The sequence below is a fragment of the Oryzias latipes genome, chromosome 3 (genome assembly GCF_002234675.1).
Source record: "Oryzias latipes chromosome 3, ASM223467v1".
Classification (NCBI taxonomy): domain Eukaryota; kingdom Metazoa; phylum Chordata; class Actinopteri; order Beloniformes; family Adrianichthyidae; genus Oryzias; species Oryzias latipes.
Genome location: NC_019861.2, coordinates 38,192,258 through 38,248,663, shown reverse-complemented (window position 1 = coordinate 38,248,663; position 56,406 = coordinate 38,192,258). Strand labels below are relative to the sequence as shown.

General features: G+C 47.5%; 2 protein-coding genes across 4 annotated transcripts in view; both read left to right on the top strand.

Annotated features, from left to right (window-relative positions):
* The first annotated feature begins 15,871 nt into the window (after window positions 1-15,871).
* nadsyn1 (NAD synthetase 1) lies at window positions 15,872-31,014 on the top strand. 3 transcript variants are annotated; one of them, XM_023953820.1, is made up of 21 exons: window positions 15,872-16,069; window positions 16,773-16,833; window positions 16,904-17,020; window positions 17,100-17,153; window positions 17,227-17,316; window positions 17,562-17,613; window positions 17,763-17,851; window positions 18,720-18,837; window positions 25,553-25,684; window positions 25,758-25,829; window positions 25,995-26,119; window positions 26,190-26,238; window positions 26,301-26,403; window positions 26,467-26,635; window positions 27,790-27,925; window positions 28,006-28,112; window positions 28,411-28,542; window positions 28,625-28,694; window positions 29,179-29,307; window positions 29,378-29,554; window positions 30,795-31,014. In XM_023953820.1, exons 1-21 carry the CDS (start codon window positions 15,985-15,987, stop codon window positions 30,825-30,827), a joined length of 2,100 nt encoding a protein of 699 aa, XP_023809588.1. In that variant the 5' UTR covers window positions 15,872-15,984; the 3' UTR covers window positions 30,828-31,014. The 3 variants fall into 3 exon arrangements, with proteins under 3 accessions (XP_023809588.1, XP_023809589.1, XP_023809590.1); XM_023953822.1 differs by having other exon boundaries at window positions 15,913-16,069; window positions 17,489-17,613; XM_023953821.1 differs by lacking the exons at window positions 17,562-17,613; window positions 17,763-17,851.
* A 1,485-nt stretch (window positions 31,015-32,499) lies between these two features.
* The window catches only part of tpcn2 (two pore segment channel 2), a 28,217-nt gene continuing 4,310 nt past the window's right edge, over window positions 32,500-56,406 (top strand). Inside the window, exons 1-17 of the mRNA XM_023953819.1 lie at window positions 32,500-32,724; window positions 44,954-45,006; window positions 46,838-46,914; window positions 49,640-49,817; window positions 49,895-50,011; window positions 50,114-50,220; window positions 51,645-51,717; window positions 51,886-51,985; window positions 52,054-52,119; window positions 52,195-52,259; window positions 52,377-52,468; window positions 52,556-52,637; window positions 52,872-52,961; window positions 53,029-53,148; window positions 53,214-53,273; window positions 53,742-53,870; window positions 56,253-56,302. Coding sequence (XP_023809587.1) covers window positions 32,649-32,724; window positions 44,954-45,006; window positions 46,838-46,914; window positions 49,640-49,817; window positions 49,895-50,011; window positions 50,114-50,220; window positions 51,645-51,717; window positions 51,886-51,985; window positions 52,054-52,119; window positions 52,195-52,259; window positions 52,377-52,468; window positions 52,556-52,637; window positions 52,872-52,961; window positions 53,029-53,148; window positions 53,214-53,273; window positions 53,742-53,870; window positions 56,253-56,302 — 1,535 coding nt within the window. The 5' untranslated portion in view covers window positions 32,500-32,648. The remainder of the gene's footprint in view (window positions 32,725-44,953; window positions 45,007-46,837; window positions 46,915-49,639; window positions 49,818-49,894; window positions 50,012-50,113; window positions 50,221-51,644; window positions 51,718-51,885; window positions 51,986-52,053; window positions 52,120-52,194; window positions 52,260-52,376; window positions 52,469-52,555; window positions 52,638-52,871; window positions 52,962-53,028; window positions 53,149-53,213; window positions 53,274-53,741; window positions 53,871-56,252; window positions 56,303-56,406) is intronic.

Sequence of the window (56,406 nt, the reverse complement as noted above, 5' to 3'; positions counted from 1 at the left end):
GAGAGGACTCTAAATGATGAAGACTAGACCAGAGAGGACTCTAACTGATGAAGACTAGACCAGAGAGGACTCTAAATGATGAAGACTAGACCAGAGAGGACTCTAAATGATGAAGACTAGACCAGAGAGGACTCTAACTGATGAAGACTAGACCAGAGAGGACTCTAAATGATGAAGACTAGACCAGAGAGGACTCTAAATGATGAAGACTAGACCAGAGAGGACTTGAACTGATGAAGACTAGACCAGAGAGGACTCTAATGATGAAGACTAGACCAGAGAGGACTTGAACTGATGAAGACTAGACCAGAGAGGACTCTAACTGATGAAGACTAGACCAGAGAGGACTCTAAATGATGAAGACTAGACCAGAGAGGACTCTAACTGATGAAGACTAGACCAGAGAGGACTCTAAATGATGAAGACTAGACCAGAGAGACTCTAAATGATGAAGACTAGACCAGAGAGGACTTGAACTGATGAAGACTAGACCAGAGAGGACTTGAACTGATGAAGACTAGACCAGAGAGGACTCTAATGATGAAGACTAGACCAGAGAGGACTCTAAACTGATGAAGACTAGACCAGAGAGGACTCAACTGATGAAGACTAGACCAGAGAGGACTTGAACTGATGAAGACTAGACCAGAGAGGACTCTAAATGATGAAGACTAGACCAGAGAGGACTCTAACTGATGAAGACTAGACCAGAGAGGACTCTAATGATGAAGACTAGACCAGAGAGGACTTGAACTGATAAGACTAGACCAGAGAGGACTCTAACTGATGAAGACTAGACCAGAGAGGACTCTAATGATGAAGACTAGACCAGAGAGGACTCAAATGATGAAGACTAGACCAGAGAGGACTTAACTGATGAAGACTAGACCAGAGAGGCAACATGATGAAGACTAGACCAGAGAGGACTCTAAATGATGAAGACTAGACCCAGAGAGGACTTGAACTGATGAAGACTAGACCAGAGAGGACTCTAAACTGATGAAGACTAGACCAGAGAGGACTCTAAATGATGAAGACTAGACCAGAAGACTGAGAAACTCCTGAGAACCTAGATGAAGACTAGACCCAGAGAGGACTTGAACTGATGAAGACTAGACCAGAGAGGACTCTAAATGATGAAGACTAGACCAGAGGAGAGACTCCTAAACTGGATGAAAAGACTGTACGACCAGAGAGGACTTGAACTGATGAAGACTAGACCAGAGAGATTAATGATGAAGACTAGACCAGAGAGGACTCTAAATGATGAAGACTAGACCAGAGAGGACTTGAACTGATGAAGACTAGACCAGAGAGGACTTAACTGATGAAGACTAGACCAGAGAAGGACTCTAATGATGAAGACTAGACCAGAGAGGACTTGAACTGATGAAGACTAGACCAGAGAGGAACTCTAAATGATGAAGACTAGACCAGAGAGGACTCTAAACTGATGAAGACTAGACCAGAGAGGACTCTAAATGATGAAGACTAGACCAGAGAGGACTTGAACTGATGAAGACTAGACCAGAGAGGACTCTAACTGATGAAGACTAGACCAGAGAGGACTCTAAATGATGAAGACTAGACCAGAGAGGACTTGCTAACTGATGAAGACTAGACCAGAGAGGACTCTAACTGATGAAGACTAGACCAGAGAGGACTCTGAACTGATGAAGACTAGACCAGAGAGGACTTAACTGATGAAGACTAGACCAGAGAGGACTTGAACTGATGAAGACTAGACCAGAGAGGACTTAACTGATGAAGACTAGACCGAGACCAGACGAGAGGACTCTAACTGATGAAGACTAGACCAGAGAGGACTCTAAATGATGAAGACTAGAAGAAGGACTAATGATGAAGACTAGACCAGAGAGGACTCTAAATGATGAAGACTAGACCAGAGAGGACTCTAAACTGATGAAGACTAGACCAGAGAGGACTCTGAACTGATGAAGACTAGACCAGAGAGGACTCTAAATGATGAAGACTAGACCAGAGAGGACTCTAACTGATGAAGACTAGACCAGAGAGGACTTGAACTGATGAAGACTAGACCAGAGAGGACTCTAAATGATGAAGACTAGACCAGAGAAGACTCTAAATGATGAAGACAAAGAGAGGACTTGAACTGATGAAAGACTAGACCAGAGAGGACTTGAACTGATGAAGACTAGACCAGAGAGGACTCTAAATGATGAAGACTAGACCAGAGAGGACTTGAACTGATGAAGACTAGACCAGAGAGGACTCTAACTGATGAAGACTAGACCAGAGAGGACTCTAAATGATGAAGACTAGACCAGAGAGGACTCTAAATGATGAAGACTAGACCAGAGAGGACTCTAACTGATGAAGACTAGACCAGAAAGGACTCTAAATGATGAAGACTAGACCAGAGAGGACTCTAAATGATGAAGACTAGACCAAAGAGGACTTGAACTGATGAAGACTAGACCAGAGAGGACTCTAACTGATGAAAGACTAGACCAGAGAGGACTTGAAACGATGAAGACTAGACCAGAGAGGACTTGAACTGATGAAGACTAGACCAGAGAGGACTTGAACTGATGAAGACTAGACCAGACAGAACTCTAACTGATGAAGACTATACCAGAGAGGACTCTAAATGATGAAGACTAGACCAGAGAGGACTCTAAATGATGAAGACTAGACCAGAGAGGACTCTAACTGATGAAGACTAGACCAGAGAGGACTCTAAATGATGAAGACTAGACCAGAGAGGACTTGAACTGATGAAGACTAGACCAGAGAGGACTTGAACTGATGAAGACTAGACCAGAGAGGACTTGAACTGATGAAGACTAGACCAGAGAGGACTCTAACTGATGAAGACTAGACCAGAGAGGACTCTAAATGATGAAGACTAGACCAGAGAGGACTCTAAATGATGAAGACTAGACCAGAGAGGACTTGAACTGATGAAGACTAGACCAGAGAGGACTCTAAATGATGAAGACTAGACCAGAGAGGACTCTAAATGATGAAGACTAGACCAGAGAGGACTCTAACTGATGAAGACTAGACCAGAGAGGACTTGAACTGATGAAGACTAGACCAGAGAGGACTCTAACTGATGAAGACTAGACCAGAGAGGACTCTGAAACTGATGAAGACTAGACCAGAGAGGACTCTGAAACTGATGAAGACTAGACCAGAGAGGACTCTAACTGATGAAGACTAGACCAGAGAGGACTTGAACTGATGAAGACTAGACCAGAGAGGACTTGAACTGATGAAGACTAGACCAGAGAGGACTCTAACTGATGAAGACTAGACCAGAGAGGACTTGAACTGATGAAGACTAGACCAGAGAGGACTCTAACTGATGAAGACTAGACCAGAGAGGACTTGAAACGATGAAGACTAGACCAGAGAGGACTCTAACTGATGAAGACTAGACCAGAGAGGACTCTAAATGATGAAGACTAGACCAGAGAGGACTCTAAACTGATGAAGACTAGACCAGAGAGGACTCTAAATGATGAAGACTAGACCAGAGAGGACTTGAACTGATGAAGACTAGACCAGAGAGGACTCTAAATGATGAAGACTAGACCAGAGAGGACTCTAACTGATGAAGACTAGACCAGAGAGGACTCTAAATGATGAAGACTAGACCAGAGAGGACTTGAACTGATGAAGACTAGACCAGAGAGGACTCTAACTGATGAAGACTAGACCAGAGAGGACTCTAACTGATGAAGACTAGACCAGAGAGGACTTGAACTGATGAAGACTAGACCAGAGAGGACTCTAAATGATGAAGACTAGACCAGAGAGGACTCTAACTGATGAAGACTAGACCAGAGAGGACTTGAACTGATGAAGACTAGACCAGAGAGGACTCCTAATGATGAAGACTAGACCAGAGAGGACTTGAACTGATGAAGACTAGACCAGAGAGGACTCTAACTGATGAAGACTAGACCAGAGAGGACTCTAAATGATGAAGACTAGACCAGAGAGGACTCTAACTGATGAAGACTAGACCAGAGAGGACTTGAACTGATGAAGACTAGACCAGAGAGGACTTGAACTGATGAAGACTAGACCAGAGAGGACTCTAACTGATGAAGACTAGACCAGAGAGGACTCTAACTGATGAAGACTAGACCAGAGAGGACTTGAACTGATGAAGACTAGACCAGAGAGGACTTGAACTGATGAAGACTAGACCAGAGAGGACTTGAACTGATGAAGACTAGACCAGAGAGGACTCTAACTGATGAAGACTAGACCAGAGAGGACTCTAAATGATGAAGACTAGACCAGAGAGGACTCTAAATGATGAAGACTAGACCAGAGAGGACTCTAACTGATGAAGACTAGACCAGAGAGGACTTGAACTGATGAAGACTAGACCAGAGAGGACTCTAACTGATGAAGACTAGACCAGAGAGGACTTGAACTGATGAAGACTAGACCAGAGAGGACTTGAACTGATGAATACTAGACCAGAGAGGACTCTAAATGATGAAGACTAGACCAGAGAGGACTCTAACTGATGAAGACTAGACCAGAGAGGACTCTAAATGATGAAGACTAGACCAGAGAGGACTCTAAATGATGAAGACTAGACCAGAGAGGACTCTAACTGATGAAGACTAGACCAGAGAGGACTCTAAATGATGAAGACTAGACCAGAGAGGACTCTAAATGATGAAGACTAGACCAGAGAGGACTTGAACTGATGAAGACTAGACCAGAGAGGACTCCTAATGATGAAGACTAGACCAGAGAGGACTTGAACTGATGAAGACTAGACCAGAGAGGACTCTAACTGATGAAGACTAGACCAGAGAGGACTCTAAATGATGAAGACTAGACCAGAGAGGACTTGAACTGATGAAGATTAGACCAGAGAGGACTCTAAATGATGAAGACTAGACCAGAGAGGACTCTAAATGATGAAGACTAGACCAGAGAGGACTCTAACTGATGAAGACTAGACCAGAGAGGACTTGAACTGATGAAGACTAGACCAGAGAGGACTCTAAATGATGAAGACTAGACCAGAGAGGACTCTAACTGATGAAGACTAGACCAGAGAGGACTTGAACTGATGAAGACTAGACCAGAGAGGACTTGAACTGATGAAGACTAGACCAGAGAGGACTCTAAATGATGAAGACTAGACCAGAGAGGACTCTAACTGATGAAGACTAGACCAGAGAGGACTCTAAATGATGAAGACTAGACCAGAGAGGACTTGAACTGAATTTAGACTAGACCAGAGAGGACTCTAACTGATGAAGACTAGACCAGAGAGGACTCTAAATAAAAAAAAAGATTAAATGATGAAGACTAGACCAGAGAGGACTCTAAATGATGAAGACTAGACCAGAGAGGACTTGAACTGATGAAGACTAGACCAGAGAGGACTAAATGATGAAGACTAGACCAGAGAGGACTCTAAACTGATGAAGACTAGACCAGAGAGGACTCTAAATGATGAAGACTAGACCAGAGAGGACTTGAACTGATGAAGACTAGACCAGAGAGGACTCTAAATGATGAAGACTAGACCAGAGAGGACTCTAACTGATGAAGACTAGACCAGAGAGGACTCTAAATGATGAAGACTAGACCAGAGAGGACTTGAACTGATGAAGACTAGACCAGAGAGGACTCTAACTGATGAAGACTAGACCAGAGAGGACTCTAACTGATGAAGACTAGACCAGAGAGGTCTTGAACTGATGAAGACTAGACCAGAGAGGACTTGAACTGATGAAGACTAGACCAGAGAGGACTCTAAATGATGAAGACTAGACCAGAGAGGACTTGAACTGATAAAGACTAGACCAGAGAGGACTTGAACTGATGAAGACTAGACCAGAGAGGACTCTAAATGATGAAGACTAGACCAGAGAGGACTTGAACTGATGAAGACTAGACCAGAGAGGACTCTAACTGATGAAGACTAGACCAGAGAGGACTCTAAATGATGAAGACTAGACCAGAGAGGACTCTAAATGATGAAGACTAGACCAGAGAGGACTCTAACTGATGAAGACTAGACCAGAAAGGACTCTAAATGATGAAGACTAGACCAGAGAGGACTCTAAATGATGAAGACTAGACCAAAGAGGACTTGAACTGATGAAGACTAGACCAGAGAGGACTCTAACTGATGAAAACTAGACCAGAGAGGACTTGAAACGATGAAGACTAGACCAGAGAGGACTTGAACTGATGAAGACTAGACCAGAGAGGACTTGAACTGATGAAGACTAGACCAGAGAGGACTCTAACTGATGAAGACTAGACCAGAGAGGACTCTAAATGATGAAGACTAGACCAGAGAGGACTCTAAATGATGAAGACTAGACCAGAGAGGACTCTAACTGATGAAGACTAGACCAGAGAGGACTCTAAATGATGAAGACTAGACCAGAGAGGACTCTAACTGATGAAGACTAGACCAGAGAGGACTTGAACTGATGAAGACTAGACCAGAGAGGACTTGAACTGATGAAGACTAGACCAGAGAGGACTTAACTGATGAAGACTAGACAGAGAGGACTCTAACTGATGAAGACTAGACCAGAGAGGACTCTAAATGATGAAGACTAGACCAGAGAGGACTTGAACTGATGAAGACTAGACCAGAGAGGACTCTAAATGATGAAGACTAGACCAGAGAGGACTTGAACTGATGAAGACTAGACCAGAGAGGACTCTAAATGATGAAGACTAGACCAGAGAGGACTCTAAATGATGAAGACTAGACCAGAGAGGACTTGAACTGATGAAGACTAGACCAGAGAGGACTTGAACTGATGAAGACTAGACCAGAGAGGACTCTAATGATGAAGACTAGACCAGAGAGGACTCTAACTGATGAAGACTAGACCAGAGAGGACTTGAACTGATGAAGACTAGACCAGAGAGGACTTGAACTGATGAAGACTAGACCAGAGAGGACTTGAACTGATGAAGACTAGACCAGAGAGGACTTGAACTGATGAAGACTAGACCAGAGAGGACTCTAACTGATGAAGACTAGACCAGAGAGGACAATGAAAATAAAGAGAGGACTTAACTGATGAAGACTAGACCAGAGAGGACTCTAACTGATGAAAACTAGACCAGAGAGGACTTGAAACGATGAAGACTAGACCAGAGAGGACTTGAACTGATGAAGACTAGACCAGAGAGGACTTGAACTGATGAAGACTAGACCAGAGAGGACTCTAACTGATGAAGACTAGACCAGAGAGGACTTGAACTGATGAAGACTAGACCAGAGAGGACTCTAACTGATGAAGACTAGACCAGAGAGGACTTGAACTGATGAAGACTAGACCAGAGAGGACTTGAACTGATGAAGACTAGACCAGAGAGGACTTGAACTGATGAAGACTAGACCAGAGAGGACTTGAACTGATGAAGACTAGACCAGAGAGGACTTGAACTGATGAAGACTAGACCAGAGAGGACTCTAAATGATGAAGACTAGACCAGAGAGGACTCTAACTGATGAAGACTAGACCAGAGAGGACTCTAAATGATGAAGACTAGACCAGAGAGGACTCTAAATGATGAAGACTAGACCAGAGAGGACTCTAAATGATGAAGACTAGACCAGAGAGGACTCTAACTGATGAAGACTAGACCAGAGAGGACTTGAACTAATGATGAAGACTAGACCAGAGAGGACTTGAACTGATGAAGACTAGACCAGAGAGGACTTGAACTGATGAAGACTAGACCAGAGAGGACTTGAACTGATGAAGACTAGACCAGAGAGGACTTGAACTGATGAAGACTAGACCAGAGAGGACTCTAACTGATGAAGACTAGACCAGAGAGGACTTGAACTGATGAAGACTAGACCAGAGAGGACTCTAACTGATGAAGACTAGACCAGAGAGGACTCTAACTGATGAAGACTAGACCAGAGAGGACTATAACTGATGAAGACTAGACCAGAGAGGACTCTAACTGATGAAGACTAGACCAGAGAGGACTCTAAATGATGAAGACTAGACCAGAGAGGACTTGAACTGATGAAGACTAGACCAGAGAGGACTTGAACTGATGAAGACTAGACCAGAGAGGACTTGAACTGATGAAGACTAGACCAGAGAGGACTCTAACTGATGAAGACTAGACCAGAGAGGACTTGAACTGATGAAGACTAGACCAGAGAGGACTCTAACTGATGAAGACTAGACCAGAGAGGACTTGAACTGATGAAGACTAGACCAGAGAGGACTTGAACTGATGAAGACTAGACCAGAGAGGACTCTAACTGATGAAGACTAGACCAGAGAGGACTTGAACTGATGAAGACTAGACCAGAGAGGACTTGAACTGATGAAGACTAGACCAGAGAGGACTTGAACTGATGAAGACTAGACCAGAGAGGACTCTAACTGATGAAGACTAGACCAGAGAGGACTTGAACTGATGAAGATTAGACCAGAGAGGACTCTAAATGATGAAGACTAGACCAGAGAGTACTCTAAATGATGAAGACTAGACCAGAGAGGACTCTAACTGATGAAGACTAGACCAGAGAGGACTTGAACTGATGAAGACTAGACCAGAGAGGACTCTAACTGATGAAGACTAGACCAGAGAGGACTTGAACTGATGAAGACTAGACCGGAGAGGACTTGAACTGATGAAGACTAGACCAGAGAGGACTCTAACTGATGAAGACTAGACCAGAGAGGACTTGAACTGATGAAGACTAGACCAGAGAGGACTTGAACTGATGAAGACTAGACCAGAGAGGACTTGAACTGATGAAGACTAGACCAGAGAGGACTTGAACTGATGAAGACTAGACCAGAGAGGACTCTAACTGATGAAGACTAGACCAGAGAGGACTTGAACTGATGAAGATTAGACCAGAGAGGACTCTAAATGATGAAGACTAGACCAGAGAGGACTCTAAATGATGAAGACTAGACCAGAGAGGACTCTAAATGATGAAGACTAGACCAGAGAGGACTCTAAATGATGAAGACTAGACCAGAGAGGACTTGAACTGATGAAGACTAAACCAGAGAGGACTCTAAATGATGAAGACTAGACCAGAGAGGACTCTAACTGATGAAGACTAGACCAGAGAGGACTTGAACTGATGAAGACTAGACCAGAGAGGACTTGAACTGATGAAGACTAGACCAGAGAGGACTTGAACTGATGAAGACTAGACCAGAGAGGACTCTAACTGATGAAGACTAGACCAGAGAGGACTTGAACTGATGAAGATTAGACCAGAGAGGACTCTAAATGATGAAGACTAGACCAGAGAGTACTCTAAATGATGAAGACTAGACCAGAGAGGACTTGAACTGATGAAGACTAGACCAGAGAGGACTCTAAATGATGAAGACTAGACCAGAGAGGACTCTAACTGATGAAGACTAGACCGGAGAGGACTTGAACTGATGAAGACTAGACCAGAGAGGACTTGAACTGATGAAGACTAGACCAGAGAGGACTTGAACTGATGAAGACTAGACCAGAGAGGACTTGAACTGATGAAGACTAGACCAGAGAGGACTCTAACTGATGAAGACTAGACCAGAGAGGACTTGAACTGATGAAGACTAGACCAGAGAGGACTCTAACTGATGAAGACTAGACCAGAGAGGACTCTAACTGATGAAGACTAGACCAGAGAGGACTTGAACTGATGAAGACTAGTCTAGAGAGGACTTGAACTGATGAAGACTAGACCAGAGAGGACTTGAACTGATGAAGACTAGACCAGAGAGGACTCTAAATGATGAAGACTAGACCAGAGAGGACTTGAACTGATGAAGACTAGACCAGAGAGGACTTGAACTGATGAAGACTAGACCAGAGAGGACTCTAACTGATGAAGACTAGACCAGAGAGGACTTGAACTGATGAAGACTAGACCAGAGAGGACTCTAAATGATGAAGACTAGACCAGAGAGGACTCTAACTAATGAAGACTAGACCAGAGAGGACTTGAACTGATGAAGATTAGACCAGAGAGGACTCTAAATGATGAAGACTAGACCAGAGAGGACTCTAACTGATGAAGACTATACCAGAGAGGACTTGAACTGATGAAGACGAGACTAGAGAGGACTTGAACTGATGAAGACTAGACCAGAGATGACTCTAACTGATGAAGACTAGACCAGAGAGGACTCTAAATGTTGAAGACTAGACCAGAGAGGACTCTAACTGATGAAGACTAGACCAGAGAGGACTTGAACTGATGAAGACTAGACTAGAGAGGACTCTAAATGATGAAAACTAGACTAGAGAGGACTTGAACTGATGGGGACGAGTCAGATGATGGGCAAATGACTTGATTGTGACGGAAACCAAATCTGAAACCGTGTTAACGGACGCTGAAGCTGATTCTGTGATTGACACGTCAAAGTGAAACCATTTAACCACCGTGTCCGTCTCTGTCCTGCAGGACGCTCTGCAGAGGAGCTGCTGGGCCGCCGGCCGTTGTTCCGTCACGCCACACTGAGCCAAGCCAACACGCGGTCTCAGCCGTGCATACACACGCACTCGCCAAAACACTACCCCACCTTCCCGGGACTTTGACCCCCCCTCCTCACAGAGGACTCAGATCTTCCTCCATGCCCACCCACAACCCTATAGGGGGATTTACCCCGGTGGACTGACTGGGGCAGAAGCTGAAGAGCTGCTGCCTGGTTCCTCCAGGCTGCTTCAGGTTCCTCCTGGTTCCTCCAGGCTCCTTCAGGTTCCTCCTGGTTCCTCCAGGCTCCTTCAGGTTCCTCCAGGCTCCTTCAGGTTCCTCCTGGTTCCTTCAGGCTCCTCCAAGCTCCTTTCAGAGGAGTTTAGGTTCCTCTGTGGACATTTCTACTCTGGATTTTTACCACAGGTTTTTATTTTTAGAGAAAGGCGGGCAGCTCAGTCCAGCCAAACTGCATGATGGGAATCTCTGAGGCATCTGTGTTTTTTCACGCGTCCTGAGTGCTCTGTGATGAATGTTCTGCAGATTTCTGTCTTCTGCCTCACAGCCTTCCAGGCTGAAGCTGCGTTTGTGGTTCTGCGTGGAGGTGGAACCCAGCAGAACGTTCCGGTGGAACCTCATGTCTGTCTGCAAAAATGTGACGTCAGACGTTAGCCTCCCTCTGCTAACCTGCTGCTGCAGTAGCATGCTAACCCACAGTCAGGAGTTTAAACTGGATGAGGTTCATAAAAACCACTACAGCGAAGGTTCCTTGAAAGCACCACGAGGCCTGGACTGCAACGTTTCCCGTTTCCGTCTGAATCTTCGTTCCTTCATATGTGGATTAAGCAGAAAAACCGACTGTTTTCCGTTGTTTTTTCATGATTTTTCTTGGTCTGCCAGAATCTCTGCGTTTACATTTCATCTTTTATTCAAAACATTCTGTTAACATTTGTCCAGATTTGAACGTCAGATCTTCCTAAATGTCCATGAACGTCTCATTTTTCTATGATACTAAATTACTGGAATTTTTTTTATAAAATCTTCCAGATTTTTTCAAATCAGTCTGAAATCTAAAGTTAAGCTTTAAATGAAGAGATTTCATTGATGTATATGAAGGTCATTTCACTAAATGTCCTCTGATTCCTGATTTTATTTATTCTGTTAATAAAAAAATGACACTCAGATGCATGGCCGACGGTGGCGGAGCGCGACGCCATCTTGGTGAGGTCGACGACGCCCACATGACAATGATTTCTATAGCCTTTGGTGGCATCTAAGTAGCTTTTATATAATTTGTATATATATATATATATGTTTATATATATATATAATATATATATATATCGTTTATATATATACATCATTTGTTGTTAAATAAGAGAAACAGGCAGCCTTAAAAGCTCAAACTTTAATGAAAAATATATTGTTGCAGGACTTACAAAAAACAATTATTACACAGAACTTTTGAAAATAATTTTTAAACATTTAGAAGTTTTAGACCTCTTTACATGTAATTTAAATTATTGAGAAAAGGCCAACAATAAGTCAATAGAAAGTCATTAACAATAATAACAATATTTACATAAGTCAATAATTATAATTATAATAATAAATCAATCATACGTAATAATAATAAAAAATCAACAGTAATTCAATAATAATAAATGATAAGAAGAATAAATAAATAATAAGTCCAAAAGTCAATAACAGATTTACCCTTAAAAGAAGAAGAAAAAGAAAAAGAATAGATTTGCTCATTCATGTTACACAGATGTTATGGTGTCGGGTTTCAAGCAAACAGTCTGGCCTCTCATCAAAATGTGTTTCCTCAAATCTTCTGAACATATCCAGACTGAATTACTAGTTGGTACCACAGTGATCCATCTGGATTAACTCTTTTTATTGCTAAGATCCACTTTTTCCTGAAGTCTGAATCCATTGGAAACCTGCAAGAAAAGTTCAGCCACTGAGTCAGAAAAGTATAAATCTATATTACTATAACAGTCTAGTCCTAGTATACTGCATACAGGTTTAACACAATAAAGTTTACATTTATGTTGACAGAAAATTATATGTACATCATGCAGCATGTAGATAACAGCCCTGCAGGATCATGCATGTCAACATGTGTTCTATTAATGAAGCCCCTGCAGCATTAAAAGAAAAAATGATAGTACTTACCTGTGAAATGATATACCTTCCTCCTTCATGGACTCATTTCTCCGATTTTGGCAGTTGAAACCCGCACAATGAAGTGGCATTTTGCAAAAAATGTGTTCACATGCTCAACTGCAGCAGAGACTTGACCTCACCAAGATGGCGGTGCTCTCCTCCCATGAGGAACCACCCGATGTCTCCTCTAGCCATAGAACGCATTGCTCTTGCCTACATTTGTATCCGACTTCTTCTTAACGTTTTCAAGAACAAACGGTAATTTAATATCACGTTAAGGCACAAATTGTTTGAGAGTTTTATAGAAAGACATTAGGATTAAGTTGGGGATTGATTGACAGGTTCCTCTGCATACGGTGTTGGCTCCTGAAGCAGTTGCCACACATAAACGCGGTTATTGATTGTTTTCAGTGAAGTGAAAGAGAGCTGTTTATTTTGTGATGCTAGCTTAGCATGCAGGGGTTTACTGTATTCCAGAAATCAGGTTATGCTAGCTCCCACAGTAAGTTTGAGGCTAAGGAAGTGGATAACCTCAGCTTTTGGTTCCAGAAATGGAGGTATGTTTCAGGGTAGGTCAAGTTGCCATAGCAACTCATGCTCTGAACATAACCTGGTCCGGAGCAGGTTTAGTTGAAGGTTAGTTTGTTTTCAGAGAGGTGAAGCAGCATGGCGTGTCCATTTGAAGATGATTTAGTGGATGAAGAAGCTCAGATAATACTTTTTCCACCATGAGAGGGTGATAAGACCACATATGGATGTTGGAAAGATAAACTTTATACTTTGATATGACTTCATTATTTGCTTCAGTTAAGATAAATGATTTTTTTATTAAGTCATCTTAAAAATAACACGTAGTTATCAGACATTTATTTTACTTTCATTCAAATTAATTCAATGAAGTAGGTGTAACTTTGGTGCTGCTGTTGAATCGACACCGCAAGGAATTCTGGGATACCATTCCCTTTGCCTGTCTGGATGGATTTGGGTTTAAGTGTGGCTTTTTGACCAAATGTGTTTAGTTGTTTTACCGTGTTTTGTGTAGTTATTTTGTGCTGTTATGTTTATTTCTTTCTGCACCATGAGTGAGAGGGAGGGAGAGGAAGATGAGTTTCTATAGGAACCCTAGTGTGTAGTAATGCAATGATAATTTCAGAGATATGGTAAATGGTTACATGGTTCAAATTGTTTCATTCATTTTATTCTTATAAAAATGAAAATATCTGCAGCCTCAAATTTAGACGTATGAGAGTTCAAGAAGTACAATAAATTAAGATGAAAAACATTAATTGAATTGGAGTAAAATGACATTTAGTTAGATAAATATGTAAATTAGAGTTGTAAAAACAATTATTGACTTGGTTAGATACATAGATAAATTAGGTTTAATAAATTTAACTCCATTACTTGTTACCAATTGAAGTAATTCATCTAAGTTTTATAAGTTTTGTATATATACATCATAATGTAATTGGAAATGAGATAGAAACTCCTGCTTTTACTTTGTTCTTCTACTACAAGCAGAAACTCTTTCTTTTGCTGATGATGCAGTCATATTACTTTATTGATGGACGTAATTATAATCTTCATACGCCGTCATTAATCCCTGACTCCGTCTCACTGAAGTATAGCCTCTCTTTCTTTTTTTCTCCACGTGTCCATGGTGACTCCGTAAATCTGCGATCCATTGAGAATGTCTTTATGTACCTGCTGTGCACGTGCATTAACCCAGGGTTACCAAGTGGAGCGTAATTACGCTAACTCATATCCGGTCTTTGGAACCGACATACCCAGAGTAAGCAAGTTCAGGTGGATTTCAGCCAGAGTTCAGGCTTAAAGTCAGGGGAGTTTAAACGGGCCTTCTGGAATAACCCCCCAGTTTGCTTTGTGATGCTAGCTTAGCATGCCGTTTGCTTTTCTATTGAACTGCAGACTTCCCAATACCGTTGTTGCAGTCGAACAGAGGAGGCCACTGCAGCATGAAACAACCAAACAAATCAAAGTAGATCTGAGCAAAGAAATGTTTCAGCTCCAGATTCTAAAGGGAAGTTCAGTCTAGTGTTGGAGTTTTGGTGCTCCAGTGATTCCAAATCCAGTTTGAATTAGTTAGTAAATATTCTCAATTGGGGGGTCTTCATATATGTGTATGATAAGTTTATTAAGGCTAAGGATTAAGTTTAAGCCCATTTCTTCTCATTGCCAGCTTAGCATGCTAGTTGTGAAGCTGATTCAGGGCGCGGCGGTTACCCGCTAAACCACATCAATCTGTAGCTATAGAGCAGTTCCCAGGCCTCACGCGGGCCCCCCCACACTGCTGTAGACCTCTGGGGGCTCTCTTTGACAAACAGAGGAGCAATGTTGTGAACTCGAGAGGATCCCCTCCAGAACAGAGGAAACTAGATCAGCTCCTCTAAGCCGAGACTTCTGGTTTCTCACTCAATGAAAGGTTTTCTGAACTTTGGTTCTGGGTTCTGGTTCCAATGTTTTGTGTTGATTCACTTCAGAAACGTAAAGCGTTGAAACCCAAACGGCTGGTTTTGTTTTGATCTGGAAGGAAGAAACAACATTCATGCTATTTTTAACCCTAGTTTTCATTTTATGCATAATCTTATATAAAGCAACAAAAAACCTAAAGAACTTTTTTTAGTGAGCCGATCCAGCAGAACCTCCTAAGAGCCAGGATTTCCACCACAACGATGAACCCACACCGGCACCAGCGTTCAGTCCATTGTAAAGCCCGGTTCTGTTCAAACAGCGACCATCCATGTGCTCCATGAGTCGTGTGACGTAGCGAGGCCTCCTTTCCATCCGTCACGTGATTCGCCGTCTACCCGAACCTCCACGCCGCGTGGAGCCGGACCGGTATTCCACAGTTCTGGAAGGCAGATGAGTGGACTCATCAGCCCAAAGACGGCGGAGAAACAGAACCCATAACGTGCTTTTAAGATGCTCTCCCAGCTCAGACCCGGTTCTTATCCAGAAACCTGACTGGATCGGATCCAACTTCTGTGCAGAACCTCAAAGAATCTTCTTCTCCGGGAGGAACCAGAACCAGAGGTTCCTGCCTTCAGCTCATCTTCTCTCCACAGAGCTTCTGGTCCATTCAGAACCAGAGTTTCTTCATCCAGATCAGGTCTGGATCGGTTCGGCAGAACCGACTGACTGAACCCGCTGATGTGATCCGTGCGTGTCATTCCACTCCTCGTCCAGAGGAGGCGCAGCTCTCGGAGGAGATCTCAGCCTGCAGCAGCAGAAGAAGAGGAGGAGGAGGAAGACTCGCGGAGTTCTGGTCGGGTTCTGCTGTTTGTCCCAGAGGAAGCTGCTTCTTCTACGACTGTGGCTCACGTGACCCGGCAGAGATGGGCAGGAAGGTGACGGTGGCCACGTGCGCGCTGAACCAGTGGGTTCTGGACTTTGAAGGAAACACGGAGCGAATCCTGAGAAGTAAATTCTGTTCTGAAACCTCTGCCGGTATCGGAGAACTGGACTGAGAGGCCCCGCCCCCTGGCCTTCCAAACCGGAAGTGCCCTCACAGACGTCTATAGAGAAAGATCCCAGCTGTCAGGCATTCTATTGGTCAGGAGAACCGTTCTGGATCTGATAACTTTAACATCTTGATAAAACACATTCTTTATGATATTTTTTCTGTAGTTCAAACGGACCAATCAGACGCCTCAATAAAAGTAGGTGGAGCCTGCTGGCGCCCACGTTCAACGCTCAAATCGTTTGACAGATTAAATTTAGCTGGCGTTCATGTGGTAGGGGTGTGGCCTTCCAAAAAGCTCTCTCCTGATTGGTGAGACTGTCCTTAACTCGGACCAATCACTGACCACGTCTGACTCCAACATGGCGGTGTCCGTTTCAGGAAAAAGTGGCGACTGAATTGACTTCACTTGATTGGAGCTGGAATAAACCATTTTCTACTGGGGGGGTTGGGGGTCACAGTCACTCAGTCTAGTTCTGTGACACAGTGTAGTGAACCTGAACCGGACTCGGACTGAGAGACTGACCTGTTACAGTAACTGACTCAGTTAGTTACGTTCCTGGTTAACGTTACTTTGTGGGGAGTGGTTTTGGTGACGGCAGCTGTGTGGACGCCGCGGTGGCGTCCTCGTTTTGTGTCACGCTGCTCTGCGTGTCTCTGCAGGCGTGGAGGCGGCTAAAGCGGGCGGAGCCAAGTACCGCCTGGGTCCGGAGCTGGAGATCTGGTGAGGACGTGACGCGTGAACGGCGCCGTCCTGTGGAGCCAAACTGAGCTGCTGTGTTTGCGCCCCCTAGTGGTTACGGATGTGCGGACCACTTCTACGAGTCGGACACGCTGCTGCACAGCTTCCAGGCCCTGAAGGTTCTGCTGGAATCTCCTGTCACTCAGGACATCATCTGTGACGTGGGGATGTGGGTGTCAGCTGCTCCTCCTGGAGGTCACCTGAAGGTCAGGGGAGCGTTTCACCTTTGAACCTTTGTGCCCCCCCAGGCCCGTCATGCATCACAACGTGCGCTACAACTGCCGGGTCCTCTTCCTGAACAGGTACGGCGCCGCTTTAGGAGGACCGTACCTGTTCATGTCCACGTTCTAGAAAAGCTTCTGCCCCCCCTTGCAGGAAGATCCTGCTGATCAGACCCAAGATGCTGATGGCCAACTCTGGGGTCTACAGGGAGATGCGCTGGTTCTCGCCGTGGAACCGGCCCAGGTCAGTCCTCGCTCCTGGGATCAAACTGGAAGAGCAGCAGAGCAGCTCGAAGGGCTGAAGCCAAGCAGCAGGAAGTGATGCAGGAAGATTAAAAGCAGAATTTCAAAGTAAAAGTCTAATAGAAAATCCTGTTCCGGTGGAATTTCAAACGTCTGCGGCGTCACTGAAACAGGAAGGACCGCGCTTCGGTTCAGCGGGACGGTGACGTCATCAGGTGACCTCATGGGACTTCCTGCTTCTTTCAGGCATGTGGAGGACTACTTCCTGCCCAGGATGATCCAGGAGGTCACAGGACAGGTCAGATAGTTCTATTTTTTATACCAAACATCAGTTTTCAAGGAAATCCTCCCAAAAGTCAACATTTAGTCCAAAGTCCAGGAAAAACGTCCCAAACTTCCTTTTCCTTCACTGCAGCTGTGGTACACTAACCCCCCCATGCTCCTCAGGACACCGTCCCGTTTGGAGACTGCGTTCTGTCCACTAAGGATACCTGCATCGGAACCGAGATGTGTGCAGAACTGTGGAACCCCGACAGGTAAGAGGCGTCTTCATCCGGACCTCCGGTCCCGAAGCACAGGAACCAACTGTCCAGAGGATTTCTGCTGTCAGCAGGACCGTCTGTTGGCCCGGTTCTTCAGCTTCACCTGCAGAACCGCGGGTCTGCTCCCTCCACCTGTCTTTTCTTCACCAGAACCTCCTGCTTCCTACATCTTTATGTGATCTTGGAGATCAGGAGCTTGAAGCTCCGCCCCTTCGTCTTTTGGCTAAACATTCTCTGCCGGTTCGGACCTTCTCCAGCAGCTGGTTCTGAACATCAAGGAGGAGATGTTTGTCCTCGTAGCTGCAGTCACACTCCGTCACATCTGCAGGAGAACATGGAGAACAGGTTCCCCAAGGCCCAGAGCTGCACAGACCAACAGCTTGAGTCCCGTCTCCTCCGTCCCGGTGCGACTGTCTCTGGAGGAGCAGTGGAGGAGTGCGGCGTGCGGCGGCGTGTCTTTGAAGGTTCTTGGTCCTCAGACTCCTGCCTCAGGAGGGGGGTCTCCTGCTAACAGTCTCCAGGCGGCGGTTCTCCGCGCTGAGGCTCCTCCGCCATCCGTGGACGCGGCGCTCCGTGAACAGCCAGCTTCCTCAGCGACTGTCCTGCTGTGCAGGTGGTTGTGTGCTGAGTCAGCGGTCTTCCTCATCATGTGAAGCTTCTGACTGAGACCTGTCAACGTAAACGTCTGCTCTGGAATTCAGGCTTAACCTTTGACCTGTCAGGAAGTGACATCATGGGCTTCAATGTTTATTTATGTCCCAGAATTGTTTTGTTACCTGTGAGCTTTAAAACGACTGGAAATGTTTCATTCCTTGTGTGGAGTTCTGTGCAGCGGTTGAGCTGAAGCTGCTGTGTTCCTCAGCCCCCACATCCACATGGGCCGGGACGGCGTGGAGATCTTCACCAACTCCTCAGCCAGTCACCACGAGCTCCGCAAAGCCGACCAACGAGTCCACCTGATCCGCTCCGCCACCGCCAAGGTAACCGCCAGTTCTGCCAGCTCCACTGCCACGTTCTCCAACATTATAAACAAGACACGCCCCTTTCCTCTCACTTCCTGTTGTTTACAAAAACACTGAACGCAGAACTGATGTCTGGACTGCTGGCGTGCACCCCCCCCCGCCTGGAAAATGATTGACAGGTTGAATCTTGTGGCGTTTAAAGGGTTAAATTTCAAATCGGTTCCATGTTTGGTCGTTTTTGACTGCCCCCCCTCCCCATCTGGGTCAGGGTTCTCGGGTCCGCCGTCACCTGCCGAGGTTCAGGTTCTAACACTCAGTACTTCTGCAGTGGGGTTCTGTTTCTTCTTTTTTTTTTTTTTTTTTTTTTTTTTTTTTTTTTTTTTTTTTTTAACTTGTCCTGTCCAACAGCTGGGCAGACAGATGAGAGCTGAGGGCCTCTTGTGTTGGACATATTTTATTTTAACAAGAGGGGTTATTCATCTTCAGACAAACCAAAGGTATGTCTGAATAAACCCCTTTTGTAATTGAGGCCAAACTTTATTAATTTCAATCATGTTTGAAAATCTTTGGTGTTGGACCGGACGGAAAAGGAAAGAGGGGAAGAAGAGAGAGGGACGTTAGAGAGAGGGGGGGGTAGGAGGGTGATAATAGGAGGGGAAGGGGGGTAAGACCATGAAGCAGCATAGAGCAGACAGGTTTACTGGTTGTTTATCGTTACGGTACGGTTCAAATGTAGTACAAAAAGGGCGGGGCCTGTTCACACACACTCAAATATTATCAACACACCTGCTAGCCGCAAAAATGTCCACATGTCAACATGTACACAAAACAGATAGTGTTCACGAACGCATACCTATGCCTTAAAACCAACTAGTGTGAAATCTTTCAGTCATTCAATCATGCAAACTATTAGTGCAAAGGTGAGCTAACACCTGTGCTCAGGTGAGTGTTTATGTTCTTCTAAAATGGATGGTGGAATGTGAAAAGAAGGAGGAGGAGCGCCCAGCCACCCCCACACCCATACCCCCGCCGCAGCAGCAGCGGCAGCCGGAATTCCCCCAACGCCACACGGGAACAGGCAGGGAACAACCGCCCCCCGGGCGACCAAGACCGCCACCCAGGCCAGGGCCAGCAGGACCGCCGCGAGGCCCCCAGAGCCAGAGAGCAGGGAGGCGCAGAGGGAAAGAGAGCGCCGCCCCAGCCCAGCCAGGAAAGCAGCCCCCCGCCGCGCCGGAAGAGCCCAACGCAGGGCCCCACCGGAGAGGGACGCCCACAGCCCCAGACGAGCACCCCACCACCACCCAGGAGTTCCGGGCATCCCCCCGCCCCGACCCCAGGTACGAGCCAGGACCCCCCAAGGGAGACCCGCTCCGCACTCCAGGCAGCCACCCACCCGGCCCACGGTTGGTCCAGGTAGGAGCAAGGCAGGGGCCCGCCGCCCCCGCCCAGGAGGGGGGAACCCCGGGGAAAAAAGGGCGGCCCACAAGGGATGTTATAAATATGGCCCGACCAGGCTCGGCCATGTTGGAAGTTTGGCGGGGCCCAGCGCCCAGGGGCAAGGACCAGGACCCACCCCCCAGGGACACGAACACCCCCGGCTCAGGTGTAATATGAACCCCCCCACCGCGCGGAGAGAGCACCGCCGGGCCCAGGGAGCCGGCACCCAAGGGACACGGCCGCCATCGCCAAGGGGCCCGCACCCCCCACCAGGGAAGGGGTAGGGGACAGATGGACCCAGGTCCCACCTTCCTTGTAAAATGTGTGTGCGTGTATGGGTGTTTGAGAGGGTGTTTGTGTGCATGTGTGTGTGTTTATGTTTGAATGTATATATTGAAGGGGGAGGGGTGTGTGTACTAAGGGGGGTGCAGTTAAAATTGGCGAGTATGGCACTAAGGGGACATCTCCTGATTACTCACAGTGATGTCCCCTCACCCTCCACACCAAGGGGCCCTAAATGTCTAAGGTGCGGTTAAAATTGGCGGGTAGGGTGCCAGGAGGACATCTGCTGCTTGCTTGCAGTGATGTCCAAGCACCCCCCCTACCAAGGACCCTACATGTCTAAGGTGCAAATAAAACCGAAAGAGGGGGGGCCCACTCCATACGGCAACCATAGGAGGGGGGCCACTCCCAAGTAGCCCCCCCCAAGGCGCATCGCAGGCTAGACCCCCCACCCCCTCACCCTAATATGACGTTATATAAGGAAGGGGGTAAGTTGGGGACAGCTGGTAGACTGTCCCCCCGGTGGTCAAACAGCCGTCCCCCAGCCCACCCCCAGCAAAGGGGCCAGGGCCACCCAGCCCAGGGGCCCACCCCCGGAGGCGCCCTCACCCCAGGCCCGGCACCACCCACCCCACACAGAGAGAGAGGAGCCAGAAAGCGTTGCCCCCCCCCGGAGCAAGCCCAGGCCCCCACCCCCAGACGCCGGCCCTAGAAGAGCTCTGGTCAGGCCTCGACGGGACCGAGGAGGCCAACCGGCCGAGGCAACCACTGATTGCCTCAGCGGAGACCCCGACCCGCTAGCCCCCCCGACCCGTACTAATAATGGGCCCCCCCTCCCCCCCAGAACGCCCCCCCACAGGACAGGGCCGACAAGCCCCCCACCCCACCCCACCCCAGACCCCGCAGCCGAAGCGGGTGACACCCAGAGCGACCGGGGGCCCCGAGAGGGTTGTCCCGTCCCGTCCCAGAGCCAGGGAAGGGCCGATCCCAGCCCCAGGTGCAGATGGGCAGCCCATCCGGCGCCGCTGGGCCCCCCCCACCCGAGCAGGGCCCCCCGCCAACCCCCCCCAGCACAGGCAAAGGGACCACCCCCCCAAGCCAAGCCAGACCACCACCCCACCCCCCCACCACGCACCCCCACACCCAAGCCCAGAGGACCACGCAGCGCCCCAGCCCGCCCCACCCAGGCACCGGACCCGACCCCCCGACCAACGGAGCCCCCCACCGCCCCCGCCAGGCACCGGAAGCCCCGACCCCCACCCCAAACCACGGCAGAAGGGCAAGGAGCAGCGACGACCAAGCCCCCCACCCCCTAAGTCATGGAGTCAACCACAGGAGACCAGAGAGACTGAATTCTTTCAAAGTTACTTGAGCTTTGGGCTGACATTTTTTCCAAGCTGATATGATCAAACAGCAGATTTCTGTGTTGACTTATGTTTATATTTTTCTTGTTTTTCCAATTTATTAAAATAGTTTTTTTTGGCAATACAAAGAGTTATGAAAATGATAGATGCTAATCCTTCTTCTATATCGATGGCACTCATGTCACCAAGCACACAAAGTGACGGTGAGGCAGTGATTGAAACCTTAAGCCAGACTGATAGATCGGCACATACCTGCTGCCAGAGAGCCTGGACAGGCGTGCAGAACCATAGTGCATGCATGTAATTGTCGGGTAGATTATTATCACAGTGCTCGCAAATGTCTGAGTTACTGAGACCCATCTTGAACATCCTCTGTCCAGTGTAGTAAATTCTGTGAAGAGTTTTGAGATGGATTAGCTGCAGATTTGGACTTTTTGTCAGTTTAAAGGTGTTTAGACAAAGTTCTGACCAGAAGCTTTCATCTGTGCTGATGCTCAAATCCGCATCCCATTTTGTTGTCGGAAGTGAAATATTATTATCTAAATTACATAAAAGTTTGTATATTTTGGAGAGAGTTCTATTCATTGAAAAATTAATCAGAGTGGTAACTACATCTGGTAGCTTTAAATCGTCGTCTTTAATTTTATACTTTTTAGTAATACTTGATTTAAGTTGCTGATATTCCAAGAAGTTATTTATTCCATGTTTGTCTTGAAGTTCCTGGGGAGTTATGAATCTTCTATTAATAATTACGTGCTCTAGTTGTTTTATGCCCCCTGCTTGCCAAGCTGGGAAGTGAATCATTTTTTTGTTAATAAGGATGTCCGGGTTGTTCCAGATGGGTGTCATTTTGCACGGTTGAATTGATGATTTTGATATTTTGAGAAATTCCCACCAGGCTGTTAAGGTGGCATTTATATTAATGCTTTTGAAACAATCCTGTTTTTTAACTGTTTGGCTAATAAATGGTAGCTGTGACAGGTTGATCTTTCCACATAACACCTGTTCCAAGTCTAACCATGAGTTGGTTTCTGGATTATTTTTTAACCATTTTAAGATATATTGTAATCTATTTGCAAGAAAGTATTTGTGGAAATTAGGTAGTTCTAATCCTCCACAGCTTTTTGCAGATTTTAAAGTTTTTAGACTAATTCTTGCAGGTTTGTTGTTCCATAGAAAGCTTGATATGGATGAGTCTAATGTTTTGAACCATTTTAATGGCGGTTGTGTGGGAATCATTGAGAAGAGATAATTAACTTTGGGTAAGATTTTCATTTTAACCGTGGCTACCTTGCCCATAAGGGACAGAGGCAGGTTGGTCCAGCGTGTTAGATCGTCCTGTATGTTTTTCAGTAATGGGGTGTGGTTTAGCTGCACCAGTTCTGATAGTTTGGGGGAAAAGTAGATACCCAGATATTTGATATTTCCTGTTTTAACTGGAATTGTGAGTCTTTGTTCCATATTCCTGTTGAGTGGTAATAAAACAGACTTATTCCAATTAATGGAATAGTCTGATATGGAGGAGAATTCATTTATGATCATTGCTGTTTCATTTACAGAATGTAAATTCCTTAAAAACAGTAATATGTCATCCACATAAAGACTAATTTTATGATGGCTGTGTTTGGTTTTTATTCCTATAATGCTCTCATTCTGTCTTATTGCTGCAGCTAAAGGCTCAATGAATATAGCAAAAAGAGAAGGAGAGAGTGGGCAGCCCTGTCTGGTTCCTCTTCCAAGAAAAAACCTGTTTGAAGTCTGTTTATTAGTTCTAACTGATGCATTGGGGTTGTGATATAATATTTTGATCCAATTGATGAATGCTTCTCCAAAACCAAACTTATGGAGGGCAGCAATAAGGAACTTCCAATTAACTCTGTCAAAGGCTTTTTCAGCATCCAGCGATAGTACCGTCATTTCCTGGTTTTTAATGGTGGCAAAGTCTATTATATTAACAAGTCTTCGGAGATTGTCATCCGAGTGTCTGCCTTTGATGAATCCAGTCTGGTCGAAGTGAATTATGTGAGGAGTGATTTTTTCTATTCTCTGTGCTAGTGCTTTGCAGATAATTTTTACATCTGCATTGATTAAAGAAATGGGGCGATAGCTTGAAGGACTAGTGGGATCTTTGTCTGGTTTTAGAAGAAGAATTATGTTGGCTGAGTTCATGTTAGGTGGCATTGATTGGCTCTCATTAATAGATGTGACAGTTTTATAAAATGTTGGTGCCAGTTGTTCCCAGAATTCTTTATAAAACTCAGCAGGAAAGCCGTCAGGCCCTGGTGCTTTACCATTGGGCATAAGTAACAGAGCTTCATGAAGTTCAGACGGCGAGAGCGGAGAGTCTAAGTTTGTGATTTGATCCTCATTTAGCCTGGGTAGGTTTACATTATTAAGAAATGAGTCAATACTTTGCTCTGACGGATTGATCTGCGGTGTGTACAGGTTTTTATAAAAGTTTTCAAATGCGTTATTAATTTTGACCGGGTCATGGGTGACATTTCCTGTTTGGTCCATAATAGAGGTGATTGATGATTTTTCTCTGTTAATTTTAAGCTGATTAGCCAGAAATTTGCCAGATTTATTAGAGTTTTCAAATCTTTCAAGTCGTAGCCTTTGTATTTGAAATTGTGTTTGTTTATTAATGATGTCATTTAACTGCAGCTTTAAATTTTTCAGATCTCCCAGAATGTGTTCCTGTGCAGAAGCAGCAGAAGCAGTCTCCAGGGTTTTGATTTTATTTTCTAATTCTAATAAATCTGCTTTCTCTTTGCGTTTTTTGTGCGTTGAATAAGAAATGATTTTCCCTCTCATGACTGCCTTTGCTGTTTCCCAAAGAAGACACTGTGAAATATCGGGAGTATTGTTGAAGTCTAAGAAGGTTGCCCACTCTTTTTTAAAGAATTCAAGAAATTCCTGGTCCTTTAACAGAGACGTATTAAACCTCCAGGTTGTACCAGAGGGTGTGGATTTTTCCCTAGAAATGTTTACAGAGACTGGTGCGTGATCACTGATAATAATTGGATGGATATTGGAGCTTTGAATATTTTTTAAAAGAGAGTTACTGATTAATAAATAGTCTAAACGGGAGTGTGAATAGTGAACTGGAGAAAAAAAGGTGAACCCTTTAGTGTTTGGATGACATGAGCGCCACGCGTTGCAGAGACCCAGATCATTCATGTACTGCTTTAGAATACTTGCAGATCGCCATGTACGCTGGTTTGCTGCTGTGCTGAGTCTGTCAAGTTCAGGGTCCAAAACAAGGTTGAAGTCTCCTCCTATAATGATTGTGGAGTCAGAGTGGACTGAGAGTGAGGTGAAGAATCTGTGAAAGAAGGAAGAGTCGTCAAAATTAGGACCGTATACACTCGCTATACAAAAGTCCTTGTTCTGAATGGATATATTAATGATTACAAATCTGCCTTCTGGGTCAGTAACTGTATCCTTATGAGTAAAATTAAGATTTTTATTAATTAAAACAGCAACTCCTCGTTGTTTGGAGTTGTAACTGGCAGAGTATATAACTGGAAATTGTAAGCAGCACATAAGGTGATTCAAAGAATTCGATAAATGGGTCTCCTGCAGTAGAGCTATATAGAAACAGAACTGAATGGTTGCCGAGCGTCTAACCTTTGGGGGCGGGGTTTCAGACTGGGGGCATCTACTTGTACGCCAACCAGAGAGGCTGCGACGGGGACCGGGTCTACTATGACGGCTGTGCCATGGTGGCTGTGAACGGGGACGTGGTTGCTCGGGGCGACCAGTTTTCCCTGGACGACGTGGTGAGTCTGCAGGCAGCTGTTGCCGTGGCGACCGCAGCTGCTCGTCAGAATCACCTGAGCGTTTGTGTTCCAGGAAGTGGTGACGGCCACTCTGGACCTGGAGGACGTCCGCAGCTACAGAGGAGAGCACCTCCAGCCCGCCATGGTGAGCTGCCAATCCAGACGCAGAGCCCCGCCCCCACCCTCAGACACAAACCAACCCGGCTGCCGTTCCCCAAACGACCACCGGAGGCGGTTTCATGTTAAAAAGTTTGAAGTTCAGAGAAACGGTTCCTCACGTCAGAACCTCTCTGCTTGGTTCTGGTCTCAGAAAAGCGAGACCCAAGCGTTTCTGCGGGTCAAAGTGGACTTTTCCTTATCGACCAGCGACGATGTCTTCCTGCCGACCCAGCAGCCCCTGCAGTGGCGGTTCCACACCCCGGAGGAGGAGATCAGGTGCGGCCGTCAGGTGTGTGTGGGGGCGGGGCTCTCTGAGCGGAGGTGTGACTCCTGGCTTCCTCCACAGCTTGGGTCCGGCCTGCTGGCTGTGGGATTACCTCCGGAGGAGCGGACAGGTGAGCCGGCCGCTTCGGTTCCGGCGGGCTGAGGGGGTGCTGACGTTCTGGTTGGGTTTCAGGCGGGGTTCCTGCTGCCTCTGAGCGGCGGCGTGGACAGCTCCTCCACCGCCTGCATCGTGCACAGCATGTGCACGCTGCTCTGCGCCGCGGTGGCGGATGGAAGTGAGTCCGGCCCACTTTAAAGGTCTGAGCATGCTCAGTGCAACTCTTACTGACTTCTCACAGACCTGCAGGTTCTGGAGGACGTCCGCCGGGTCGTGGGCGACACGTCGTACGACCCGCAGGACCCCAAGGAGCTGTGTGGGCGGGTCTTCACCACCTGCTACATGTCGAGCGAAAACTCCTCAGAAGACACGCGCAGCAGAGCCAGAGAGCTGGCCGCCCAGATTGGCAGGTTCGATTCCGCTCTTCCGTCTGTGAGGCTGTGGTGCCGGGCCCATAAGACTAGTGAAATGGGTCGGGTCCAAAGCTGATCCTGGACCTGTGACCAGCCTGCAGACCTCAGATGCTCAGACCCACTGAGTTGGATGGTCCAGTGACCAGCCGGCTCTGAGAAGAGAGGGAGGTTTCCAACAAGCAACATTTGTTTGGATGCTCAGCCCATTTCCTGCTGTCGACCCCCATCAGTTTGGGGGGAGGGGGCTCTATCTTCACTTTTCTGCTTATTTTTATATTATTGGTTGAATGCTGTAAAGCATTCAACCCTTTGTTTTCCTGTTTCTCTTTATTTATTCTTCTTCTATATATCTTCCGCCGTTTTTCTGCACTTAACTCCTTCTACAATTTTAACCTATTTTAACCATACAACTTTTAGACTGTTCAATTCCTTCAGCTAATTAACGCTATGACTTTTGGTTTTTCAAATCCTTCAAATTTTTAAGATATTCCATTTTTTCCGGGATTTTTTGCCCTATTAAAATACATAGGGAAGTTATGGTGCATGAGGTTCCCGGTTCGAGGCCCGGTTCGGACACTTCAAATTTTTTAACCATTCAACTATTAAAATGTTCAACTCTTTCAACTTATTACAGTTATTACTTTTGGTCATTCAAATCATTGAACTTTTTAAGATATTCCAGGATTTTCCAGGATTTTTGCTCCATTAAAATACATAGGGAATCCTTGTGCTTAACTTCTTTTACAGTTTTTCGCCTATTTTAACCATTTACTTTTAAAATGTTGAGCTCTTTCCGCTCTGTTCAGCCATTTCTTTAACAAATTAAGCTTTCTTTCAGCAATACAGCATTCAACCCTGCATTTTCGTCTGGAAATGCAGCTCCTTCTAGTTTATTTTGTTTTAATGTAAAGCACTTTGTGTCATGTTGTTAGAGGAAAAGTGTTGCATGAATAAAGTTTGATTTGATCAGTGGGAAGCCCCGCCCCCTTCCTGCCTGTACCGACTCCTTTTCAGATGCTTTTATTTTGGTAGGTTTTAGTTTTCTTCTTCCTGGATCCATAATTGTTTCATTTGGGATTCTTATCCATGGAAGCTGCTGCCTCTGCCTGCTGTGCACGTGACGTGCACACTCACTCTGCTCTTCCTTGCAGCACACACCTGAACTTCAGCATCGACGCCGCAGTGAAAGGCATTCTGGGAATCTTCTCTGCTGTAACCGGACACTGGCCTTGCTTCCGTGCCAGAGGGGGGAGCCACCGAGAGAACCTGGCTCTGCAGAATGTGCAGGTGACCCCCCCCATAAGCTCTGAGCTCACTTCCTGTTCAGGTGGAGGCAGGGCGTTTGGAAAGGTGTGTTTGTGTTCCAGGCCCGGGTCAGGATGGTGTTAGCTTACCTGTTCGCCCAGCTGAGCCTGTGGGCCCGCGGGAGACCCGGGGGTCTGTTGGTTCTGGGTTCTGCCAATGTTGATGAGAGGTTAACCCCCACCCCACCCCACACACACACACACACACAGTTTGTCTAATGATAAGTGGCACCAAATGCTAACGATGCTAAAAGCCCTGAAAGCTGGAAGTGCTGCTACATGACAGCTAGATATGCTAACCTTTGGCTAACGATGCTAAAGGACACGGCGTCTGTTGGTCACTTTATGGACATGATCGGGATTTTTGGAGGCGTGTCCTGAGGTGGATCACATGAGTGGGACCTTGGCTGGCATGGGTTCCCGCTCACCTGGATCATCTGGACTGAACCTTCTGTTCCTGTTCTTCAGCCTGACCGGGTACTTCACCAAATACGACTGCTCCAGCGCAGACATCAACCCCATTGGTGGCATCAGTAAGACGGACCTGCGGGGGTTCCTGCGGTACTGTGCAGACCGCTTCCAGCTCAGTGCTCTGGACGGGTGAGGCTCACTCCCAACCGGATCCTTCCAGCCGGGCTCCCAGAGACGGCAGCGGGGCAATTCTTTTCTGCTCTCTCTGCAGCATCCTAAAGGCTCCGCCCACCGCTGAGCTTGAGCCGCTAACCGATGGACAGGTGTCCCAGACGGATGAGGTGAGCACCAAACTAAACACGAGTCGGTTTCTTCTTTTTTCTGAAGAAAGTGTCGTTAGAAGATCATTTTTCCGTTTGACACAAAAATGAAAAAAAAGAGCGAAAACGATTCTGCCGGTTTATGAGACGAGAGAATCAAAGGCCTGTGAGGCCTCGGTGATGTCGTCAGCACCATCATGGTTTCCTGGCGCCTAACTCACGAAGCCGCCATGCCCACATCCCCACATTGAATGAGGAACTGGTGGTGTGTGTGTTGGTAGGGGGGGTGGGGGTTCTGTTCTCTGAGTGGGGACAGCAGTGAAAGGCGCATGAGACGCGTCGGGTCGGTCCTGCAGAACTTCAAACCCAGAGTTGCAGCAGTTCACAGAGGCTGCTCAGAGGGACCCCCTCCCCCCAATGACCCCTCCAGCAAAGAGAGGTCGGTTCTGACCCGACCAGAAGCTTGTAGAAGACGCAAACCAGCCCTGGTTCCGTCCCCCTGCAGGCCGACATGGGCATGACGTACTCCGAGCTGTCTGTGATCGGACGTTTGAGGAAGATCTCCAAATGCGGCCCGTTCAGCATGTTCTGTAAGCTGATCCAGGCGTGGAAGGACGTTCTGTCACCGGCAGAGGTCAGTCCTGCTTTCACGTCGCCGTGTCGGCCTCCGTCCGCTGCGCTCACTGTTTGGTTTTCTCCTTCAGGTGGCTCAAAAGGTCAAACGTTTCTTCAGGATGTACTCTGTGAACCGTCACAAGATGACCACAGTGACGCCGTCTTACCACGCTGAGAGCTACAGTCCTGATGACAACCGCTTCGACCTGCGACCTTTCCTCTACGACACTCGCTGGAGGTGGCAGTTCAAGACCATCGATGAGCAGGTAAGCCGCGATAGTCTCTGTTTCAGAGAACATTGACGCTGACCAATGTTGGCGTCCGATGGCGACAGTGATCATGATCCCTCCTTTATATTGACCACACTCACATCTGCATTTGACTTAACACAAAGCTTTGAACCTTCGCTGACTCTGTGCTTTCAAGTGTCAGTGGACTAAGATACCTTCAGGAGCTGCCTCGTCTGCTCCAGGTCAGAACAACAACCTTGCAAATACAAGTATTGAAAAAAAGCCTAGAGAGTGATGACCGTTAGTACCATAACGGCTGGGTAGCTCGGTTGGTAAGGTAAAGGGCTGCCACGCAGGAATCCAGGGTTCAATTCCCGGAGGGGAACAAACAATGGTACTGGGGGAAATTACCATATCAATTGATATAAGCACTTCAAATCACCCAGTGGGGACCCTTAACGCTACGGTCTCCCGGGCGCAGCTTGTCTGCAGCTCACCGTTCCTCCAGGGGAGGGGTCAAATGCGGAGAACAAACACACCTAGGTGTGGGACTTCTTCTTCATCTGTTTCAATGACGGTTCATCAAAATAAGAACTAAATCTCTGAAGAAAAGGCAAGGATTTAATCAAGTTTAAACTTCAAAAATAAACAATCTGGAAGGGGAGACGTGGTCCTCAACTGTTAGCACAACATATGACGGCGTCCCATCACTGTTATCATCATCATGCTAAGCTGGCGTCATGGACTGTAGCCACCGGCTGGATCCCGAGGTGAACTCTATGCAGATGATAGATTCATGTTAGGAGGATGACAAATACTCTCCATAGAATCACATGATCACACGGATCAGATGATCACACCAGATCACATAGGATCGCCTGATCATATCAGATCACACCAGATCACATGCTGTAATCGGATCAGATGATCACTGCTTTGTTTTTTTTAACTCTGTAAATCTTTACTTCTTGCACAGGTTAAACATTAAGACACCACTGAAAAGAGAACTTTGGATCAGATTCTGTTTGTTTTTGGCTCCAACGTATTTTTGGGAAGGGGGACACCTTAAAAAATCAAAACCTTTATGAGATTAGGCTGAACAGTGATGTACATGTTTAAATGTTTGCATAAAAGTTTGTAACTATTGGGCGTGTTCTTTTGTACTTTTTGTTTATGTGTTTGTTTGTGGATATTTGTGTGTTTTGTGTAGATGTGTGTGTTTTGTCAGGTCTCTTTAAAGCTGTCATGAGCATCTTAAACCGACTTTTCTTTTCAGTTGTCACAGTTGGAAACGAAGGCAGAGCAGTGAGAAGCTGACAGACGCATCATCAGTCAGGAGTTCCAACTTCCTAACTGCACCTGAACGCATCGGTTTCTGTATTGATGCTATTTTTATGAACGGTTTCTACATGAAACCATGAACCAAAGTTTTCTGCTCCTAGATTAAACCTGTTTTCAAACTACAATAAAAAGACTTTTAATGTGAAGCTCCCTGACTCTGAATCTGAAAAGACTTTTATTCTGAAGGAAAGTTTCTTTGAAGTTAACAGTTTAAGACTTCTGTCACCAAGGCTAAAATTTGGGGGGGGTTAAACGAGAACAGCCTGCTCCTTACAAGATGTTGCCATGGCAACAATGCAAGCATCAAATCCAGACAGTCTTCTTTTCCTCCCAGCGTTTCCCTTCAGGGTCTCCCAGCCAATCAGCTTCCTCCGTCTGTCTCCTGCATCTTCTACCAGCAGCTACCTTCATGTCCTCCTTCATCCAGAATCCTCCTCTCTGGTCTTCTTCTGGACTCAGCATCCTTCAGTCTCTCCTCTGGACATGTCCCAACCATCTCCAGAACCCTCTGTCCTCATTCCTGATCCATCCTGGTCCCTCCCAGAGAGAACCTCATCTTCATCTCTGCTTCCTGTCTTCCTCAGTGTCTCTAAGAAACAACATGGCTGCTCTCCCCACACTTTTCTACACCCATTCCAACCTGCCTGCACTCTTCTTTTCCACTCTCTCTGTTTCTCTGGACTGCTGAGCCTCGACCCTTCAGATCCTCCTTCATCTCTTCTTCCTGTAACCTCACTCTTCCTCTTGGGTTCCTCTCATTCACACACATGTTCATCACCACTGCAAACAGGAAGTGGCTGACAGCTGATCCCTGATGTGATCCCACCTCCACCATGAACTCCTCTGTCCCCCCTAAGGCACCCCCCCCCCACTGTCTTACAGCCCTCATGCATGTCCTGCTCTAACATGCGTCTCTGTCAGTCCAGACTTCCTAATACAAACTCCACACAGCTGGGATGTCGGGTTGTGTGTGTGTCTGAAAGTAGCTGAACGTTCCTGACTGTTCTTCTAGTAAACACAGAACAAAGACTCTGGTCCATCTGAGCCTAAAACCACAAACTGGAGTCGGTGAAGTTTCTGGAAGAAGTCCATCCTCTCAGTAAAAACAGGAACCGTTCTGGAGGACCAGCTGTTCTGGAGGACCAGCTGTTCTGGAGGATCAGCTGTTCTGGAGGATCAGCTGTTCTGGAGGATCAGCTGTTCTGGAGGATCAGCTGTTCTGGAGGACCAGCTGTTCTGGAGGATCAGCTGTTCTGGAGGACCAGTAGTCTCTGAGGAAGCTTCTTTCCGGCTGACGTCAGCGCTGCTGGAATGAGACTTCAGGTGTTCAGGTTCCTGATGTGTTCACGTCAGATCGGGAAGAACTGGTTTCTGACTGAACCTTCATCCTGGAGAATCTGGGCCGCTGTCCTGCGGGATGAGTCCACAGTGGACCTGGTCTACCCTGGTCAGGGTCCAGCTGATTCTGCGGCGACTGGAGCCGCTGAGATGAAGGAGTTCCTTCATGAACCCGGAAATGAGTTCAGGAAAGGTCTTTCAGTTCAAAGGTCATGACGTGTGACGTCATGGATGCTGTTGACGGGGGGGTCGGGTTCGTTCTGGACCTGAACGCCGGGCTGCAGCTGCTGGCCCCGCGCGGGCTCCCGGCACTGGGCTCGTGCAGGGGGCGGGGCTTGTGCAGGAGTGACGCGGTCTCTCAGACACTTCCTAAAACATGCTCGAGGCCGTCCAAAGCCGCGGCGCCCGTCCGGACCGTCTGCTGTGAACAGAACCGCGCCTGGACTTCTGGATGGAAACAGACCCTCTGCTGGGCAGCTCCACGGAGTTCGGCTCGGGCCGGTCGGACTCGGACTCCTCAGACGCAGGTGAGCGGGCCGCGGTTCCGTCCAGAGGCACATAGCAGCCAGACCCGGGTTCTGGATCTGACCAGGTTTCGGGTCGGTGGAGTTCTGAAGCGGAAAGTTTCCTTTAAGGCTTAGTGAAACTCCGTGACGCACACGCGCATCATGCAGTCACGGAAGAGTCGCGTTACTTCAACCAAAGTAACGCGCGGCGTCCAGAATATCCTCCAGCAAAAGTTTCTGAACTTATCTGGGTCAAAGTCCTAAATCTTAGGAACCAGAACTTGAACAGAACCTTCGGTTTTTAATCTGAAACTGAGGAACCATGTGGGATTTCTGCAGATGTTCTGATCCATAGACGGTACCGTCAGGTCTGTGATGAAAGGTCCAACCAAAGTTCTGAAGGTCACACTGAGGTTCGGGGTGGACATGAAGATGGTGGAGGTCTACCTGCTGCAGGTCCAGTTCATGGTCCAGGGTTCAGAGCTTCCTGGTTCCTCTGCATGAACACTTTCATGGACCTGATCTGTAGAACCCAACCGGGTTTCTTCTGGTTCTCCTGTCCGGATTTTCTCATCCCTCTGTTTAAAGTACTTTTTTGGGGATGTCACCCTTTGACTTGGTGTGAGTCACATGTTGCTGCTCCTTTACTTTGTACCGTTGGCATGGCGACAGTAACCCAGGGGTCGGTTTTCCAGAACGCAGAAATTCTAATGTGTCAGCAAATGCAAGTGTTCTGACCCGGTGGGCCTGGAGTCTGAGCTGCCCGTCTGTCTCTCCTGGTTCCTTCATGGGATGGATGTGGTGGATCCATTCCAGATCATTGTTAAGTCAGGAACCAGGAAACCCGCTCCGGTCGCTTTGATCCCGTTAGAGACTGGATGGTGGTACGGTCCGGATCCAGAGTCAGTCTGAAAATTCTGAACTGGTTCTACGGTCCGGATCCAGAGTCAGTCTGAAAATTCTGAACTGGTTCTTCGGTCCGGATCCAGAGTCAGTCTGAAATGGGCGGCAGTGGCTCAGGCGGTTGAGCAGGTCGTGCAGTGATTGAAGGGTCGGTGGTTCAATCCCCGCTCCCCCCAGCAAACTGTCCTTGGGCTAGATACCCCCCCCCCCCCCCCCCCCCCCCCCCCCCCGCCTCCAGTGCAGTTCCACTGGTGCGTGAATGTATGGATGTCCGGGTGATGGTCAGAGGGGCCGTAGGCGCCAACTGGTAGCCACGCCTCTATGCGTCTGCCCCAGGGCAGCTGTGGTACATCCGTAGCTACCATCACCAAGTATGAATGAATAACGGACACGTTGGAAGAACTCTGAGCGTCTGGAAAAGACCAGATAAATCTAATCCACTATTATTATAATGAAACTGAACCGGTTCTACGAGTTTTCCTGTTCTTGAAAATGTGGTTGAAGTGAAAGAACCTCAAAGTTTCAAGGGATCAAAGATTTAAGTGAAGTTTAGCTTCACAGCATGAGGCAGAAATGGAAACACACCTGTGTGTGTGTACGAGCGCGTGTGCACGAGCGTGCGTGCACGAGCGTGCGCGCATGAGCATGCGTGCACGAGCGTGTGTCTGCACGAGCGTGTGCGTGCATGCAGCTGTCAACATGCATGTGTTTGCAACTTGTCACCGGCCCCCCACACCCTCATGACTCATCTCGCTGTGGCGTGCTGACTCTCCAGTCGCCCTGAAGCTGCTGTGAAGGTTCACATGAGCTCCAGGTTCAGATGATCGACTCTGTTAGAGAACTGGAGGGAGTGGTTTAGGCCAGCAGGCCCCGCCTCCAACGTTCAGGTATCAGATCCAGAACGGTTCTTCTGACCAATAGAATGACTGCAGAACAGCTGGTTATTTCTCTATAGACGTCTAAGAGACTTTGGGTTCCTGGAGCCAGCAGTTACTTCCTGTTGGGAACGTCAGGGGGCTGAACAACATGATGGCGTTTGAGGTTCAATTCCTAACTGAGGCGGTCATGATGTCCCCCCACTGCCAGCTGTCAGGCGGATTGAGTGAACATCCTGCCTGGTGACGTTTGGTTGAAGTTAACCTGATGGCGTTTGGTTGAAGTTGACCTGATGGTGTTTGATTGAAGTTGACCTGATGGTGTTTGGTTGAAGTTGACCTGATGGTGTTTGGTTGAAGTTGACCTGATGGTGTTTGGTTGAAGTTGACCTGATGGTGTTTGGTTGAAGCTGACTTGATGGCGTTTGGTTGAAGCTGACCTGATGGTGTTTGGTTGAAGTTGACCTGATGGTGTTTGGTTGAAGTTGACCTGATGGCGTTTGGTTGAAGCTGACCTGATGGCGTTTGGTTGAAGCTGACCTGATGGTGTTTGGTTGAAGTTGACCTGATGGTGTTTGGTTGAAGTTGACCTGATGGCGTTTGGTTGAAGCTGACCTGATGGCGTTTGGTTGAAGCTGACCTGATGGTGTTTGGTTGAAGTTGACCTGATGGTGTTTGGTTGAAGCTGACCTGATGGCGTTTGGATGAAGCTGACCTGATGGCGTTTGGATGAAGCGGACCTGATGGCGTTTGGATGAAGCTGACCTGATGGCGTTTGGATGAAGCGGACCTGATGGCGTTTGGATGAAGCTGACCTGATGGTGTTTGGTTGAAGCTGACCTGATGGTGTTTGGTTGAAGCTGCCCTGATGGTGTTTGGTTGAAGTTGACCTGATGGCGTTTGGTTGAAGTTGACCTGATGGTGTTTGGTTGAAGCTGACCTGATGGTGTTTGGTTGAAGCTGACCTGATGGCGTTTGGATGAAGTTGACCTGATGGTGTTTGGATGAAGCTGACCTGATGGTATTTGGTTGAAGTTGACCTGATGGCGTTTGGATGAAGTTGACCTGATGGCGTTTGGATGAAGTTGACCTGATGGTGTTTGGATGAAGTTGACCTGATGGTGTTTGGTTGAAGCTGACCTGATGGTGTTTGGTTGAAGCTGACCTGATGGTGTTTGGATGAAGCTGACCTGATGGTGATTAGTTGAAGTTGACCTGATGGTGTTTGAGGTTCAATTCCTAACTGAGGCGGTCATGATGTCCCCCCACTGCCAGCTGTCAGGCGGATTGAGTGAACATCCTGCCTGGTGACGTTTGGTTGAAGTTAACCTGATGGCGTTTGGTTGAAGTTGACCTGATGGCGTTTGGTTGAAGTTGACCTGATGGTGTTTGGTTGAAGTTGACCTGATGGTGTTTGGTTGAAGCTGACTTGATGGCGTTTGGTTGAAGCTGACCTGATGGCGTTTGGTTGAAGTTGACCTGATGGTGTTTGGTTGAAGTTGACCTGATGGTGTTTGGTTGAAGTTGACCTGATGGCGTTTGGTTGAAGCTGACCTGATGGCGTTTGGTTGAAGCTGACCTGATGGTGATTAGTTGAAGTTGACCTGATGGTGTTTGAGGTTCAATTCCTAACTGAGGCGGTCATGATGTCCCCCCACTGCCAGCTGTCAGGCGGATTGAGTGAACATCCTGCCTGGTGACGTTTGGTTGAAGTTAACCTGATGGCGTTTGGTTGAAGTTGACCTGATGGCGTTTGGTTGAAGTTGACCTGATGGTGTTTGGTTGAAGCTGACCTGATGGCGTTTGGTTGAAGTTGACCTGATGGTGTTTGGTTGAAGCTGACCTGATGGTGTTTGGTTGAAGTTGACCTGATGGTGTTTGGTTGAAGTTGACCTGATGGTGTTTGGTTGAAGTTGACCTGATGGTGTTTGGTTGAAGTTGACCTGATGTCGTTTGGTTGAAGTTGACCTGATGGTGTTTGGTTGAAGCTGACCTGATGGTGTTTGGTTGAAGTTGACCTGATGGTGTTTGGTTGAAGTTGACCTGATGGTGTTTGGTTGAAGTTGACCTGATGGTGTTTGGTTGAAGTTGACCTGATGTCGTTTGGATGAAGCTGACCTGATGGCGTTTGGATGAAGCGGACCTGATGGCGTTTGGATGAAGCGGACCTGATGGCGTTTGGTTGAAGTTGACCTGATGGTGTTTGGTTGAAGCTGACCTGATGGCGTTTGGATGAAGTTGACCTGATGACGTTTGGTTGAAGCTGACCTGATGGCGTTTGGTTGAAGTTGACCTGATGGTGTTTGGTTGAAGTTGACCTGATGGTGTTTGGTTGAAGCTGACCTGATGGTGTTTGGTTGAAGTTGACCTGATGGTGTTTGGTTGAAGTTGACCTGATGGCGTTTGGATGAAGCTGACCTGATGGCGTTTGGATGAAGCGGACCTGATGGCGTTTGGATGAAGCTGACCTGATGGCGTTTGGATGAAGCGGACCTGATGGCGTTTGGATGAAGCTGACCTGATGGTGTTTGGTTGAAGTTGACCTGATGGTGTTTGGTTGAAGCTGACCTGATGGTGTTTGGTTGAAGCTGACCTGATGGTGTTTGGTTGAAGCTGCCCTGATGGTGTTTGGTTGAAGTTGACCTGATGGCGTTTGGTTGAAGTTGACCTGATGGTGTTTGGTTGAAGCTGACCTGATGGCGTTTGGATGAAGTTGACCTGATGGCGTTTGGATGAAGTTGACCTGATGGTGTTTGGATGAAGCTGACCTGATGGTGTTTGGTTGAAGTTGACCTGATGGCGTTTGGATGAAGTTGACCTGATGGCGTTTGGATGAAGTTGACCTGATGGCGTTTGGATGAAGTTGACCTGATGGTGTTTGGATGAAGTTGACCTGATGGTGTTTGGTTGAAGCTGACCTGATGGTGTTTGGTTGAAGCTGACCTGATGGTGTTTGGATGAAGCTGACCTGATGGTGATTAGTTGAAGTTGACCTGATGGTGTTTGGTTGAAGTTGACCTGATGGCGTTTGGTTGAAGTTGACTTGATGGTGTTTGGTTGAAGTTGACCTGATGACGTTTGGTTGAAGCTGACCTGATGGCGTTTGGTTGAAGTTGACCTGATGGTGTTTGGTTGAAGCTGACCTGATGGTGTTTGGTTGAAGTTGACCTGATGACGTTTGGTTGAAGCTGACCTGATGGCGTTTGGTTGAAGTTGACCTGATGGTGTTTGGTTGAAGCTGACCTGATGGTGTTTGGTTGAAGTTGACCTGATGGTGTTTGGTTGAAGTTGACCTGATGGTGTTTGGTTGAAGCTGACCTGATGGTGTTTGGATGAAGTTGACCTGATGGTGTTTGGTTGAAGCTGACCTGATGGTGTTTGGTTGAAGCTGACCTGATGGTGTTTGGATGAAGCTGACCTGATGGTGATTAGTTGAAGTTGACCTGATGGTGTTTGGTTGAAGTTGACCTGATGGCGTTTGGTTGAAGTTGACTTGATGGTGTTTGGTTGAAGTTGACCTGATGACGTTTGGTTGAAGCTGACCTGATGGCGTTTGGTTGAAGTTGACCTGATGGCGTTTGGTTGAAGTTGACCTGATGGTGTTTGGTTGAAGTTGACCTGATGGCGTTTGGTTGAAGTTGACCTGATGGTGTTTGGTTGAAGTTGACCTGATGACGTTTGGTTGAAGCTGACCTGATGGCGTTTGGTTGAAGTTGACCTGATGGTGTTTGGTTGAAGCTGACCTGATGGTGTTTGGTTGAAGTTGACCTGATGGTGTTTGGTTGAAGTTGACCTGATGGTGTTTGGTTGAAGCTGACCTGATGGCGTTTGGTTGAAGTTGACCTGATGGTGTTTGGATTCAAGCTGACCTGATGGTGTTTGGTTGAAGTTGACCTGATGGTGTTTGGATGAAGCTGACCTGATGGCGTTTGGTTGAAGTTGACCTGATGGTGTTTGGTTGAAGTTGACCTGATGACGTTTGGTTGAAGCTGACCTGATGGCGTTTGGTTGAAGTTGACCTGATGGTGTTTGGTTGAAGCTGACCTGATGGTGTTTGGTTGAAGTTGACCTGATGGTGTTTGGTTGAAGTTGACCTGATGGTGTTTGGTTGAAGCTGACCTGATGGCGTTTGGTTGAAGTTGACCTGATGGTGTTTGGATTCAAGCTGACCTGATGGTGTTTGGTTGAAGTTGACCTGATGGTGTTTGGATGAAGCTGACCTGATGGCGTTTGGTTGAAGTTGACCTGATGGTGTTTGGTTGAAGTTGACCTGATGACGTTTGGTTGAAGCTGACCTGATGGCGTTTGGTTGAAGTTGACCTGATGGTGTTTGGTTGAAGCTGACCTGATGGTGTTTGGTTGAAGCTGACCTGATGGTGTTTGGATGAAGCTGACCTGATGGTGATTAGTTGAAGTTGACCTGATGGTGTTTGAGGTTCAATTCCTAACTGAGGCGGTCATGATGTCCCCCCACTGCCAGCTGTCAGGCGGATTGAGTGAACATCCTGCCTGGTGACGTTTGGTTGAAGTTAACCTGATGGCGTTTGGTTGAAGTTGACCTGATGGCGTTTGGTTGAAGTTGACCTGATGGTGTTTGGTTGAAGTTGACCTGATGGTGTTTGGTTGAAGCTGACTTGATGGCGTTTGGTTGAAGCTGACCTAATGGCGTTTGGTTGAAGTTGACCTGATGGTGTTTGGTTGAAGTTGACCTGATGGTGTTTGGTTGAAGTTGACCTGATGGCGTTTGGTTGAAGCTGACCTGATGGCGTTTGGTTGAAGCTGACCTGATGGTGATTAGTTGAAGTTGACCTGATGGTGTTTGAGGTTCAATTCCTAACTGAGGCGGTCATGATGTCCCCCCACTGCCAGCTGTCAGGCGGATTGAGTGAACATCCTGCCTGGTGACGTTTGGTTGAAGTTAACCTGATGGCGTTTGGTTGAAGTTGACCTGATGGCGTTTGGTTGAAGTTGACCTGATGGTGTTTGGTTGAAGCTGACCTGATGGCGTTTGGTTGAAGTTGACCTGATGGTGTTTGGTTGAAGCTGACCTGATGGTGTTTGGTTGAAGTTGACCTGATGGTGTTTGGTTGAAGTTGACCTGATGGTGTTTGGTTGAAGTTGACCTGATGGTGTTTGGTTGAAGTTGACCTGATGTCGTTTGGTTGAAGTTGACCTGATGGTGTTTGGTTGAAGCTGACCTGATGGTGTTTGGTTGAAGTTGACCTGATGGCGTTTGGTTGAAGTTGACCTGATGGTGTTTGGTTGAAGTTGACCTGATGGTGTTTGGTTGAAGCTGACTTGATGGCGTTTGGTTGAAGCTGACCTGATGGCGTTTGGTTGAAGTTGACCTGATGGTGTTTGGTTGAAGTTGACCTGATGGTGTTTGGTTGAAGTTGACCTGATGGCGTTTGGTTGAAGCTGACCTGATGGCGTTTGGTTGAAGCTGACCTGATGGTGATTAGTTGAAGTTGACCTGATGGTGTTTGAGGTTCAATTCCTAACTGAGGCGGTCATGATGTCCCCCCACTGCCAGCTGTCAGGCGGATTGAGTGAACATCCTGCCTGGTGACGTTTGGTTGAAGTTAACCTGATGGCGTTTGGTTGAAGTTGACCTGATGGCGTTTGGTTGAAGTTGACCTGATGGTGTTTGGTTGAAGCTGACCTGATGGCGTTTGGTTGAAGTTGACCTGATGGTGTTTGGTTGAAGCTGACCTGATGGTGTTTGGTTGAAGTTGACCTGATGGTGTTTGGTTGAAGTTGACCTGATGGTGTTTGGTTGAAGTTGACCTGATGGTGTTTGGTTGAAGTTGACCTGATGTCGTTTGGTTGAAGTTGACCTGATGGTGTTTGGTTGAAGCTGACCTGATGGTGTTTGGTTGAAGTTGACCTGATGGTGTTTGGTTGAAGTTGACCTGATGGTGTTTGGTTGAAGTTGACCTGATGGTGTTTGGTTGAAGTTGACCTGATGTCGTTTGGATGAAGCTGACCTGATGGCGTTTGGATGAAGCGGACCTGATGGCGTTTGGATGAAGCTGACCTGATGGCGTTTGGATGAAGCGGACCTGATGGCGTTTGGATGAAGCTGACCTGATGGCGTTTGGATGAAGCGGACCTGATGGCGTTTGGATGAAGCTGACCTGATGGTGTTTGGTTGAAGTTGACCTGATGGTGTTTGGTTGAAGCTGACCTGATGGTGTTTGGTTGAAGCTGACCTGATGGTGTTTGGTTGAAGCTGCCCTGATGGTGTTTGGTTGAAGTTGACCTGATGGCGTTTGGTTGAAGTTGACCTGATGGTGTTTGGTTGAAGCTGACCTGATGGCGTTTGGATGAAGTTGACCTGATGGCGTTTGGATGAAGTTGACCTGATGGTGTTTGGATGAAGCTGACCTGATGGTGTTTGGTTGAAGTTGACCTGATGGCGTTTGGATGAAGTTGACCTGATGGCGTTTGGATGAAGTTGACCTGATGGCGTTTGGATGAAGTTGACCTGATGGTGTTTGGATGAAGTTGACCTGATGGTGTTTGGTTGAAGCTGACCTGATGGTGTTTGGTTGAAGCTGACCTGATGGTGTTTGGATGAAGCTGACCTGATGGTGATTAGTTGAAGTTGACCTGATGGTGTTTGGTTGAAGTTGACCTGATGGCGTTTGGTTGAAGTTGACTTGATGGTGTTTGGTTGAAGTTGACCTGATGACGTTTGGTTGAAGCTGACCTGATGGCGTTTGGTTGAAGTTGACCTGATGGTGTTTGGTTGAAGCTGACCTGATGGTGTTTGGTTGAAGTTGACCTGATGACGTTTGGTTGAAGCTGACCTGATGGCGTTTGGTTGAAGTTGACCTGATGGTGTTTGGTTGAAGCTGACCTGATGGTGTTTGGTTGAAGTTGACCTGATGGTGTTTGGTTGAAGTTGACCTGATGGTGTTTGGTTGAAGCTGACCTGATGGTGTTTGGATGAAGTTGACCTGATGGTGTTTGGTTGAAGCTGACCTGATGGTGTTTGGTTGAAGCTGACCTGATGGTGTTTGGATGAAGCTGACCTGATGGTGATTAGTTGAAGTTGACCTGATGGTGTTTGGTTGAAGTTGACCTGATGGCGTTTGGTTGAAGTTGACTTGATGGTGTTTGGTTGAAGTTGACCTGATGACGTTTGGTTGAAGCTGACCTGATGGCGTTTGGTTGAAGTTGACCTGATGGCGTTTGGTTGAAGTTGACCTGATGGTGTTTGGTTGAAGTTGACCTGATGGCGTTTGGTTGAAGTTGACCTGATGGTGTTTGGTTGAAGTTGACCTGATGACGTTTGGTTGAAGCTGACCTGATGGCGTTTGGTTGAAGTTGACCTGATGGTGTTTGGTTGAAGCTGACCTGATGGTGTTTGGTTGAAGTTGACCTGATGGTGTTTGGTTGAAGTTGACCTGATGGTGTTTGGTTGAAGCTGACCTGATGGCGTTTGGTTGAAGTTGACCTGATGGTGTTTGGATTCAAGCTGACCTGATGGTGTTTGGTTGAAGTTGACCTGATGGTGTTTGGATGAAGCTGACCTGATGGCGTTTGGTTGAAGTTGACCTGATGGTGTTTGGTTGAAGTTGACCTGATGACGTTTGGTTGAAGCTGACCTGATGGCGTTTGGTTGAAGTTGACCTGATGGTGTTTGGTTGAAGCTGACCTGATGGTGTTTGGTTGAAGTTGACCTGATGGTGTTTGGTTGAAGTTGACCTGATGGTGTTTGGTTGAAGCTGACCTGATGGCGTTTGGTTGAAGTTGACCTGATGGTGTTTGGATTCAAGCTGACCTGATGGTGTTTGGTTGAAGTTGACCTGATGGTGTTTGGATGAAGCTGACCTGATGGCGTTTGGTTGAAGTTGACCTGATGGTGTTTGGTTGAAGTTGACCTGATGACGTTTGGTTGAAGCTGACCTGATGGCGTTTGGTTGAAGTTGACCTGATGGTGTTTGGTTGAAGCTGACCTGATGGTGTTTGGTTGAAGCTGACCTGATGGTGTTTGGATGAAGCTGACCTGATGGTGATTAGTTGAAGTTGACCTGATGGTGTTTGGTTGAAGTTGACCTGATGGTGTTTGGATGAAGCTGACCTGAAGGTGTTTGGTTGAAGTTGACCTGATGGCGTTTGGTTGAAGTTGACCTGATGGCGTTTGGATGAAGCGGACCTGATGGCGTTTGGATGAAGCTGACCTGATGGTGTTTGGTTGAAGTTGACCTGATGGTGTTTGGTTGAAGTTGACCTGATGGTGTTTGGTTGAAGTTGACCTGATGGTGTTTGGTTGAAGTTGACCTGATGGTGTTTGGATGAAGTTGACCTGATGGTGTTTGGTTGAAGTTGACCTGATGGTGTTTGGATGAAGTTGACCTGATGGTGTTTGGTTGAAGTTGACCTGATGGCGTTTGGTTGAAGTTGACCTGATGGCGTTTGGTTGAAGTTGACCTGATGGTGTTTGGTTGAAGTTGACCTGATGGCGTTTGGTTGAAGTTGACCTGATGGTGTTTGGATTCAAGCTGACCTGATGGTGTTTGGTTGAAGTTGACCTGATGGTGTTTGGATGAAGCTGACCTGATGGCGTTTGGTTGAAGTTGACCTGATGGTGTTTGGTTGAAGTTGACCTGATGACGTTTGGTTGAAGCTGACCTGATGGCGTTTGGTTGAAGTTGACCTGATGGTGTTTGGTTGAAGCTGACCTGATGGTGTTTGGTTGAAGCTGACCTGATGGTGTTTGGATGAAGCTGACCTGATGGTGATTAGTTGAAGTTGACCTGATGGTGTTTGGTTGAAGTTGACCTGATGGTGTTTGGATGAAGCTGACCTGAAGGTGTTTGGTTGAAGTTGACCTGATGGCGTTTGGTTGAAGTTGACCTGATGGCGTTTGGATGAAGCGGACCTGATGGCGTTTGGATGAAGCTGACCTGATGGTGTTTGGTTGAAGTTGACCTGATGGTGTTTGGTTGAAGTTGACCTGATGGTGTTTGGTTGAAGTTGACCTGATGGTGTTTGGTTGAAGTTGACCTGATGGTGTTTGGATGAAGTTGACCTGATGGTGTTTGGTTGAAGTTGACCTGATGGTGTTTGGATGAAGTTGACCTGATGGTGTTTGGTTGAAGTTGACCTGATGGCGTTTGGTTGAAGTTGACCTGATGGCGTTTGGTTGAAGTTGACCTGATGGTGTTTGGTTGAAGTTGACCTGATGGCGTTTGGTTGAAGTTGACCTGATGGCGTTTGGTTGAAGTAGAGCTGTGACGGTGTCGGATTTTTCATCACCGCGGTGATGAACCACCAGGGGGCGTGGTGTCGCGGTTAACCGCAGCCCCCCCCCCCCCCCCCCCCAAAAAAAAATCCCCCGGCGGCCGCATCAGAAATAAATACAATTACAACGTAGTATTCTTTATTATAAAATAACAGTAACAACTAACTACTACCAAACTAATGAACTAACTATATATAAAGCCCATATAGGTGTTGTGGATTGACTGTGACTGTGTGGGTCAGCGCTGCATGTAGGAGGAGCAAGGTGCGCACATGTGTGTTGGTGGTGTGTGTTGATCCCTCTGCAGCGGACCGCTCTCTAGCTGCACGCGAGCCTTCACCTGTGCTCTTTGGCACACACATTTTCTCAGAATATTAAATATTGCCCAGTAATAAACAGACTGCAGACACTTTGTCACTTTTCCGGTAGCCATGAAGAACACGGAGCAGGAGGCTCCGCCTTTGTTTATACAGACACGTAACGTTACGCTGCAAAAAATAGTTCCCAAACAAAACATATAGTGATATTCATGGAAATCTAACAGCGCGCGTTCATGTTTGGAGTGAAGGTGAACCCTAATAACCCCCCCCCTCCCTACACACACAAAATCCTCCGGCGGGCGGCCGTGTCGCGCGCCCTTAAGAACGCACGCAGCTTGAAACGGAAATGAAAACAATGTAAATTAACAATTAGAACGCAGTAAATTTGTCATAAATTTCTCGCGAGACGAAAACTTCTGTTGTAGAATGAGTTTGTGTGCTTCTGAAAGCGAGCTCCAGTGTGTAAAGGGAGCAGCGTGGCACGTGCAGCGCGGAGGCACTGAGAGCACGGTGGGAGAGAAGGAGAAAACAGTCTGAAAGAAAGAAGGAAAGTCTGAACACAGGACTAGCAGAAAAAGTCAATTATCAGGAAAGATGAATGTGTTCAATGTGTTTATTATAGCTCCATTCACGCGCCATATGCAAAACTTAAAAAAACAAAACGCGCGGTGATGCGGTGATGCGGTTATCGTCACAGCCCTAGGTTGAAGTTGACCTGGTGGCGTTTGGTTGAAGCGGATATGATGGCGTCTTGCTGACTGAATATTTTGCTCACATCTATTCACTTGAAGGTTTGACCGGCCTGAAAATCAGCCAAAGGGCGCTTTGAGGTGATGGAGACCAGGCGTTGAGGTCATTTCCTGTTTTGCTCTGTCTGACGCTCTGCTGTGTCTCCACAGATGAGGACCTGTACCTCCAGCAGGCCGTGGTCTTCATTGAGGATGCCATCCACGTGAGTGCAGGTTCTGGTTGTGCTCTCCAGGGTTTGTGTTGATGTTTGTCAGAGGTTTTCTGGTGGGTCTAGGGTCTGTGGGTCTCGGTTCTCCAGATCCAGGTTCTCCTCACAGATCCAATAATCTCTGAGAACTGCTGCAACGTCAGAACAAAGACCGGTATCGGACCGTACAGAGGGAGGTGTTCCTGCACCGTTTGTGGTTTGAGTCCAAACGCTGACGACAGGAAACTCTTTGAGAATGTTCCACATGGAAACTCCGCCCTCCGCTGCTGCAGATGACATCATCCAAACGCCGCCGGAAAACGTCTTCATACGAAGACGTTTATGGTCTACAGCTACCCCCCCTGAACCAAAGGGCGGGTTGCTGTAGACCCGGGGTCTCCAAGCTTTTTCAGGCTGCGGACCGGTCCAAACATGTTTCATATTTTTAAACTTCCGTTTTTTTAAATTAAAATGCTACAGCAGGAAATGTAGTCTGAAACAATCTGAAAACATGAGTAGATTTTCATTTTTATTGACTGATGACAAACATTCAATCAAACAAAGTTGTTTCTGACTATCAACAAAAGAAACAGTTTTTCTGTAGAATATTTTTCTCAACCCAGATCATCATTTTTCATTTTTGGTTTTCCATAAACCCTGATTAATTGTGTATTTTGTTTTTAACACAGGAACATTTTCTGGACTGAAGTTTCTGCCTGATTCTCTTTTGCTTTTGGAAAATTCATAAATGTTCTTTTAAGTTTCCACAAATCAGAAGCAACTTTATTTGATTGAATCTTCATTCTCTGTCAAATGTTTGCGGCTGCTTTAAACGTAGACTTTGTGATGAAGATTTAACCTTTAACCTCAAAGTGGATGCTAACAACTGGAAGCTAACTTTAGCCGCTAAGGTGTGACGGCTAAATCAACAAAATAAAATGATACAAACGTTAGGACTGCACGACATGAGGAAAACTCGGGATATGCGATGTCGGTGATTAGTATTGTGACAACGATAAAATTTACATAAACAAAGAGCAAAACAACCAAAAACATAATTCCCATTTCAATGCAGCAGTTTAATAATTATACTCCAAATGACCGTCGTCCATCTAACATAAAGGCTCCTTTGGTCAAATGCATAAAGGGATCTATTTGATCCGTTAAATGCTTCAAGTTGTCAGAAGATTGTTTTAGCACATTTATTGTAACCATTTATTGCAATCTTCACCGTCTTTTGCGATATGCGTATTGCACAGCTTGATATTGCGATAACGATCCATTTGCGGTATATTGTGCAGCTAACAAACGTCAGAAACTGCTGTTTTCTAAACCTGAAAGTAAAGGTGAATCCACCGCGTCTGCATCTTCATCATCTGCGTGTGAAACATTGGAGAAATCCATATTCGGAGGAAACTCCTGGTTGGATGTTTCTGTGAAGACTCTTCGTCGGTTTGCTCTCTGACTCTTTTCTCCTGAAAGAAACTGTCCAAATACCTTTCATTGTTTGGTTTGGATGGCTTTTAAGCGGTGTGCTACTGACTTAGCGGTCCGAGCGACTGATTAAAGTCATGTGACCCGTCAAGACAGACACATGTGTGTAGAACAGAATCCAGTAGAATCAAAAGAGAACTTCCTTTAGTATCAGAAACGAAACTTGACAGAATTAATTGAAGTTGCGTATGTTCTTTTTTCTGTCTGTGGGGGTTGGGACCACTGCTGGAGACCACCACCTTCACGGAGGTTCTTCCTTTGACAGAAGGTTTGTTCCTGCTGTTCTTCTAATGGATCCTTTGTTTTCTTCTTCTGCGCTTTGGTCCTTCCTTCCCCGTGGCGTGTCCTGCAGTACCGCTCCATCAACCACCGCGTGGACTCCGGCTCTCTGCGGATGTACAGATGCTATTACTCCAGGCTGTGTCAGTGGTACGTTCCCCGTCTGGACACAGAACTTCCACCGTGGGTCCCGGAAATGGGTTTGCAGTTCGAGTCCGTCTGCTTCATCACTGTCGTTCTGTGCCACAGAGATTAGCTTAAAACCAAAGCAGCCATGACCACGCCCCCAAACCAGCTCCAGAACCCTTTTGGATCAGACTCACTGGTCCCGTCCATTCTTTACGTCAACTCAGTGAGGGATCAGCGTAACGATTGGTTTCTAAAGCGAAGGACTCGCCTTGGGAGCAGATGTGTGTCTGCCGGTTTGCAAATCAGAAACGGATTCTGGCTAACGGCTCATGTCAGAGAGCTGCGGTTCTGGTACGTGAACCTGATCCAAAGCTTCTTCTATGAACCCTTGAACACCGGAGCCATTGCAGACAAACGGGCTCTTTGAACGACGTAACTCTTCGACAGTTTACGGGAATTCCATCAGATCTAGAGCGGAGAACGGCAGCTTCAGGTCTGATGGAATTAGGATCAACGGTTGGAGAGTTCCGGTAGTTCCAAGAATGTCAGAACCAGAGCAGCGCTGCCTGGCTCAGGTGTTACTACATCCTGACTGACTGAAGTGTTAAAATGGCTCAGGGGGCCGTTTTTTAAGTTTCTGAAGGATCCAGCTGGTTTTAGAGAAGGGTCTGGTATTTTCCAACGTGCTGAACAGTCACAACTGTCACCATGGAAACCAAACACATGGAGTGCCGGATCCAGACAGACGGATGCAGACGTTTCCATGGAAATCAGCAGGAAACGGGAAAGGGTTTAGTGTGTCACACTGACGTTTGTCCCACTGACTGTCAAGGAGAACTGGGCTGAGTGCCCCCTCCCCCCTGGCATTCCAAACAGGAAGTACCTGCTGGCTCCAGGAAGCCAAAAGTTCCTTCTGATGGTCAGAAAACCCAGTCTGTTTTTTAACATCTTCTTGATGATCCTCATTTTTGTCATAATTTTCTGTAGTTCAGGTTATTCAAGGTATAAACCAGGGGTGTCAAAAATATGGCCCACGGGCCGTATCCGGCCCGCCAGGTGGTTAAGTACGGCCCAAACATGAAGAGTAAAAATCATAAGGATGGTTAAAAAAGAAAGCAAGTTTCTAGTCCATTCCTGTGGCGAGTTATGATTTTTTAAAGAAATAACCGAAATACGCAATTCTGCCACTAGGAAGAGCAAAGGAAAGGCAAAACAGGTGAAACAGCAAATCTCTGCACGTGCCAAAAGCGAAACATAACAGCTCTGCGTTTAAGTAGAAAGCAGTTTGGTTACCTGAAGCCTCACCGCTGTTATGTTGCTATAAAGATGATCAGTAGCGACACCCTAATTATGGAGAGAAATTAGACTCAGTCGGATTTGTTGAATTTGTAAATTGCATTTTGTATTTTTTTTCATTTTATATTTTTTTAACTTATACACAAAACGTATTATGTGAGTAACAAATCACGCACAAATCCAAATTTATGCACAAATCCTAATTTACGCACGCACAAATCCGACAGAGTCTAATTTCTCTCCATACCTAATGACCAAAATGTTGTCAAAAAGTGAAGTAAAGTGAAGAGATTTCCAGGAAAAATGGACGTTTTTTTCTTTCTTTCACGAAGCTGAATGCAAAACCCCATGCTTGTCATGTCATCAACAGGTTGCAGTGTTCAAAGACTACAACATTCAGAAGCACTAAGAGACTCACCATAAAGAAAAGTTTCTGGATTGCTTCAGTGTCAGATGTAAAATATTCAGTCTGTATAAAATTAAATAGACCAACTTTTTTTTAATTGAAATTAATTTTATCCGAGATCCATTGGCCCCAAGTGATTAGGCTACTATGTTGGTTGAGGCATTTTTTCAAATTGAGTAAAAAAAACTAAAACAAACCTGTTATTTTGCTTTTAATTCATGGTCCTGCCCACTTGATATCAGACGGGCTGAATGTGGCCCCCGAACCAAAATGAGTTTGACACCCCTGGTATAAACTCACCAATCAGAGGCCTCAAGGGTAAACGGCGTTTACTTCTAGAGCGCTTTTCTACCGTTCCTCGAAGGCCCAAGGCTCTTTTCAGTCCCAGTCACACACTGATGGCGGCTCCGCTGCCGAACACTGGCGCCAACCTTCCACCAGGGGCAAGGTGGGTTCAGTGTCTTTCCCAAAGTCACTTTGACACATGGGTGGGCAAGGCGGGAATCAAACCTGCACCTTCCGATTGAAGGTCAATTTCCCCTGATCGGAACCACGGCCTCCCCACGTAAAAGTAGGTGGAGCTTGCCCCACATTCAACATTTTAAACATTTGATTGACAGATTTTGTGTAGTTCACTTTCAAGTGGTAGGGGTGTGGCCTTCCAACAAGCCCAGTCCTGATTGGTGAGAATGGTTGCCATAGAAATGTTGTAGAAATATCAGACCAATCACTGCTTACAGACACTGTTTGGCTCCAACATGGTGGTGTCCATTTCATGAAAAATTTAAATTGACTTCATTTGGTTGAAGCTGGAATGAACCATTTTCTATTGGGGGGGGGGGTGACACTGTCAGCTCAGTTCTCATAAACAGACAATGGCTTGAACCCTGTTTTGTACCTAAGGCTCATTTCCCAAACTTGTCAGACGTTTGGTGACTGTTGAGAACCACACAGGAAATGGAACTGTAGGTTTCTGCAGACGGACCTGAGCGTCTCCACGCTGATTGGTCAGCTCAGTCTCCCGTTGGTCCCGCCCCTGCACAGGGTTTTGGCCGCCACCATCACAGTGGTGTTGTTGCTGGCCTTCGTGGAGCGCCCTTCCTCCCTGTCCAAGACTTCGGACCTCCGGCACCGATCTGAGCCCTGGAATCCCCCCTGCGGCCTGACGGAGAGTATCGAGATGGTCTGTCTCCTCATCTTCTGCCTGGATCTTGGTATGAAGGTAACCAATCTTTCGTGGACACAAGCCTACTGATCACTGCCCCACCGCCGCCTCACCGCCGTTTGGTTTGTCTGCAGAGCTACTTGATTGGCTGGGAGGAATTTAAGAAATGCAAATGGTTGATCAGCTACATGGTGGTTCTATCGATCTCCATCATCGACTGGGTGTTGTCCATCAGCATGCTGTGTCATGAGGTGAGGCCCCTCCTCCTCGCTGCAGAACGGCATCTCCCAGCTTCCAGAGCTTTCATCGTGGGGGGGTCATACGTGACCTCTCTGCCTTTGTTTCCTCATCAGACCCTGAGAGTTCGGCGACTTTTCCGGCCTTTCTTCCTCCTGCAGAACTCGTCCCTGATGAAGAAGACGCTGAAGTGCATCAAGAGGACTTTGCCAGAGATTGCCAGGTAGCCTCCATGTTTGTACTTTTTTACTCTCAGAGCAAAATTTGTTGATTTCAGCTTAGTGGTTCAATTGTGTGATCCAAATCTGGTTCTGGTTCTGCTGTACAGTGATGGAAAAAACCGACATGCACTTTCCTGTGGACTTTATTACTGAAACCAGAAACTAATAAAGGTCGTTGGGACCCTCTGGGGCTTTCCCTCCCCATCACAGAGAGGGGAGGGCACTGAGAGGGTTGGGGAGGGGGGGTCAGATATTATGGCGGGGGGGGGGGGTTGTAGTGCGTCGGGTTTTAGGGGGGTGGCTGTGGCTGCGGGTGCGTGGCGATCCCTGGGTTGCTAGGGTCGCGTGCCTGGGCTGGCTTGCGGGGACGGGGCGCCGGTCGGGTGGTGGCCGGCTCATGGGTTCCGGGGCCCTGGCTTCGTCCCTGGCCTTTGTCTCGGTGTCCGGCGCCCGGTGGCCCCCATGGCTGCTGCCTGGTACGGCTAAGCGCTCCTGTCTTGTGGCCTGGGGGCCGGACACTGGGTTCGCTTGTGCCTCTGGGCATTGGGGGGGCCCCTGTAGGGGGGCCCTCTCTGTGCCTGGCTGGTGGGGTGGGCGGTCCCCTCCTCCTCCCCTCCCGGGCTGCCTGGGTCCGAATGCTGGGGGGGCTTCTGGCCTGGGGGGCTCTCCTCCCCTCTCCTGGTCTGGCTGGTCTGGCTGGGTAGGTTCTGGCTCCCTTTATGAACACACGGTTCACGTCGGCAGCATGCATGTATCTCCACCCCCACGTGCACGTGCACACTGCTCCCTGTCTGCTTCATCCCTCCTCCTGACCTACAGTGTATTGATGGACAGATTTTTTCTCGCTCATCTTAGTGTCAGATTTTCACCTTTGATGTAACATTCGTCTTTCCAGCAGATCTGGTATAATTGTTACAGCTTAAATTAATAACTTAGTCAAATCAGTGCTTGTATCCCCCACCTTTTCACCTTTCTTCCTTTTACTCTCTTCCACCCTCCCCTCACATTCTTCCCCTCTCCCTCCCCACACACACTAAATGTAACAAATAAATACAAAATAATACGACAAAAAGGGGTTTATACAAATCTACACTCTAGTTTCTTGAAGCTATATAACCTCTTTTTGTGATAGTAAAACCTGTCCAACACAAAAAGCCTTCAGCTCTAATCTGTTTGCTCAGCTGTTGGACAGAACAAGTTAAAAAGCCCGTTCACCAGTTTGCTTGTTCACTGGCTTACCTGTTAACCTATTCATAGGGTTATCTGTTCACCGGTTAACCAGTTCACCGGTTAACCTATTCATAGGGTTATCTGTTCACCGGCTAACCAGTTCACCGGTTAACCTATTCATAGGGTTATCTGTTCACCGGTTAACCTGTTCACCGGCTAACCCGTTCTCCAATTAACCCGTTCTCCTTCTCTGCAGTGTCATTCTGTTGCTGGCTCTCCACCTTTGCCTCTTCACCATGATCGGCATGCTGCTGTTCGCCAAAACCGCCGTGAGTTCATGCCCATGCACGCACGTGTGTACGCTTGAGTTGGTGTGTGTTTTTGTGTGTGTGCGCTGCAGGTTTTTACCTTTTTTCCCCAGAACTCTTGTAGTTCTGTAGCGGAGGGGCGTGGCTGCAGAAGCTCCTCCCCCTGCTCACTGGCGTCTTTGTGTTCAGGACCAGCAGGAGAACGAGGAGTGGCTGCTGCACTTCAGAGACCTGCCGCGGTCCATCACCTCGCTCCTGGTTCTGCTCACCACAGCCAACAACCCTGACGGTACGGCACCAGAAGAACCGGGTCGAGAGGTTCCGTTCTCTGAGGGTTCATGCTTTCTTCTGTTGCAGTGATGATCCCCGCCTACTCACAGAACAGAGCCTACTCCATCTTCTTCATCAGCTTCAGTGTGATTGGTAAGCTGAGGGGCGTGGCCTGAGGTGGATCCAGACCGTCGGCGTGCTTAGAGCTGTTCTGTTTTGCGCCTGCAGGAACCTACTGTCTGATGAATCTGCTGACCGCAATCATCTACAACCAGTTCAGAGGATACCTGCTGGTGAGGCACTCTGTCCTTCTCATGTGGAGCGGGCTGAGATGGTTCTGGCAGTGGTTCTTGGTCCAGTTTCCGTCATTCTGAAGGTTCTGATCCCCTGAAGTGTTCTCCATGTTTCAGATGTCGCTGCAGACGTCCATCATCCGGAGGCGGGTCGGGATCCGAGCAGCCTTCCAAGTCCTCAGCTGTCAGAGAACCCAAGCCTCTGCTCAGTGAGACTCACACATGCTAGTTGCCATGACGACGGGGATCCCCGTCTCCATGGAAACCTTCATAACACCGCGCTTCATCTCCATCAGGGTCCTGGTGAGGGTCCACGCCGTGCTGAAGGTCATGTCCAGAGTCAAGATGAAGAGCTACTACAGAGCCGCCATCAACGCGGTTAGGCCACGCCTCCCTGCACATCAAACCCGTGTGCACGTGCACGGGGTCACTGACCTTCGTCTTTTGAAAGCAGAAGTTCTGAAAACATTCCAAAGGAAGGTTTAGGATGTGATGTAGCTGCAGATAGTTGGAGCCTGAAAGAGGCGGAGCTTGTCAGCATCCCCCAAGCATGCCCCCCCCACCTGTGTCAGGGTTGGGGGGTGGGGCTAAAGGTGTCTTTGTTGTCCTCAGGCGGTGCAGGCGCATGCAGACGTGGGCTTCATGGACCGCGAACAGTTCCAGAAGGTGTTCGATGAGCTGGACAAAGACCGCATCACAGAGGTGAAGCCGCCGCCTCCCAGTCCAGGCGTCTTCCTCTTTCCCGCCTCTGACTCTGCTGTCTCTGCAGCATCCTCCTCTTCCTCAGTACAGCAGCGTCCTCCTGCAGAAGCTGCAGCAGCTCTTCAGTCACTACTACCTGACGGTGCTGGGGAACGCCGTGGCGCTCACCAACGTCATGTGCATCTGTGTAAGTACGGCGCCCGCCGCCGCCAGCGCCGCCGTCGCTCTGTCTCACCGTTGGATCTGTTGCAGACCGTCCTGGTGCTGAACTCCGAGAAGACCACGGTGGAGCGGAACAACTCCAACCTGGAGGTGAGTTCCCCGCGACCTGAGGCGGACAGGGAGAACTTCCCTGCCACCTTTAGACCAAACCGAGACCCCACCAGACCTCATGGACCTTCGTCCAGAACCAGCTGCTGGTCCGACTCGGAGCAGCCAGGGCTGTGGGGGGCGCCCCCCTGACCGGAAACAGGGGGGTGTCATACTGTCCCTCCAAATGCGTCCTAACGCTAACCTGAAGAAACGGAAACGCCTCAAACCCATCCACAGCTGAAGACAAAAGCATGACCTCTGCGTGTTCGGAGCAGAAACAAACGACAACACGGACAATCTGAGGAACCATGAAGACATTCTGAAATGCATGCTGGGTAACGGTGCAGCAGTCCTCACAGAGGGTCTTCAGAGGAGCAGCTTCTCGTCCTGCTTCTACTTTGAGAGGATCAACTTCCCTCCGTCCTGGGGTCTGATGTCTCCTAAAAATGATCATTGATGTGTTTGCAGATCATCAACCTGTGCTTCATCCTCTACTACCTGCTGGAGATGTGCGTGAAGATCTTCGCCTTTGGTGGGAGGGGCTACCTGTCCTACAGGAACAACATCTTTGACGGCGTCCTCACCGTCCTGCTGCTGGTATTTGCTCTAACTTCCTTCCTTACATTTAGCATGAGGCATTTTTGAGATTCTCTTCACTCGTCACCTGTGGGACCAGGTGAGCAAAGGGAGGGAGGAGGAGCTTATGGAAGACCTGCTCTCAGGTATTATGTTCCTGCTTTGAGCCTTTGCAGCATCCTGGGGTTTTCTTACCTGTAATTAGACCTTAGTTCATTTAGCGTCAGACTAGGCGACATTCTCACTCCTCCAAGTGTTTCAGCATCAGCCAGGCTTCTCTTTAGCTAACTTTAGCAATGGTTAGCATAGTTGCCGTCGTTGGTTAGCATAGTTACCGTGGTTGCGTAGCATAGTTACCGTCGTTGGTTAGCATAGTGACTGTCGTTGGTTAGCATAGGTGCCGTCGTTGGTTAGCATAGTTACCACACTTGGTTAGCATAGTGACCGTCGTTGGTTAGCACAGTGACCGTCGTTGGTTAGCATATTTACCGTTGTTGGTTAGCATAGTGACCGTCGTTGGTTAGCATAGTGACCGTCGTTGGTCAGCATAGTAACCGTCGTTGGTCAGCATAGTGAACATCGTTGGTTAGCATAGTAGCCGTCGTTGGTTAGCATAGTAGCTGTCGTTGGTTAGCATAGTTGCCGTCGTTGGTTAGCATAGTGACCGTCGTTGGTTAGCCTAGTGACCATCGTTGGTTAGCATAGTGACCGTCGTTGGTTAGCATAAGTGCCGTCGTGGGTAAGCATAGTGACCGTCGTTGGTTAGCCTAGTGACCATCGTTGGTTAGCATAGTGACCGTCGTTGGTTAGCATAGGTGCCGTCGTTGGTAAGCATAGTGACCGTCGTTGGTTAGCATAGTTACCGTCGTTGGTTAGCATAGTGACCATCGTTGGTTAGCATAGTGACCGTCGTTGGTTACCATAGTGACCGTCGTTGGTTAGCCTAGTGACCATCGTTGGTTAGCATAGTGACCGTCGTTGGTTAGCATAGGTGCCGTCGTTGGTAAGCATAGTGACCGTCGTTGGTTAGCATAGTTACCGTCGTTGGTTAGCATAGTTGCCGTCGTTGGTAAGCATAGTTGCCGTCGTTGGTTAGAATAATTGCCGTCGTTGGTTAGCATAGTAGCCGTCGTTGGTTAGCATAGGTACCGTCGTTGGTAAGCATAGTGACCGTCGTTGGTTAGCATAGTTACCGTCGTTGGTTAGCCTAGTGACCATCGTTGGTTAGCATAGTGACCGTCGTTGGTTAGCATAGTGACCGTCGTTGGTTAGCATAGTGACCGTCGTTGGTTAGCCTAGTGACCATCGTTGGTTAGCATAGTGACCGTCGTTGGTTAGCATAGGTGCCGTCGTTGGTAAGCATAGTGACCGTCGTTGGTTGGCATAGTTACTGTCGTTGGTTAGCATAGTTGCCGTCGTTGGTTAGCATAGTGACCGTCGTTGGTTAGCATAGTTACCGTCGTTGGTTAGCATATTTGCCGTCGTTGGTTAGCATAGTAGCCGTCGTTGGTTATCATAGTTACCGTCGTTGGTTAACATAGTAGCCGTCGTTGGTTAGCATAGTTGCCGTCGTTGGTTAGCATAGTTGCCGTCGTTGGTTAGAATAATTGCCGTCGTTGGTTAGCATAGTAGCCGCTGTTGGTTAGCATAGTTGCCGTCGTTGGTTAGCATAGTTGCCGTCGTTGGTTAGCATAGTTGCCGTCGTTGGTTAGCATAGTAGCCGTCGTTGGTTAGCATAGTTGCCTTCGTTGGTTAGCATAGTTGCCTTCGTTGGTTAGCATAGTTGCCGTCGCTGGTTGGCATAGTTGCCGTCGTTGCTTGGCATAGTTGCCGTCGTTGGTTAGCACAGTTGCCGTCGCTGGTTAGCATAGTGACCGTCGTTGGTTAGCATAGTTACCGTCGTTGGTTAGCATAGTTGCCGTCGTTGGTTAGCATAGTAGCCGTCGTTGGTTGGCATAGTTGCCGTTGTTGCTTGGCATAGTTGCCGTCGTTGGTTAGCACAGTTGCCGTCGTTGGTTAGCATAGTGACCGTCGTTGGTTAGCATAGTTGCCGTCGTTGGTTAGCATAGTAGCCGTCGTTGGTTAGCATAGTTGCCGTCGTTGGTTAACATAGTTGGCGTCGTTGGTTAGAATAGTTGCCTTCGTTGGTTAGAATAGTTGCCGTCGTTGCTTAGCATAGTTCCCGTCGTTGCTTAGCATAGTTGCCGTCGTTGGTTAGCATAGTGACCGTCGTTGGTTAGTATAGTTGCCGTCGTTGGTTAGCATAGTGACCGTCGTTGCTTAGCATAGTTGCCGTCGCTTGTTAGCATAGTTGCCGTCGTTCTCAGCTGTCTTGGTTTTTCTGTTTCGTGATGTTTACAGTGTTAAAATGCGATGAGTAATAAAGTTTTGTCTTGTTTGAAGGTTCTGCAGGTCACCATATTCATCAAGTACACCCCCCCGAGCCCCGTGGAGTGAGTCTGACATTTCTGCCTTTAGTCTTCCTTCAGTTTAAATCCTCTTTGATGTTTTTAGCAGAACCTTTACATTTACATGAAATGTCAGAATGAGACCTTTC

Excerpts from the sequence above, each read along its gene's own strand:
- nadsyn1 (XM_023953820.1), top strand. The coding sequence starts at position 15,985 with ATGGGCAGGAAGGTGACGGTGGCCACGTGCGCGCTGAACCAGTGGGTT. Across the intron at positions 26,404-26,466 it reads CGCCGCGGTGGCGGATGGAA|ACCTGCAGGTTCTGGAGGAC; the intron begins GTGAGTCCGGCC and ends GACTTCTCACAG. Across the intron at positions 28,543-28,624 it reads CAGCTCAGTGCTCTGGACGG|CATCCTAAAGGCTCCGCCCA; the intron begins GTGAGGCTCACT and ends CTCTCTCTGCAG.